Consider the following 61,962-nt stretch of genomic DNA (forward strand, 5'->3'; position numbering starts at 1 on the left):
AAAAGAGCCCATATAGTATATCAATAATGAATGCTTCCCTCTCTTTGAATCAAATACTATTATAACCATTGGTTAATCAATAAACTTGATGAAGTGTGTATCAAAGTGTTCATGAAAAAATACATTTCTATTTTTTATCATTTATTACCTTGTAGATATTTTCTAAATGTGGATATTTTAAATGCACAGTAATAAAAGCTATCTACATGCAATTCTGGAAGAGATTCAAAATCACATTCATTTTTTTTCAACAAATGTTTACTAAGGGGCTAATGTGCCAGACACTTGTCTAGGTATTGGTGTAAACGAAAGTAGTACAGCTCCTGCTCATGGAGTTTACATTCCAGAGGGTATGGTAGGCAGAATCATGGCTCCCCAAGATTTCCATGTCCTAATCACCAGCGTTTGTGAATATGTTTCTTTACATGGCAAAAGAGATTTTGCTGATGTGACTAAATTAAGGATCTTGAGATTAGGAAATTATTTTGGATTACCCAGGTTCTTAGTCACCAGGGTCATTGTAAGGGGAAAAAGGGAGGCAGCAGAGTCAGGGAGAGAAGAGATGTGACAGCAGAAGCAGAGGTCAGAGTAATGTGATTGTTAGCTTTGAAGATGAGGGAAGAGGATCATGAGCCAACGGATGTGGGTGGTTCTAGAAAGTGGAAAAGGCAAGGAAACTGAATTTCCCATTGAGCCTCCAGTAGGAAGCCAGCCCTGCTATCCCTTTCGTTTTAGCCCAGTGAGATCCATTTTCAGACTCCTGACCTACAAAACTAAGATCACAAGCTGTGTTGTTTTAAACTGTTAAATTCATGGTAATTTGTTACAGCAGCAAAAGGAAATGAGTACAAGAGATGCTGGCAACATATTCTGTGCAGGTATGTGATGGGCCTCCCCAACTAGATCCTAAGAGCTTGAGGGCTCTGCTTTGTGTCTGATTTTCCCCTCCTAGCTCCCAGCAGGAAGCTGGGCCTATGTAGTGGGAGCTCAATATACTCCTGCTATAGATTCCAGTCTCTCTAGACTTGTCTTATTCTGAGGGTGGAGGAGACGTTTGGTAGGGATCTGGGGTGGGGGGATGAGGCTTGTGGAAATGAAAGGAAAAGGGAGCCATCAATGAGGGTCAGGTATTTGAGGTTAGAAGGTGCTGATGGCAGGGATTCTCAAACTTCAGTGTGAAGCATCTTCTGAGATGTGTATAAAGAAAGTCTGGGAAAGGAACCTGGCTGATAGGGCACAAGGTGGAAGGAATCATATTCACTGTGTACTTTCCTATTCCTTCATTTTTATATTTTTAACGAGAAATTTCAATCTAAAATTTTAAACGAGAATGTGCTTCCTATTCAGAGATTAAATTGTAAAAGCAGTCACCACAGATGGCTTGTATCAACATGTATTGTCGGCCCCGCCAACGCCCAAATATCCTGATATAGTAGGTCTGAGGATGAGCCTGGGACTTGCGTTTTAACAGGTATCCCCCTGACGATCAGAGGGCCCAAGGACCTCACGGTGCCAAACTGCAGACGCGCGGTCTGCGGCACTGGGAGCCAGCGGCCTCCGGCCGGGGAGGGCGCTGTGCCGGCGGCGCGGGGGGCGGGCCGGGGCGGAGCGCCGCGCGGCCAGCAGCTCCCGGCTTCGGCGCCAGCTCCCGCTTCGGACCCTGCACCTGTGACTCTCGGCGGCGCTCCTCCGGCCCGGCGTTCGCAGCCCATGGCTCCGTCTCGCATGCAGCTCGGCGTCCGCGCCGCCTACTCCGGCCTCAGCTCTGTGGCCGGCTTCTCCATCTTCCTCGTCTGGACAGTGGTCTACAGCCAGCCGGGAACTGCGGCTATGGGGGGGCTCGCAGGTACCCTGAGGCTCCCGGGGCGCTGGGGCGCGGCTGCGGACATGCGGGCGTGGGGAGGCGCTGTCAGCTGCTCGGGAGGCTCCTCGAGGGCGGCGCTTCCCCGGGGAGCGGGTGGGGTGTTTACCCAAAAACATCCATTGGCAGCGCAGGCCCCGCGCGGCCTGGGCATTCCTCGGGTGCCGCCGGGACCTGATGCCAGCCGAGCCCTGGCGCGATCCCGGGTGCCGACGTCCGGCTGGGGCTGTTTGCTCAAGTCGGCTGCGCAGCCGCCGCTGCCCGGGTTAGCTCGAGGCCCCTCTGCCCTCCTGCCAATAACAGCGTCCTCCCTGTGCGCCCGCTTCGCTTGCCACCTTCACACGCTATTACACATCTAGGTGTGAAGACCCCCAAACACACACACCTGTTCTGGGGGATGGGTGAGGGCAGAGAAGGCGTAAGTGGAAAGGTTGGCTGGGGATTCCTGGGGAAGCCCACCTGCCTCCTTCCAGTGTGGACTCCACCACATCAGAGTCCTTCGTGGAGACCTGGAGGGCCGCCTAGGGATCTGATGGAAACTGGACATTTTCTCTCCGCTATGTTGGTGTCTCTTTGCCACCTGGAGGGCCGCCTAGGGATCTGATGGAAACTGGACATTTTCTCTCTGCTATGTTGGTGTCTCTTTGCCACCACTGTGCTGTGGCTCCTCCACCAAGGTCTGCTAAATCCCACTGGCCGCCTTTTCTGTGCCTCAAGGAGGGAAGGGGAGGCGAGTACTAGAGTGAGAACGTGAGTGCCCTGGTGGAGGCCCTGTACTCACCAGCGCTCTGTACTAGCTGTGCACCCTTTGGGCATGCCATTAACCTCTCTGTGTTGTAGAATTGATGTGAAGATGGAACAATTATTTTTACTTGCTAACTTTTTTTTTAATGCTTTGTATGTGCCAGGCACTCACTGTGTTAAGCAATCTGCTTCCATCATCTCGTTTAATCTTTACATTACTTCTATGAAATAGGCATTATTATTGGGCCCATGTTACAGATAAGCCTTAAACTGAGGCTTAGAGTAAATAGTTTGCCCGGGGTTACACAGCTACATGAAATAATGTGCGTGGGAAAAGAATTTTGGGGAAAAAAATACATCTAAGAATAATGATTTTACATATGATGATCTTATTCTATTTCTAAAATCCTCTGCCCAAAGAATCCTAAATGGACTAATGAAAAATAACTAGAGTTACTCATTGCTCCCAAGCTTACTGAGTACCATTCCTGGATAGAGAAGGAATGAGAGGTCGGGGTACTGCCTTATAACAGGGGCATACATAGCCACAGCCTAAGCAATGCCAAGCAGAGCACAGGGGGTCACCAAGGAAGGGCAGTGGGCACCCTAGCGGGGCTGCTCTCATGTATGTCTCCCTGGATGCCCCACCACCTGTGGGTTCCTGTCCTTCCTGAGGGCAGCCAGGCCACCTTTGCTCAGTTATCTACAGACCCTTGACTCCTTCCCCAGCAATCTACCATTTCTCCTGGTCTCTTCTCCTTGCAGTTTTTTCCTGTTTCTTGTCAGCCCTGCTGCTTTCCCCTCAGGAAGGTGGTATCTTCAGGCCATGCCCTCTGGTTGTACTGATAAGACCTGAGATGAAGGGCTGGTAGGGCGTGAGGAGGGAGGGCCAGCCCTGGGATCAGAGCTGGGTGTATTAGAGTCTGGCCTGGTGGAGTGAGCCCTAGTTAGCTGTATGTGACCTTGGGCCCATCAGTGTCTCCTGGGCCTCAGCTCCCTCATCTGTAAGGAGTGGGAAGAAAGGCCACTGAGGGATATGATCTCTGAGACCCCCTCTTCAGGTCTGAAATATTGTAGTTTTGTGTCCTCTCTCGTTCATCTCACAGCTGCCTGTTGGAGAGACGTGGAATAGGCCCTCTGGCTTATACTCCAGGGAGTCCTGGGGTTTCCCTCTGACCCAACTCTGCCCTCTCCCTCCCTGCAAGCTTCCCTCTGAGGCAGGCCAGCTGTGGAGTTGCCTGCAGGGAGAGGCACTAGGACAGTCTGGCCTTTGACAACCAGGAGGTGGCCATGGACAAGCCAAAGCTGCCTGGTGGTGGTGGTGGTGGTGGTGGTGGTGGTGGTGGTGGTGGTGGTAGTGGTAGGCAGGGGAGGGCTTGTCAGGCCATGGCTGCACACGGGCCCTCTCCACCCTCAGTGGGTTCTGGGAGAGTCCATAGCCAGTCAGCCTTCTTCCTCTTTTGGGGGTGAAGCATCAGCGAATTTACTGACTCGTGAGCACCCCACTTCTGACTTGGCATTTTTCAGCCTAAAAACTGCCAAGTCACCCAAGGGTAGCCCCAGCGTGCTTCTTCTGCCTGTGTACCAAGCAAGGGCCAGTGGGGGTGCTGGTTTCTGGGACAGGGTCAGCTTGGAGCCCCTGGGTCCAGCGGGAAAAGCATTCATGGGTGGAGACCCACTCTCTCCCCTCCTGGTGTTATCTGGGAAGAAGAGGCTTGGAGGAAAGGCAATTGCAGAAGAAATAGTGCTGCCGTGGGACCCCTGGGGAAACACAGACTGCTGCTCTACGTCCAACAGACAAGGAAAGAGAAAAATAGGAAAGTTGCCCCAGGAATCTAAACAGCTGTGTTCTTCCCATGGGAGCTGTGAGCCAGAGGAGCCCTGGGACCCGGGCCCTGCTTTCCCCCAGGACAGGGGTACAAGAACATAGCAGGGCCCAGGCCCGTGTTCCACTTGTCTTCACTCCCCTTTGCGCTCCGCTGGGTTCCTCTTGTCTCCTCACCTTCAACCCAGACACTTGGGGATACCTTCATGACTAGCCGTGTGCCTTCCTTGCCCTTGGCCTGTCACCTGTGAGCCCCCAGTGGAGCAGGGGCCCTGCTCCTTGAGGGTGAGGTGAGGAGTGGTGTCTGCCATGGACATGCAGCCTGGTGGGCCTGGAGACCTGTCCATTCTGTCCTCAATTCTGCAGATCAGGCTTCTTGGAGCCCAGTGTCCTAAGGAAGGGGACATGGCTGAGGGATAATTGCCTCCTGCCTGAGGTGTGGAATGGGGATGAGTGGGGGCTCCTGCTCCTTCACTGACCACCTTGAGTGGAGTTGGTGGGGTAGATCCTTCTTCCATGGAAAGTGGTAGGAACCAGGGTGGGTGAGAATGGGCCTGTTTCCAGACTTGGCTTGTGTTTATCTAGAGGTGAGGTCTGTGTGCAAGGGGCAGTGAGAGGTGGGGATGGTTGTGCCTGCTTGTTAACAAAGAACTGGGACCTAGAACACCCAAGATGGCCATCTTCCTTTTCCTCCTGCTCGGGTCCTTTTGGTACATGGGGATATCTGGAGGTCGGTGTTTTGGGGGCACTGCTGGAGCATGGCCAATGGACTAAGAGATGGTATTTCCACAGGCCCCTATTTCACCATTTCCTAACCCAGAAACTGCTGAGTCACAGAGGAATTGCTTGACCTCCTTATTTTTCTCCTGAGCTGGCTTCCAGAATCTTTGAGTGGTAAAGGATCTAGAACTCATCTACTCCAGCCCCTTCGTGGCATATTGAGGAGACAGAGGGCAAGTCGGGCTATCCCAGAAGGTGCCCATCTGACTGTTTCTCAAATGTGTTCAGAGACAATTAGACCCCTTCCTAGGGCCTTTTAAGAAATCAAACAGCTCCCCAAATGAACACTTAGGATGCACATGAGAAGATTGGAAAGAACTCTGGGAAGGGCGCTGGCACACAATCCAAAACATGTACAATGTAAGTTGAAGCTGTGGGATTGCTATTTGGTCCACCTCTGGCCTCCTCCCATTTCCTGCCGAGGCCGGGATGGAGAAGTGCTTGTACTGGCTCACCCTGATCTCAGGGGTGGAGGGACCTTTCCCGGTCTCCGACCCCTGAGGAAGATTGGGGGTGGACAGGGGCAGAGCAGGGAGAGTGTGGGTGAACTGGGGGCAGGGGAAGCTGCGGGGGTAGGTGGGGCTGTGCCCTCACTAGGGTAGAACCCTGAAGTTGCCAAGTTCCTAGGATGGCGGGATGTTGGGGCTCACCCATTTTTAGATGTAAAACAACCAAGGCTCTGAGAGGTCACGAGTGGCACAGCAGTGCCAGGCCTGAGGCTTCCTGGCTTGCAGTCTCATGGTTTCTGTCCCTTGTCAGGCCGCCTGAATTGTGACAGCTTCTGAGCTGGTAACCGGAGCATAGCTCTGTGATGTTGCTCCCCTCTGCCTTTTGTTTTCCCTAACTTTAAAAAAAAAAAAATGATGAAACATTTTGGGCATGTGAAAAATGATAGATGATTTAACAAACTCCCTTACACTTACCATACTAAGAAATGAAATATCATAGATTCAGTCAAAGCACTCTGCCACCCCCACCTCCCTATCAACTTTCCTTTCTGCACTTTCTTGCCACAGATAACCACTTTCCCCAGCCACGTGTCCCACACGTGCACAGGTCTCCTGGGTCCCCAGCCTGTGTAGCCCACACGGCCAAGCCTGCAGCTGGCTCTGCCTCTTTCCTCAATCCTCCCTTGCAGGAACCCTGTGGCCCTGCTCCAGACCCTTGCCAATGGAATTGATATTTGTTCTACTCTTTGGGCTGCAAGGCAGGCACAGCCTGGCACAGAGGGTACTTATTGTATTTGCTGAATGGCAGCTGGCATTGTAGGGCAAGTGCCCAGCCAGGCCCAGAAGGCGGGCTCAGGAAAGGTTGCAAATTGGAGGGAGTGACATGGAATCTGACCATGGGTAAGAAGAAAGTCTAGAAACTTTGACGCGGTGGCCCTTGCAGGCCAGGTGGAGGAGCGTCAGGGTGGGAGGCCTGTTTCCCACGTGGGTGGCCCTCAGAGGAGGTAGTGGGAAGTCCCTGGAAAGCAGGCTGGACTGCAGCAGTCCTCAAACTTTTGTTTCAGGATCCTTTACACTCTCGAAAAGTCATGAAACCCCAAGGAAATTTTGTGGGTTATATCTGTCAATATGTACCATATTAGAAGTTAAAACTGAGCGTATTTTAAAATAATATTAAAAATAAGATTACATTAACATAAGTAACAATTTTTGTGTGTGTGAGAAAGAGTCATGTTTTTCAAAACAAAAAAATTAGGGAGAAGAATGACGGGGCTTTATATTTTTGCCAATCTCTTTTATGAAGGTGTTGCTAATAGAAGGCAGCGAGATTCTCTTACCTGCTTTTGCATTCAGGTCCTGGTGATATCAGGCCCTGCAGCCTCCGGAAAACTCCACTCATGAGGGAATGAGAATAAACAGGCCAACATTATCTTAATATTATTATGCAAGTAGGTCTGGCCAATCGGACCTCAAAGGCCCTGGGGATCCCTGGGTTCAGTGGCTGGAGGCTGGGTGAGGAGGAGAGGGGAACTGCAGCGTCAGTCCGGCTGACCCGTCTGTCCCGCAGGTGTGCTGGCTCTGTGGGTCCTGGTGACACACGTGATGTATATGCAAGATTACTGGAGGACCTGGCTCAAGGGGCTGCGTGGCTTCTTCTTCGTGGGCGTTCTCTTCTCAGCTGTCTCCATCGCCACCTTCTGCACCTTCCTCGTGCTAGCCATCACCAGACACCAGAGTGAGGGCCGGTGTGGGAGGGGAGAGAGGGTGCTGGGAGGGGAGGGCCGGTGTGGGAGGGGTGGATCGGGTTCAGGAGTAGACCTGGTATCCTGGACCTGGTTCCAGTTTACATCCAAGGGACTGGGCAGTTTACTTCCCATGCTTGGGTTTTCTCACTGTTAAAGGTGGGAGAATGAGTACCCACCCGTGGGGTTGGAAGGTTCAATGAAATGCAAGGGAGGTGTGGAGCACAGTGCACACTGCAAGTCCGCACCCAGTGTGGTTAATTGCCATACCATGTAGTGGGATCGGAGCGCCCCCTGGTGGCTGCAACCAGCAAGGAGCCAAAGGCCTTTGTCCCTGCCCCTAGGGAGTCTGATGCTAAAGTCCCTTGCAAGAGGTGTAGGGTAAAAGTCACAAGAGCGGAGTAGATAATACAAACCCGTGATTGGCCAGCTCTGACCTTCCCTCATCCCCACTGCCTCCTACCTGCAAACGCTGAAGTATCACACTCAATCTCTGTAGGATTGGCTCAGCCTCTGTCGGAGGTTGTGGGGAAGGGTGGCCCCAGGCTTGTGGCATATGGGCTGGGGAGGAGGGCAAAGCCTTCTAGAGTCACAATCGGGCTCCTCTCCCCTGCAGGCCTCACAGACCCCAACAGCTACTACCTGTCCTGCGTCTGGAGCTTCATTGCCTTCAAATGGGCCTTCCTGCTCAGCCTCTATGCCCACCGCTACCGGGCTGATTTTGCTGACATCAGCATCCTCAGCGACTTCTGACCCAGGGAGTGAGGTCTCTGCGCCTGGGGTCCTCAGGGCCTGGACTCAGCTTCTGAGACATCAGGTGGGCCTGCCCCACCCCCAGGGACCCCAGAACTGTGGCAGAAAATACACAGCAGGAGGACCTTGTCTCCTGGGAAGCTGTCCCCTCCCCTTTGGGGAGACCTAGGTGCTGTGGAAAGGGGTCCTGCCGTGTTGCTCCTCATTGGTCTGGCCGGAGAGCAGCTTTTTTAATGGATCTATTTTCTTAGCACTCAGTGAGGAATCTTTGTAAGCAGGGCCAGGGTAACAGTGAAGGGGCAGTGAGGTCTTGACCTGTGCCTGGGGCAGGGGGCAGGTGGTTTGGTACCTACCACCCCAGCAACGCTCCCTCAGGCCCAGGTGGGAACCTAGCGAGGTCAGGTCAAGTAAGGGGTCTCTAGTCGAGACCTCTCAACCCCAACCCCAGCACCCCATCCTCTTGTTCCTCCAAAGGGACTGGGGACTTGAGCAGAGTTCGGTGTCCCTTTTCCACCCACAGCTGGTCTCCCATGACTGTACAAGAGCCCGTTATCTTCTTCACCATTTGAAATCCTCCCTCTTACTTGTACCACACACCCCAGAGTAGGACTCAACAAATGAGGCCAGACTAAGGGTCTTGCGGGAAGGTACTCCTGGCCCCAGAAGGGCCTTTGGGTGGGGGCGGCATGGTGTAGGCTGGAAGGACCCCTCAGACCTTGCCCACACACCTCCAGCCCTGCATTTCCACTCCACCTCCTCACTCCTGCCCGTCACAGCCAGATCACCCAGAACAACCCCGGGCCATGAGATGCCCCACCCCCACCTCTCCTGCCCCTTCTCACTGCCCTTCACCTAAAGCTCGTCTTTTTTAATCTCCCTTCTGAAAGACAAGATCTGCTCTCCACACACACACTGGCCCAAGGGCTCACCTGACTCGGGAGGGAAGGGGCTACTGGTACAAGTATCTTTTTGTTAGGTTGCCATTTTGCACAGTCTACCCTTTGCCCACCTGTGTCCAGCCCCTCAGCTCTTCGCCTTATCTGTGTCACTGTCACTTTAGCAGAAATACAGCGGCCATTTGTATCAGAAAGCCTCTGGTTGTTTCTTGGGGAGTGACGGTGGGAGCAGTGGGTGAGAAGGCGGGTGGTGCTGGGTCTCCAGTTGTCTCATTAAGCCATTTCTTTAGCTCACACTGTGCCCTGGCGGGCAGGGGAGGGGGTTGGAATCTCAGGGGCTGAAGAACTTCTCCCTCCCGTCCCCTTGGCATGGGGGAACCCACTAGCTTGGCTCTCCTCCTCCGGCTTTCAGCACACCTGTGGCCAGGGCAAGGGTGCCCATGGACACAGCCTCAGCCACCCCAATGGCATTTAGTATCTGTCGCCCAAAAGGCCAGGACAAATGGGAAGGGGACAGACCCGCTTCCCTTCATTCGCTCAGGCTGTGAAGGCTTGGGCCAGGTCTGAGTTAACGAGCCTGTTACTCCTGCTGGCTGGAGAAGCCTGGCCCACTCAGAACCATAAAGACAGGCGTTGGCAGCCCTGGCACTGTCCTCCTGCTTGTACTGGGTGAGCTTGTCTGGGCCTGTTACCTCACCCATTCTGTTCTCTCTCCTACGCTCAGTATATGCTTAAGAAGTCATGGTGCATTAGAGCAGGAACCATAAATAGTGTCTATTTCTGGAGCCTTTCACTGATAAACAGAGGCTCCGGGAGGCGATCTGACTTACCTGAGCTCCCAGCTAGGACTGAAACTCAGGTAGGTCTTTACGACCCTTTGGGGATGCCTTAGTGAGCCAGGTCTGAGTGTCTATATATCCCTCCCCCCTCCCGCCTGCCACAATGGGCCCTCTGTCTATGGACTAAGCCCAAAGCTGCCGCCTCTTTATTACCCGAGGTGGAGCAGGTGGGGGTAGCTAGGGTGTGTTCAGAATGGATTCTTCCTACAGAGCAGCTGCCCAAGAAGGGCAAGGAGCTGAGGGGGACTGCCCCTTAGCCCTGCCCAGTCCCTTCTCCATATCTAACCAGACGCATATGCATACTGTGCTGTGCAGCCGTGTGTCCGCAGCACACCCCTCAGCCCCAGGCCCTTTCACAGGTACCTTTTAAAGCAAATAAAACATTTATTGTTCGGATTTTTTTCCATTTTTTTTCTTTTTTACAAAAACATGCATACATACACAGGGTATGGTGGTTTTAGGGAAGACACACATGCATGCACGTGTGTATGCACGTGCTTTCTCTCTCTCCCTCTCTCTCCCTCTGCCTCTCTCTCTCTTTCTCTTTCTCTCTCTCGCTCTCTCTCTCTCTTTCTCACACACACACACACACACACACTCAAATATTTTCCTTCTTGACCCCAGGCCTGGACCCCAGAAATCTTGACTTAGCCAGCAGCCCCCTTTCCCCCATGTCTTGCACCCACACTCCCACCCCCTTTCCCGTCAGTCAAGCTAGTCCTATGTGGGGCAGGAGTCAGAGCTGGGGTGGGAAAGGTCCCAGAAAGAGAAGGCTCCTGGAGGGGGGCAGTGACTGAGGGATCCCTGGGGGTCACCCTGTGCTTCTGAGGGGAGAGGATGGTTTGGCACCATGGGATCAGGAAGCACAGAACTCCGAGAGCACCTGTCTGCTCCTCCAGGGCACTGAGATGGGCAACGGAGGGTGGCCTCTGGCAGGAGCAGGGACCAGACGGGAGGCCTGCTGATGACTGCTCTTGAGAAAGCTGTGTTTCACTGCCCAGTGGGGGGAGGGGGTAGCTTCCAGAGTCATCTGAGGAAGCAGGCAAGAGGAGGGACTCCCTGCACTCAGGGTTATAGGACGCCTTGGCTCCTCTTACCCATCCCCGTTACCCCCACTCCAGCCCTCAGAGCATAGGAAGGGCCACCCTGGCTAAAGCCAAGTTCACATTTCTGTGTGGAGCCTGGGGCTGAGTGCAAAGTCCAGGGTCTACAGAGCCAAGAATAGTGGTTATGGGTGGGCCCAACCGGCCAGTACTCCTCCGTGCAGTCCTGAGGAATGGGGGCCCCGCAGGGGCCTGGACCCCACAGGGGCAGACTAAGGAGAGCCCTACTGGGGTCTGGCCGGCTACCCAGCCGGTCCCCTTAGGGTTCTCTTTGGTCCCTAGCCTCGACCCAGGGGCCTTCTCAGGCTCCTTGGGTTGACTGTCAAGGGGCTGTTCTCTGGCCCCAAGTACCTGCCCAGAGGATTTCTGAAGACCCTGGGAACAGGTACTGTTGCCAGAGGTGTGAAGAGAACCAGGTCCAAAGGGCAGCGTGGGCAGGCAGACCCCTTCCAGAGCCTTAGAGATTCATAGGTTCTTCCTCTTCCACCAGCTTCTCAGAGGGCCTGGGGGAGGACAAGCATGGGGTTTCTTGTGGGGCCAGGGGCTGCATGAAGGGCCTCAGCCCAGCTTCCCTGGCACAGCTGGGATAGCTGTGCCAGGATCTGGGATCCTCAAGTTGGGAGGGCCCGAGGGGTGAACAGGCTGCTAGTCAGGGGTCTGGCATTACCTCTCCTCAGCCAGGATGCCCACGGAGAGGGATGCCAGTGCAGTCACTGCCTCCACTTCTTCTGTGTCAGCCCCTGGCATCCTGGGTACCCAGGACTCTGGAGAGGAGGCCAGGCGCTGCATGCAGCCCCAGTATTTACCTGAGACAAGAAGCCGAGTCAGAAAGCATTGAGGAAAACAAGCCCCTCCCCTGCCATGCCACACATCCTAGACTGATATTGAGATGGCACATCTTAGACCAAGGGTCCCAGAGTATCAGGTGTGTCCTTGCCTGTGTGGGGTCGGTTCTCTCACCTGCTTCTACCTTCAACACAATGCCTTCCCCTTCTTGGCCCCCGCAACCATGACAGAGTTTGCAGAGCAGATTCAGCATAGCTATGAGGTGGCCTAGTAGATGCCCAAGCCATTCCTCCCACCCCTTCAGCTGAAAGGCCACCTCTGACCCATTTTTCCACAGACGGGGTGTGCATCAGAGTGACCGCACAGATCCCAAGCCCTGGCCGCCTGGAGCACAGGTTGCCACTCACATCAGCCCCCAGCAATGCTCAGCCCAGCACACAGGACAGAAGCAGGTGGGAGGCGGAAGGACACAGCACCAGGAGAGCCGACCATCACCATGGCCGCTCTGTATGGCTATCGGCAAGCCAGTCACCTGCCCTGGGCGCCCGCTGCCCCCCACCCCCAGACCATGGACACGACCCCCGTGTACTGCTGTGAGAAGTCCAAGGAACACACCCGGCGTGCAGGCTCCGTACAAAGTACCAGCAGCGTCTTCACATTACATATGCTTCCTCACTGAGCCCCAGATGTGAGGAAATCTCTCTTATTCATTTCTGTATCCCTAGCATAGATCATGGGTCTTTACGTAAAATGCTCCATAGGTGCTGAGTTGATGTTGAACACTTTAAGTGCTTTCCAAATGTGGGATTATTCTAAGACACAGCCCCCAAAGCAAGCGGAGCTCGAGACCCCCTGCAGCCAGGACTGAGGGTCTATGTTGGAAGCAGCACTTTTGGCAAACGTGGCCTAAGTCTTGTTGGCCTGGCCTGGCCTAGGGCTGTTGCTGGAGATGGGAGGCCCATCCTGCCTTGAGGAGGCCACTGTCTGGTAGTCCCTGCTGGGTCCATTTGGAGGGCTCCAAGGGTATCCACCCTGGGAGGGCTATGCCAGCATTCTGGCTAGGGTACCTTATAGGAAGCCTAGTCCTGCCCGGCCTGAGGGTCCCTGGCCTGGCTGGTGGCAGAAGCCCTGGGGACCTGGTCACTGGGAACAGAGACCCCTCAGGTTCTCCCACGTCTGGGGTCAGCGGGTGTCCTCTCTCCACACTCACTGTGCACCCGGATCACTGCTTCCAGAGAGCGGACGGCGTTGACGTTGGGTTTCTGCTTCCAGCCTTCTTCTGAAAGGGGGTCGACCTACAGACGAAAAGAGTACATCACCCGCCAGTCTCTGATACCCCCAGCCCAGCTCTCTCCCACCCCAAGGACCCCGCTTTCTGGGCACAAACAGGCATGTGCTCCTGGCTCTGCCTAGGGCAGGAGGTGCTGGCTCTAGACCTGACCCGGGGAAGAGGCATCCACTCCATCCTCCTCATGCCAGGCCTGGCCACCCCCCCCCCCCATCTGTGAGGCGCCCCATCTGCCTGCTGTTCGGGGCAGTCCTGGGAGAGCTGGGCTCCTTGCCCCAGAGAGGCACAGATGGGAGGCGGGCAGCTTACCTTGTTGCCCAGAAGAGCAGCCACACAGGCCTCAGAGGCGTCACAGATGGCTGTGAGGTCATGGCCACCCTCCAAGGCCAGCACCACTGCACCTCCCGCCAAACTCATCAGCTGCTGCGTCATGTACCCAAAACCTAGATGGTTGGGAGGGGAAGAATGGGTGGGGGTGGGGGTGGAGCAGTGGATCCTCTCTACCTATTATTTCCCTGCTTGCTTCTCCCCTTATATATAATGACGCAGATGCATAACTCTACTTTCCCAAGTGCCTTCATATGGAGTCCCATGTAAAACCTATTATTATGCCTCCCCCAAGGCTCAGAGAGGTTAAGGGACTTTCACAAGGGCCCACAGCTAGTAAGTGGCAAGGCTAGGACTTGAACCAGCAGCACCGACTCCAGCCAGTCTTTGTCCCTGTGCCACACCGTCTTCTTTGTGTCCTCCAGGCCTCGTGGCCCTCTGTTCTGAGAACACTATTCCTCCCCATCTTCCCTCAGGAGAAGCTGCCAGCGCAGCCTGGGAATGACACAACTGGGGTGAGGGCAGTCCTGTGGCTGAGCTTCCTGTCTATCGGACATAAGTCCCCAGGGTGTGACTTAGTGAATGGACTTGGTCATGGGACCGGGTCCTGGGCTGTGCCAGGCTGGGAAAGCCCAGGGAATTCTGAGGCCAGCTGCCATCTCCCAGTCCTCACACTCATGGTCCTGGGCTGGCCATTGCCACCTTGCCCTTGACCTGGGCAGTCGTCCCCTCCCAGCCTCTTCCTCATTCTCTGTGCCCCTCGCCCCCGGCGCTGGGCCCTCCTTACATCTGGCAGAAACATGGTAGCCACCCAGTGGGGCTGGGTGACCTTCGGCAGCATCAAACCCAGCTGACACCAGGACCAGGTCCGGAGAGAACTCTCGGGCGATGGGCATCACGACTATCCTGTGAGGGGGTGAGGAGAAGAGGGGCTCACCGTGCTGTGCAGTGCTGTGGGCACAGAGACCGAGGGCCTCTGCCTGGTGCCAGCCCTCTCCCACCAACTTTACTGTGGGGCCCCCTGCTCTTAGGACTCTGAAACACCCACTCTCCCAGCGGGATTAGCAAATCCCTCTGACTTCTGTGACCTTGGCTGGCCACCCATGTCCCTGGCACAGCCTGAGGACTCAGCCACCCAGTGCTCTTAACTGGTATAAGGCAGGAAGGAGCCAAGGATGGTCACCAGCGGGAATGAAAGAAGGATGAGTGTGTGTATGTGTCTGTAGAGTACAGTGGACAGGGCCACAGGGAAGGGGCAGATCGCTGAGCCTCAAGGACTGGAAATACCCTGTAGTTAGTTGCTACCCTCTTTAGACTGAGTTGACACACCTTGCCACTCGCCACCTAAGAGTTGACCAGGATGACTAGACTCTGAAGTCCTGGACCACCCAGATCCATTCTCCTCTTCGGCGCCTACCGCCCCTACGGCTGCCTCCCTCCATCCCTGACCCACCTCTGGGGTCCATTTTGGTGTCTTTCCAGGCCCCAGGCTCTGGGCACAGATACCAGGAACGCCAGTCCAGGGCTCCTACAGGTAGCTCTCATGGAGAATATCTCCAGAAACGTATTTGGAGACCTACTTCCAGGGTTCCTTTTCTCAAATGGAGTACAGGGACCACAGAGTAAAATATGTACGGGCTCCTGAATGGAGCCTAAAGCTGCTATTCTAGAGTGGCTTTTCTTAAGCACCTCCCCCAATATGGACACCATCTGCTTTCCTTCTTCCTCCACAACTTAAGTTTCTCATCTGCAAAAAGCCCACCTCCTCCAGGCAGGTTTCTTTGACTGAAGGTGGCAACTCTGCTCACTCTACCCTGTCCGTCTCTCAACATTCATTTCAACATTGGCTCATGATAATGTGTGACTTTATAAAGCATTCTTTGACTTTTTCATTCTGTTTCCTGTCTTCCTATCGGGAGTGGAGGCTACTAGAGGCCAGTGTAACAGTGCCTTTCCTTTTGTTTGTCTTGGTGTCGGGGCTGGTATATAATGTCTAGTAATTGGATGAGGACAGACTGACAAGTCAACTGATCACCTCCAACCTGGTGCTGTTGGAGAGGGTGGGCTGCCGGGCACCTAGAGCTCTCACCTGAAGGCAGCCAGGTACTCAGGATCCCCCATTGGGGGATCTAGACCTCCGGCCCAGGCCACGTTGACATTGAAGCCCTCACCACTGCCAGCTCCCACCTGGAAAACAGGACGCAAAAGAGACATGAGGAGAGCAGAGTCCCAGGAGGGGAATCCCAGGATATTCGTGTTGCAAGATCAGCTTGTCCACCTTCTTCACTTCCAGATGGAGAAACAGGACCAGGGAGGCTAAACAATCTGCCCAGGATCACACAGCTAGTTGTGACAGAGGCAGAGCCCTGAGGGAGAGTCAATGGGGCTGGAAGGGGTAGACCCGACATGCGGTTACCTCATCCACAGCTCCACTGCCTGGGAAGAAGTTGCCGTCGTCATGGCGATGCAGGGAGATGTAGAGCACACTAGGGTCCTGGTAGAAGGTTTGCTGGGTGCCGTTGCCATGGTGAACATCCTGTGCGGGGAGATGGGCAGTGGATTAGGGAAAGTCTGAAAGCAGGGAGATGGGAACTGGAACAGGTTAGGAGGGTTTTGAGGAACAAAACCCTAGCCTGGGGGTGAGGAAACCGGGGTTCCTAGAGCTAAACTGTTGAGTGGCTCCCAGTATCCACGGGCCCCCGAGGAACCTCAGTCTCTCCATGTATGCTACATGGGGGTGGCTATGAGACCGACGGGAGGAGGCATGCCACGGGCATACCCTAGTGAGAGTGTGTGCGGGTGGATCAGTGGCAGGAGAAGGAAGAGTCCAGGATGGCACGTCAGGAACCCTCGCTACTGTGTCTTGCCCAAGGTCATGGACTGATGCAGGTGACAGAGACCAAGCTCAGTTACAGGAAGCCCAGCACCGTCCATCCCAGGAAGAGCTATGGCCCTGCACTTGGTAACTCACAGGACTATGCATGGGTGCAGGGGTGGAAAGCTCCTCCCCTGTCCACAGCTTCTGCATCGGAATGTCTCATTCACAGATGTCAGTGCAGAGTGGGCTAGCTTAGCAGTTAAGATGTGTGTACGCTACAGCTAACCACCTGGCTTCAAATCCCAGTCTCAGGATGTACTAGGTGAGTGGCTGTGTGCAAGTTACTTAACCTCTCTGTGCTCACTTTCCTCAACTGTAAACCAGGGTATAGTCAAGATTAAATACATCATATGCAATTAGTGGTATGTTGATGTTTTCTGCTATTATTGTCACTACCTGTAGGGGAAATGCGGACATGAGATCTGCAGAAAGAAGCCAATAGAGGCCAAAGGCAGCCCTCAGATGGCTCCTCCTCTTGTGGGAGTTGGTTATGGCTGAAGGCCTTCCCATACACCATGTCTTCTGGGCCTCCCAAAAGCTCCTGTGATGTGGGGGTTACCTTCACCCGCATTTTACACAGAGGGAAACTGAGGCCCAGGAGGCCAATGCAGAACTAGAACATGACGCCACATCTTCTGACAACAGGCTCAGGGCTCTTTCCACAAGCCTCTCGGGTCTGAAGGGTCCAGGCACCGGGACCTACCCAGTCCACAATGAGGATCCTGCTGGCCTTGCCCTGTTGTTGCAGCTGCCGGCAGGCGATGGCCACTGAGTTGAAGAAGCAGAAGCCCCTGGGACGAGGAGAGAGAGGTCCTGCCAGCCCATTCCCTTCTGTGTCTCCACCTCTCCAGCCTCCTGTCCCCCCAGATCCGGGCCCGGCCTCGCTGCAAACGGCTCAGGGAAGAAGGGAATGTCTCCCATCTCACCCTCCCCAGGCCTCCCCCAGGCCTTACATGGCTGTGGAATGGTCCGCATGGTGTCCTGGGGGCCGAACCACAGCAAAACCATTCTGGAAACAGAAAGAATGCTTATCAACCAAACAGTCAGCCCTCTGACCCACATCTCCAAGAACCTGCCCGCAGCCCCAGGCTCCTACCCAGAGAAGGAGCCATGGGGCAACAGCTGACTGCGGCCAGGATGCGTCTGAAGTGCCCCAGGACTCAGGCCCCAGGCAGCATCCGCTGCTTTGAGGCTGGACGTGAACACAGAACCCCCACCCTGGTGTGTCCCGGCTGTGAGCACTTTGTAGTAACAACAGCTACTGTTTCTTGGGCCAAAAATAGGTGCCTGGCCCTGTGTAAGCCCTTTATAAACACTGGATTTCATCCTCACAACATCTCTCTGAGGCAAATGTTAACTAATCCTCAAAATAACTCCATAAGATAAACATTATTATTATCTCTAGTTTACAGATGAGGAGAAATCTGAAGCTTAGGCAGGTTAAGCAACTGGTGCAAAGCTGCCCGGCTGTAAATAGTGGAGCCAGGATTTTAAACCCAGGGCTGTGCCCTTACCTGCAAAACCCCACTAAGGGGCTATGACACTGAGGACACTGTGACAGTCTTGAGCTGAGCTCCTAAACCTCAGGACAAGCCCCTGAGGTGCCCAGCCCAGAGCACCAACCCGGACTATTAAACTGCAGAGAACCAATCTGCCAGGGCTCGGATGTCCAGAGACATGGCAACTTGCCTACAGCACACAGCGGGTCTGTGTGAAGTCACCTGGATGATCAGGACCCTGCGTCTCTCAGAGGTCCAAGAGACCAGAGGTCCAAGGTCACAGTGGCTTGCCTCCCCACCAAGTAACATGAGCCTAGGGTTCAAATGTCAGTTGGTCCCCAGAGCTCTCGATTTCCCTTCCAAAACCCTGTGGTGCTACCCTAGAGGAATGAGATGTCTGGGGTTCTGGATCTGGCCTTCCCTGCTGTCCCATCCTGCTGCCTCCTTCGTGGCTTACCCGCCTTCAACCCATGATCTCCTACCTTGAGCTCACGGGAAGCCACTTTGAAGGCCAGGTCGGTGACACTGCCGGCGGCCCAGCGGGCTGCATTGGAGGAGTGCAGCTCATTCCAGATGGTGTCAGTATCCACCTGTGGGGGCCAGAGTCAGGGCCCGCATCGTCCAAGGCTTCCCACAGGAGCCAGGGCCCGTGGGTGGTGCCCACCCCATGGCCAGAACCCCAGGGGCAGGGAGCTGGGCAGACAGTGCTGCCTCCCCAGTGCCCCACCGCCCAAAGGCAAGGCCTCCTGTATCCCCCAGTCCCAGCATGATGTCTCCTTCCCAGCTTCAGTCCATATCACCAGCCCATATCTGCCAGCACTCTGCCAGCAGCATCGCGCCTGCCTCCCCGGTCAGAGTAGGGGGCATGGCGTTACCTGGGCGGGACTTGGGGTTTGGGCCGGGCGGGGTTTTAAGCCCCAGCTGGCTCTGCTCAGGCCCTGCGGGATGGTCGGAGCTCGAGGGGCCGTCTGCACCACTGTCTTCCACTCAGGGCCCCTAGCCCAGGCTGGGAGGCCCCCCAAACCCAGTCCCTGGGCCTCAAGGCTAGGGAGGGGCCGGGGGGCATGATGGGGAGATGGGAAGGGCGAGGCGGACCAAGAGAGGCGAGGAAGGCAGAGAGAGTCTCAAGAGGCTGGAGAAAGAAAGAGAGAGAGACAGACAAAGAGGGAGAGGAGGGAGGAGAAAACAGAAGCAACAACAGTTGGAAAAATCAGAAAGTGGCAAGAAATGGGAAGTTGTGAATAGGGCGCTGACTGGCTCCCAAACAGCCCCCCCCAGCTACCGTTCCCATTTCCCTCCAGAACTAGGCCTCCATCCTAGTTGCCTCCACACACCTGGCTGGGAAACCACTGTAGGGACCTTTTAAGGTAAGGAGAGCACTTATCGCCATAAGGTAGGAAGCCCCCCAAGCAGGGTGAGGAGGGAGGGAGGAAAGCTGGAGAGTGGGTGGGAGGTGCCTGGGTCACCAACGACACTGGAGGCACCCCCACAGCCCCAGGCCAGGCAGCCCCGACTCTGCCTGGAAGCCCTCTCCAGGGAGGCCAAGCAGCCTGGAGGATGGCATGGAATGGCCAGTCCCAACCGCTGGGGTCTTATGCAGGGACACGACCTTGGCCCTGCTCTTTGAGCCTCACTCAACATTTACCAAACACCTTCTAAGTGCAAGGCACAGGACTCCACACTCAGCAGACATTGGTGGGCCAAGGACACACCTGTCCACAAGGAGCTTCTAGCCGGCAGAGGGGCATTATGGGAAAGCCCCTGGCCACTTACCCCAACCCCACCACAGGACAGCATCACAAACATCCGCTGTGCCAGGAGCCCTGTGGAGAGAGGCCCAGTGTGTGAGCTGAATCCTCTCAGCCTCTGGCCTGGCCAGGGGCAGGGAGGCCCTGAAAAGAAGGCCAGGTGGGTGCCCAAGGCAAGGTGGGGGTAGGCAACAAAGGGACTAGGGGAGGCGTGGGGAGTCCAGGATGCTAGAGGGACAGGCTAGGCAGAGCTGGGATGAGAGAGATGGGCTGGGTGGGCTGGGTGAGCCAGGAGACGTACGGGGGCCCCAGACGCCACTGGGCCCCTACCTGCCAGCTTCCCATTGTCCAGTTTGAGGCGGCTGAGTGGGTTGGTGCCGTAGAGGAGCACATGCCGCTCAGAGTGCACTGACTGCAGCTCCTCCAGGGAGGCCTTCCGGCCCCGGAGACACTGAGGAAGGGCCCACAGAGCTCCTGAGACCCTGCTCCCCCGCGTCCCTGCCATTGCCCCTCGTCTCACGCTGCCCCCTTCTCGCCAGGGCATCGACCCTCTTCCCTTCCATCACTCTTTCCTCCTCAGAGCTGCAGCCCCCGCCCCACCTGCTCACCTCACACTGGCTCCGGAGGCCCCGCTCCTGCAGCCGGGACCAGATGCTCTGGATACGGCCCGCGTGCTCGGGGTGCCTGCTGTTGTCTCCGCAGGAGCACTGGTGCTTCAGCATGACCGAGTCATAGACCAGCCCTGCCGGGAGCAGGGTCAGGGCCACGGCCCCAGGAAGTTCCCAAGGCCTGCCACCCCCGCCTCCCATCCACATAGAGCCAGGCTTGGCACACACCCCCATCCTGAACGTTGGCCCTTCACACACAGACTCACACCCCCAGCCACGGACCCAGGGATCCTCACTACCTCACATACACACCCACACAGCCCAGCCCACACGACTGCCATGCAGCCACTGCCCTCCCAACACACTGACCCTCACGTGGCCCAATCCATCCACCATGGACTCAGAGCCTAACACAGGGAGGCCTAATGTCAGGATCCTACACTGAATGTCATGACCCAAATAGCCGACTAAGGGTGAGCGAGAGGAGAAAGAATTCCTCAGAAACCCCAAACCGGGAGCTGGGAGCCCCCAGTGGCACTGGGTCATGTGACAGGATAGACGCAGTTTGAGAAAGTGACTGTCTCAGCCTGACCAGCAGGCTGCCTAGAGGAAGGCCCTGTATGCTGCCGGTGAGAGGGTCACTTTCAGCAAGTCTCAGGACATCGGGGAGCTTCAAAATGCTCACACCATTTGATCTAGGGACGCCACTCCTCAAGAGTGACCCTGGGGAGACAAGTCTAGGGATGAGAGAAGATTTATGTACAAGGAAATTCACATGAGGAAAAATGAGTAACCATCTAACTGCCCAACCAGTAACAAACCTCTAAATAAAAATGAAATACTGTGATGAAATACTATAAAAATTTCATTCCTAAAGGTTAATTATATTACAAAGTATTCATATGGTAACTGAATAAAGCAGGGTACAATGTATATATGGTACTCGTCTTGGTACTTACATATGGTACACAGGGTGTTTGTATGTGTATATATGGCTGAAACAAAGATGGACAGACTAGAGCTGCATTGAAGAGCGGTTGCCTCTGGGTAGTAGGATACTGACTGGTGATTTTTGTTCTATTTTTATGCTTTTCTGCAGTTTCCAAAATTTCTAAAATGCTTTTTGAGCTCTTTTTACAAGCAGAGCAACAACAATGAATATCATTTTTTGAAAGGCCGGAACTCATTGTCAGGAGATCCTGACGATTCTCAGCCCGGCCTGACTGCCAGCTTGCTATTTGACCACAAGCTTATCACCTTAGATTTCCTGAGCCTGAGTCTCCTCGTGTATAAAATGAGGACCTCCACCTATCCCCTTGCTCCATGGACGCTGTGTGGATCTAACAAGGCCAAGAAAGTGGTCTCAGAAAATGGTCTCTATGGCCTCAATGAATGTCCAGAGCAACTCCATGACGTGGGCATGGACTCGTGCCCAAGCCTCTGTGTGCCCCATCCCTTCCTCCCATTCTAATCCAAGTCTTACCTGTGGTGAAGGGCAGGGTCCTGGCGGGGCTCTCTGAGCTGGGCAGGACACGGGCCTGGCTGGCAGGCTCCGGGGTTGGCAGTGAGGCAGGTGCAGCTGGGGATGATTGAGTCCTGGACAGCGGTCGGTGACCACCTTGGGCCAGGGGAAGCAGCATAGAGTCCCCAGTGCCTACCCGGGGGAGCCGTCCGGTCAGTCGCTGCTGCTCCCAAAGGAACACCTGAGGGACACAGGGGGCCTCAGGCTCCAGGTTCTCAGGCTCCTGCTTCATGTGCTTCTGCCCAAGGTCTTGGAAACCTCCCTACAGGCCCCCTTTCTGGAGAGATTCCAGGACGCCTCCAGTACTGCCTCCCAGCCAGGCTCTGGCCTTTGACTCTGAGCTCCTTACCCCCACCTGCTCCCCAAAAGTCTGCACCCACCCCAGACTGACCACCCCTTTCCCCTGGAGCTCCCTGGGGTCTCGGGACTCCAAAGCCAGAATCCAGGTGAGGGGCCTCAGGCCCAGCTCTGACCAGGACCTTGTCTCCCAGGACTGTGCAATTGCCCAAGGACATGGGGACATGCAGGAGTCACTGCGCGTGTGTGGACTGTTACCACGTGTTACGGGCTGAATTGTGTCCCCCTCCCACTTCATATTTATGAAGGAAAGCCTAACCCCTCGTACCTCGGAATGTGACCCCGGAATGTGGTCTTTACAGAGGTAATCAAGTTAACATAAGGTTATTAGCGTGAGCCTTAATCCAATATGACTCTTGTCTTTATAAAGAGGGGAAATTTGGACACAGACATGGACAGAAGGAAGACAATGTGAAGACACATGGAGAAGACAGCCATCTACAAGCCGACGAGAAAGACGTGGAACAGTTCCTTCCCGCACAGCCGTCAGAAGGAATCAACCCTGACAACACCTTGATTTCGCTTCTAGCCTCCAGAACTGCGAGGCAATACATTTCTGTTGTTTAAGCCACCCAGTATATAGTGCTCGTTACAGCAGTCCTAGCAAACTAACACTCCATGGAGTGACTCACACGGTGAGAGCGCTCTGGTTGAAGTGTTTGAGGCTGGCTCCATCCCACTTCCTGCCCTCGCCACCTTCCTGGAAACAGGACCACTGGTCACAGGGAGAAGTACCAGGGTAGGCGTGTATAAGGCTCCGTGAAAGGCCAGCCCCACTGCGGGACAAGGGACATGGCTTCCTTGAGCCAGGCAGGCTGCTGGAGTGCGCGTGTAAGTGTGCCCGCATGAATGTACGCACACAAGTGTGCGTGTGTGTGTTTCTGTCTTTCTGTCTGCACCCCAGTGTGGATCTGGCAGGGCAACCATAGGTCCCACAGCCATTGCCCTGGACTAATATCCTATCGTGTTTCCTCCAAAATAAGACCTACCCCGGAAATAAGCCCCAGTTAAGATCATCAGCCAGACGGACGCATTCAGTACATCATGACAATGACATGACTGTATTTGAATAAATGTAGATTGTTGTACATGAAAAAATAAGACATCCCCTGAAAATACGCCTTAATGCATCTTTCGGAGCAAAAATTAACCTAAGACCCAGTCTTATTTTCAGGGAAACACGGTGTCTCCCTCCCTTCCATCGATGCCAGGCGCCAGCATCTCCTAACTACACCTTCTGAGGGGCTCTTACTTGGGCACTGCCTTACCTGCTGGTGCTGCTGGAGAGGAATAGGGCCTCTGGTCTCATGCTGCCCGTGGCTCGACTCCCTGTGTTCCAGGCTGTCATCCCTCAGTGGCCCCACTCCCCCACCATCTGTTTCCAGGTCCTCAGCTGAGGGTATCTGCCGCAGTCGGGGCTTCTCACTTGGCTTGGCTGGCCTCTGGGGAGAGGAGATGCCCACTGAGAAGCCATGTTGGAGTACAGGGTGTGGGATGGATGCAGTGGGCTAGGTGCCAATCATCTGGCTAGGATTCCAGGGGCCATGTACCTCGTGGCCCCCAAGAGCCACATCCTCTCTGGCCCTCCAGGTCCCTGCCCTTCCAAAGCCTCCCTTCTTTTTTCAGCCCCCAGAGGCCCAGTTACACAACCCCTTACCACCTCCCCTACCCAGTTCCCCTCACCTTGATCAGCTGGACGTGAGGTTTGAGCCGTTCCAAGCGGGGCTGCAGGGGGCCCAGCGGTGGCGGGGCGGTGGCGCTTGGGGGTAGGGGTTCTGAGCGGGTCCGGCTCAGCGGCCGGTGGAGGCCTGACCCGGAGAACCGCTCGGTGGTCAGTAAGGATTGGGCAAAGTGGAAGGGCAGGGGCCCAAACCCGGGCACTGGAAAGAATGGGGTTGGGGGGGCGTAAGGAGGGAGCCATGGGGAGGAATGGAAGGAAGCAAGGACATGGGGTGGCGGGCAGGGACTCAGCAGGGAGACGCATAGGAGGATGGCGGGCAGCAGAGGGCGCAGGAAGGATGGGACTCGTCCCAAGCTTGGCCCTTGTCCCAAGCTTGGCCCTCCGCAGGTTGCATGGATCCAGCCCCTCCCCCAGAAAAGCAGCAGGACTCACCAGTCAGCAGGGGGGCATGAGAGACTGAGGGATCCAGGAGGAGAATGGGCTGCAGGCGAGAGGGCAAGGGGCTCCCAGTTTCTGGCTCCAGGCCATGGGGCAGGAAGAGGGGAGCATGGGAGCTCCCCAGGACTGGCCCCCGAGGGCCCATTGTCGAATGGGTCCTACGGTCACCATCAGCCTGGGGGAGAGGTGGGGAGGAGTCACAGGGGGGCAGGTTCTGGCAGAAAGAACAGTGAAGGCGGTGGGGCGAGGCAGTAGGAGAAGGGAGTGAAAGAAGCTGGGGAGCTTGGTGTGGGGGAGGGCGCCTCAGCCACTCACCCTGGCAGGGGCGGGCAGCCCCAGTGTGATTGCCGGCAGCAAGGACACTGTCGGCAAGGCGAACGGGGCCAGAGAGGCTTCCTGCCGCCGCAGCCGCTGGCCCAAGAGCGCCTGCCATGGGGAGCAGGGCAGGGGTCACTGGTCCCAGACCTCCACCCCCACGCCCCAGGCATGCCTTCCCCAGAACACCCAGGAGCCTTGGGCGGGGCTGCCCAGACCCTGCGGCCCCAGCCTGGTCAGGACCACTTGCTGAGAGGAGGGCTGAGCCTCATAACTGCCCCCCAGAGAGTCCAGCCAGCAAGGCCTTACCTCCGAGCCCAGGACGGGGTTGGGGCCCTGCTCACTGTCGTTGGGGGAGCTGCACCCTGAGGCAGGTGTGCTGCTACTACTGGGGGAGGAGTCTGAGGGTTGGGGAGAGAGAGAGGGAGGCATAGTCAGAGACCAGGAGGTAGCCAGGAGGGAGGCCTCTGCTTCCCACTTTCCTCCCAGATAGCTAGGAAGAAGGCAGGCCACCACTAGTCTCCAGGACCTTTAGATTCTTTCTTTTTAAGGCAGCCCTTCTTCTGGGCAGACGTCAGCTTAGCCAACAGAGCAGGGGCTGGCTTTCAGCCCCAACTCGCCCCCCTGGCGAGTGTGTAGAACACACCCAGTACAACCACCCGCGTAGACCTGAGGAGGGGACCCCTGTCTTGGCGGGACCTGACTCAAAGGGACAAGATCAGCCCCCCACACATGCTGCCAGTGCTCACCTCCGAGGGTGTCTGCCGCCCGCCGCCGGAGACTGGGTGGGGCGCTCTCCTTTCTGAGCAGTGGATTTTTCCTCCGCTCCAGAGACTTCTTGGGCTTGTAGCGCAGCTTCAGGTTGGGCTCGGAGACTGCAGGAGCAGCAGTGATACTCAGCCCCACACCCACTGCCCGGGAGCCCTCCCCCCAGCCATCCCACGCCCCAGGTCCTCCCCACTAATTCCCATTGGGTCCCCACCTGCCTGTCCCTCTCACCTGTCTTACGCAGAGGGAAGTGTTCTGGGGGGTCACTGGGCAGACTGGGAACGGGAGGCAGAAAGCTGCTGAGCATAGAGCGGGCAGCTCCTTCCGTCTCCAAGGGCTCAAGAGTTCTGTGGAGTGAGTGCCAAGGCTGCTTCAGAGGGTCAGGGATGCCCAGAGGCCTGGCAGCCACCTCATTGCACAGGCGGCTCCTTCCTGAGCACCGGCATGGGACCTGCCAGGGGAGGTGGCAGCCAGCAGGGTGGGCAGTGTGCGGCTGGCAGGAACAGGGGCCATCTCCAGGTGGCAGCATCGGGCCACCCAGTCTACTAGCAGCCCACATGCAGACCTCTGATGGAGGCAGAGGAACCAGGTCCCAGGCACATTAAGGACGCTGTCTCAAGTGGGAGGAACCTGCTCTAGGAATCAGGGCATTTTTGTGCTTAGGGAGACATAAAAAGAGAAGGGACTTTTGTGGATGAAGAATGCCAGTGGGAAGAGAGAGAGAGAGAGAGAGAGAGAGAGAGAGAGAGAGAGAGAGAGAGAGAACATGCAGAGAGGTAGGGCCTCAGGTGGAGGGTGCGGAGAGATCATTAAAGGAGAGAAGAGGGCAGGTATCAATTGGGAGAGGGGACTGGGGGAGGAATTACTCCCCCAGGGAGGGGTAAGTATCAAGTGACGGGTGGCTGGGAGGAAGAGCAGGGTTGTAAGTGCTCACAGGTGGACATAGAGGGCGGAGGGCAGTGGCAGGGACGGGGGGAGCACATAGGAGGAGTTACCTGTAGGGGATGCTGGGGCTGCTGGGATGGACCGTTCTCTCTAAGGCTGCCTGCTGTTTCTTCAGAATCACTTCCGCCAGCTTCTGTTTGACCACACTGCTGGCCACAGCACCTGCAGAGGCAGAGAACGATGAGTGGGGCTGGCTGGGTGGACAGGTGGCCTCTCTGGCATAGTCTCTGCCTGTTGCACTGTCCGTGCCCCCCGTACGAGGCATCCCAGGGACTCCTCGGACAAGAGGCAAGCCCGAGGCCCCATCTCAACACCCCCCATGTCCACTCCCACCTGCATTCACAGGCAGAGCCCAGCAAGCAGAGGGATAGCGGGCTGGCGTCACTCCCACCCCGACCCTCACAGGCCCATGCAGGCGGGCCATGTCCACCAGCCGGAAAGGCCTCCATTCTTACTTCGCTTGCTCTTGTCCTTATTGAGAAGCTGCCGCAGCTCTTGCTCCTGCTGCCCCACCGGCAACTCGGGCATCGGCGTATCCATTGAGAGCTGTGGGCAGGGCCGGCCGCCCAGGAAGGGGCAAGGAGTTGAGGACTGGGACATGGGTCTAGGAGGGGCTGTGGGGAGGGAGAGGGCCTGGGGGCTGAGCTCAAGGCTGCCACATGTGCAGGGAGCTCTGTCTTTACCCTCATGGGCTCCACTGAGCGCGGCTGCTGCAGGCCTGCCAGGAAGAGGTGGTGGTGCAGGTGCTGGGGGGGCTGCAGGGCCAGCAGCGCAGGCTCCGGTGGGGGCTCCACCGGGGGCCGCTGGCCCACCCGCAGGTCCATGGGCTGGGGCTGAGGGTCTGGCGTGTCTGCACGGGGCCTGGGGCAGCCTGAGGACACAGAAAGAGGGCAGGGTCCCCTGGAAAGTTTGCCTGCAGCTGCACGGTTACAGCCTCATCAACCTCCTTCAGGCTCATTTAAGTCAAAATGACAAAACATGTTCGAGGGGCCCTTTCCTCACTTCATCTCCATCATGGTCCTACAAGGTAGGTACTTTCAATTTCATTTTGCCCGTGAGAAAGGAGGCGATATACACTGGGCAGTCTGTCACTGGTGGGGTTCAAAATGAACCTTCTGAGTATGAGCTTACTGCTATTCCACTAAATATGTTGTCTCTCCAGGCCAGAGGCTGGGACTGTGGGCCTTTAGAGACGTACATTCTGGGCTTTCTTCCTTCTTCCTCTCTGGAATGAGGACGTGGCCCAGCTGCCCCCAATGACCCGAGCTCAAGGGCAATGATCACACAGGCAAACCATTCCCTTTATTCAGCCTCCAGCCCTCAGGCCCTCTCAGTTCCCACCCTCCCTACTCTATCTCAGGCCATAGGATAAAGGAGTGGTGCTTCAAACCTACAGCCAAGTCCTGGCCGCCACCCCAGGCCTGTACAGCCCACGTGCCCGTGGAACCTGCTCTTGGGCACCCACATGCCAGCTCTGGGCCTATAATGGTGAGGACAGCGGCTCAGCTGCCTCTTCTCGAGTGTCCTCTGCATCTGCGCCAGGAGCACCCTGCCAAGGCTGTGGGTACAGGGGCTATTTATAACTAGCTGCCAGACCAGGTTCTCCGCCAGCACAGCCAGCACAGGCAGGCTGGGCTGAGCAGCTGGAGACGCTCAGAGGTGGCGCCCCTGCCCGGAGACTATCACAGCAAAGGGAAAGCAAGTGGAGCTGGGAGCAGGTGCCCTCGGACAGAGCACACAAGGAGCCTTCCTGGAGAGTCCTTCTTCGGCTCATTCGACACTGAGCAATCCCCACTGGGGCAGCCACAGGCTGTCCTTGGGACCTGAGGCTGAGGGAAACTGGAAGGCAAAGCCCCAGCCGGGGAGTCAGGAAACTCAGCCTCCAGGCCCAACTCAACCATCACTACGCGTTGTCATTGTTTTAAACCTCTGGAGCACACCTGCGGCTGCATCACCTCACACCCCCCCACGCCCTGGGAGGTAGTTGTTACTATGCTGTTATCCCAAATGAGGAAACTGAGGCTCATATGAAAGCCGGCTCAGTGCAGGGTGAGCACGGGGTCCGGTCCTGCTGAGGCCAGGCTCTGGCTCCATTTTCCCAACGACTCCCAAGAAGTCGCCTCTCCCTTGCGGCTCAAAAGCAGAAAATCCAGGGGCCCCAAACTATTGGCCACCTTGAGAGGGTCAAACAGGCAAAAAAGAAAAAAGAGGAAGAACGAAGAACTCCCCTCTCCTCATGGGAGTTCATCGTTGGCCAAAGAAGAGGGGCCTATGGCAGATTGTCGATAAGGGGCATCGCTCTAACATTCTCTGACCGTGAGATGGAAACGAGAGAGAAGCAAAGCAGGGAGGTGCCGGCACATCTCCCCCGATGTCAGGAGACCGGAGCGGATGGCTGTGTGCCCAGGTGCAGCCCACAACAGCCAATGCACGGCGTTAGTGCCCTCACCCCTTGTTCATGCATCCACCCAGAGAACCCAGTCTCATTCTGGTTGTGTCTGGGTTTCCGATGCCAGCACACTCCTGCCCCAGGAAAGGTCTCACCATGTCTGGTGCCGTGGCTTCCTGGGGTGACTCCCCGGATGATGGGAGAAGGACCGCAGGGAACCCGAGGCAGGCCACAGGACTTTGGGCTAGTGGCTTCAGCCACACACAAACCATGAGCCGCCCCTCCCTTGCTCCCAGCACCGCCACAGCCTCCAGAGCAGAAGGCTTCTGGGAACATGGGAGGGGCTCTGCCTACAACCCTGGGAACGCCGTTTGGGGTGATTTAGCATTTGGGGGTCTGAGCAATCTGGTGCTAACCTGGCTTTTCTCAGCTTGGTCTCCTGCATCTGAACACAAACCCTCCATTTCAGCCATCGGCTCCCATCCTGTCCCAAGGCCATGTGCCTCTGTCCTCTGAGCTTTTGCTCACAGTGTCCCCCGGCTGGTGCTGTCCTCACCTCTCCATTCGACCCTTCCAACCCAGCTGGAGTCTGCTCTTCCCTGGACCCCGCCCAGTCCCCTCCTCTGGATGTCAAGCCTGTTGGAGGTTCTGTGCCCTATAAGCACCTTACGGGCAGGGACCACGTCTGAGTTAAGCTCCAAGGGCAGGGACTTGGTCTGGCTTATTGCTCCATACCCCAGCACCTAGAACAGTACCTAGCACCCAAGATAGGCACCCAACAAATACTAGTTTAATCAACGAATAAATCTCTGTACCACCCCCAAAAATTCCTATGAAGGTGCACTGGCACGGAGACATGGTTCATTAATGTTTCTTTTTCTAATTTCTGTATGTAATTTTTAGAAAATTACACATCTAGGAGACTAAATAATAATAGGTGGTGACTTTAATGTTTCCTGAACGGGTGGATGAACACATTAATCAGTTGTCTCCTGATTTGGCACTGGTCACATGTTGCAGTCTACTATTATTTCTCTTTTTATTTATGTGTCTTACCTCCCCAACCTGCCTGTAAGCTTTTGGACAGCCAGGACGGAAGCAAAGAGGACAGCTGGCCTCCATTTCTCCCTGCCATATGTAACTATTAGGCATGAGGTAGGTACCCTGCCCCCAATAGGCCCTCAGAGGATACAGGCTGAAGTTAAGGAAGGGGCAGCCCTCATCCAGCCCCAGCCCTGCAGGCAGGTCCTAAACCAGAGCAGCAGCAGGAACTCCGCTCCCCTCCTTATCCAGTGCAGCCTAACAGCTGGCAAGGAAGGTGAGGTAATAGTAAGAGGGGTCCTTCCCCTCGCACCCGAGCAGCATGAGGTATCGTCCCATTCTGCAAGGGCCGCCATGCCCACCTTGCAGGGCTGGCGTGAGGACGGGAAGAGCCAACTATTGAGAACACGCTGCCCCGCCCAGAGCCTGATGTGAGGCAGGGGAATAAGTATAAATGTTCGCTTCCTACTTGCCTTCCTGTTTCCCCGCACCCAGCAAGGACAAGAAAAGCATCCTGCCTGTCCTCTTCCTGCCGTGCTTCCCAGCACTGGGGCCAGCCTGGCTCCAGAATCGCCTCCTTATCCCCACTCCTTACCCCCTTCCCATGAAACCCCAAATTCACCTTCTCCCCCGGACCCCCCACCTCCTCAACTCTCTGGCTGGTCAGCCAGCTGCCCTGCTGACCCACTGCTCAGCTCCTCGCCCTTCTCATGTCCTTTCCATCCTCAGCTTCCACTCCCCATCACAGTCTCCCTCAGGACCCATGCTTACCTGTGCCAGGGGGACTGGGGCAGTGGGCACCTGGGCTCACCTGGGTCCCATCTGTAGAGAGAGGAGAGAGCGAGTAAAGGGGCTGCAGGGAGGAGGCAGGGAAGAGGAAGGGAACAGGGCCAAGCCAGGCAGGCCCCCGCCACTCCAAGGGGCCCCCACCAGCTTGAACCCTGGCACCTCTACTAGAAGCTAACCAGAAAGAGAAGGCTCCACCCCCTTCCTTTCCTCAGATTCCCATGCTGGATGAGAGCAATCCTCAGCTCCCTTCTCATCATCCAATCTACTGAGCAACTCAGATATCGTGCCCTGTTGGAGCTCCGTCCACAGCAGGAGCCCAAGAAGGCCCCATTTCCCCCAGAAGTGCCCCTAGCCCTCCGGATGTGCCCAGATACAATCTTCCCTGGGCTCAGGCTCCCACAGCCAGGAGGGAAAGAAGAGGGCTGGGAGGTGAGGTGGGGCCGGAGGTGAGACAGCACGGCTGGTGAGACCCAGCGAAAGGTGCCAGGAGGGAGATGGCGACAGTGGGGGAGCAGGCCTGGAGGAAGGGAATGGGGGGCCCACTCAGAAGCTTCCACAGCGGGAGGGGGACTCGCTCATGGCCTGGTGGGAGCTGTAACGTGAAGGGGCTGGAATGCACAGCCTGAGGACCCCGTGGTAGGAAACTTTCTTCCTACTACTCCATCCTGTGTCCTGCAGCCTGTCCCCCCAAAGAGGAAAACCATTCAGCCTTTTTCTAGGATAATCTGAAATAGAAGTCTTTCCTTCTGGAAATGGCCACCTCTCCAAGGCTCCTAAGCCCAGCCCAGAAACTTTATCCCATTCAGAAGCCATGAAACCCTACAGCAGGGCAAGAGTTGGTCAGCAGCAGAGGCTTGGTGGGGGGGGACAACACAGAGGTAAGTCCTGAGGCCACCTATCCAAGATGGACGCTTTTCCCTCCTGCTATCCCAGCTCCGTGCCAAGGGAACAGGAGGCCAGGGGACTGGGAAGCCGCCTGGAGGAGGCACGTGGTGGACACACAGAAGCCCGTCTTAGGCCACAGCTGCGGCAGAAGGAATATTTCCTGGTGGATAACTAACAGGTGCTGCTCTTTTGGGTCTGTGTCTAAGGGGCCGCCACAGGTCCGCTTCCGGAGCTGAAAAAGGGGAACTCCCTGTAGGCAGGAGCCGCTGGGGCAGGGGGCAACTCTAGACACAGAGAGACTCCCACCAACTGCCCTCAAACAAGGGACCCACGCTTCGGATGACAATGTTTGGTAGGGAAATGCCGCTCCACCTATTCAAATTTTGCCCATCCTTTGAGGTCCAGTCCGAGACCATCTCCTCACGAAGCTCCCCTTGACCTCTCCTGTTCTCACTTCCCAGAGCACCCACTCTGTGCCCACCTCCTGCACACTCCATTAACCATGCCTATCTGTACCTAACACCGCTGGGCGCACAGCAGGCTCTGTTAAGAACTGGTGAATCGAAAACAATGACTCTCCTGGCACCCTGCCTAGGAGATGGCACGAATATTTCTCAAGGTTTGAGAGCCCCAGGGAACATTGGTGCGGGATGCAGCCTCCACCCCAGGACATGGTAACCCCCACCCCGAGCTCTCTTTGGACCTCCTCTTTCTTCTGCAGGACCAGGTCCCCCAAGAGAGGTTTCTGAACCAGGCTCCCAGGTGCACTCCCGGAGGCCCCGTCAGGCCTAGAGTCCCTGCCTCCAGGGAGCTGTCTCCTACCTCCCTGGTCCCTGCCTGAGGGCTGGTCAGCAGCATTCTCATGTGGGAACACAGCCAGGTTCTCTGCGCCTCACTCCCTTGGGAACCACAGATTCGAACACTGTGGTCTGTCTGGATGGGAGAAACACTAATGGCCCTGAACTCTGTAGTGTTTATTACTAGGCCCAAAAGGGATGTTTCGTGACGCTGATCAATGATATCAACTGTTCAGAAAAGCTGCGTGTGTGCATGTGGGCTGCCAACAGGGGCTGTTTCCAAAAGCAATTCCTGGGAAAAGTTCTGCTTCTCCCCTAATTTCCTGGCTCCTTGCTGACAGCCTTTGATTTCAGAGGAGCCCAGAGCAACAGAGATAAGACCTGAGGAACAGCTCTCCTGTGTCCCAGACGGAGGAAAGGTACCAGAAGGCACCTAGTCAGCGGCTGACCTGAAACCAGAAAGTGAACCTCTTGCATCCCAGGCTTGGGGATACACCTGGAAACCACTCTTGTCACTGGCCCCTCTCAGAGCACTGTTACCACTATGTTGGGATCAAACTGAAATAAGATCAGGAGTGAATGGACCTGAGGGACCGAGAACGCTGAGTAGTGCTGGACCCTTCACACAGCTTCTGGCCAGGGTGGAGACCTCTCCTTTTTGGAATCCTGGTTAAACACCCCCCCCCCCCCATTTCTACCTTCTTGGGAAGCAACTGCAGTCAGGCTGAAGAAGCGGTTTACTTGGCGCTGAGGCACCTGGCCTACCAAGGCACCGCCCCAAACCAGATCACCTGATCTCACCCAGAACCAAAGAGCCCCAGAAATCCTGCCCGAGTAGGTGCACCCCAGCCCTCAGCAACCTCCAGAGCAGACACAAAGGCCACTCTTCTATCCCCTGAGCACCTTCACGAGCTGGCATCCCCTCCTACCTTGTTGCCCCAGGCCTTACCCGCTCAGAGAAACCTAAGCCCTGCCTGACCACCTGCTCTCCCAGGTGTGGCAGGCCCTTTGCCAGGTAGAAGGCTTCCCTAGGAGCACCGCCTCCCAGAAGCTCCCTCCCAACGCCTCCGACGTCTTTTTTCAGGCTGTTCCACCTGCCTGGTCTGCTGACCAATTAAAAGGAGGAGCAGGAAGACCTAGGCCCCAGCAGCAGAAGGCCAAGGGCTGGGTTCAGGGCTGACCCCTCCACACCCCACATTGCAGTTCTGGCTCTCATTCCCTGACACAGGTGTGACAAAGCTTGAGTCCGCATGGGGCTGGCAGAGAAGAGGAAATCTGGGGCTGAGATGGCTTCAGGAAGATCCAAGAATAAATAAACACACGAAAGAACATCATGATTGCCAGACCTCTCTGACACAGAGTGAGGGAAAGAAGACTTCTTGAAGGCACTTGGGTTATAGAATCTGAGAATGTTAGGAACTGATGGGGCTTTAGAGAATGTTCAGGAACATAGAGGAAAAGGGGTAGGTCACGGTCACCTGGCAGGTCAGTGGTACAGCCAGGCCAGGCCAGACCAAATGCTGGTACTAAGTACCTCCATGTGCGGTCACTCATCCAGGGACTGAACGCATGGCAATAGGAATGAAACCTGGTTCTCACTTTCAACGAGTTTAAAATAAAGCTCATTAGTTTTTAAAAAGTGTACTACTTTCAGCTACTAAAAAATTCAAAGAGCCCCAGAAAGTATAAAACAAAGTTTCTTACTCATCCAACTCCCTAGAACTTCCTCAGAATCAACCCTTTTTAACAGTTTTTTTGTGTCCCCCTTCCAGAAATTCTCTTACTCACTTTCTCAGCACTAAGCTGCATATTGCTCAATGTGCCCAGAATCCAGGGGGCTGCAAGCTGGCCGGGAGCTCCTGCCACATGAAGTGATGGCAGTGAGAGTCCATAGCATAGAGGACATTGGCTCTGAGGTCAGATGGACCTGGGTTCAAACTCGGACTCCCTCCGTGACCGGCAGAGCAAACCAGGGTCACGGTATAACCTGGCCAAGCCTTGGCTGCCCCGTCTATAATGAGATGATCTGCTTGGAAGCATATGATCATATGAGATTAGCAGCGTTGTGTGCGAAGCACCCAGCACGGGGTAGGTACAGAAACAATGGACGCGATTAATACTGCTTGTTCCTGACCTTGTCTGTAACCTCCCTCTGGCATAAGCATTTCAGTGTCTCGTCCCAACTGCATCCTGCCTCTACCACAGCCCATTTGCTCCCAGATGCATTCCCCCAGCCCCATCTCTTATGCCCCGCCTCTCTTAACTACAGTGTCTTCACTTTCTCTTCCATCTGAATGCTTGTAAACTAATACTTGACTATGTGCCAGGAGTTGTTCTAAGTTCCTTACATGTGCTACTCCATCTAACCTCCACGTCAAACCAATGAGGTGGTTACTGTTTTAATCCCCATTATATAGATCTGTAGACTAAGGCCCAGCTGTGTTATATAACTTGTCTGAAGTCACATAACTTGGAAATGGCTGAGCTGGGACTTGAGCCAGGCAACTGGGCTCCCGAATCCATGTTCTCAACTGTCCATTCCCAGTACTTCCACTGCCCACGGGCCAGCGCGGAGAGAGCACATGCAGGACCCAGCTGGGCACAGGGAAAGATCAAAAAATCACATCGCCCCACAGAGACTCGTATGAGCAGCAAACCCCAGCTCTGCTGCAGGTTGGAGGGTAGAAGCTGCCTATTTCATCTTTGGGCCTCCATGAGGACAATCCTGAAGAATCACTTCTACATAGCAACCATTAGCAATAATGTCAGACTACATGTGGGAACAAGGGGCTGGCAACAGGTTAGGGTCTTGTAGAAGCATTGGCTTCATGTTCCTTCCACTTGGAACATGTGGCCCTGCCACATCCTTTCTCTAGAAGCTCTCAAGTCCCTCTGAGTCTCTCTCATTAGCATCCCAAAGCAAGCTCCACAGTACAGGCTGAGGGGCCAGCTGCCCAGGGGCAGAGGCTGGGCTCCCAGGTGACGGCCTGGGACATGGGCCTGCCCCAACAAAGGCCTCCTGTCAGTCCAAGGCGAGGGGACTGAACCTCTGCAGGATCCGCAGATGTGCACTGAACAGGAGGCTGGATGTGAGGGCTGCAAAGCTGGCCCTCCCACCTCCCTTCCCTTACCCGCCCCCGCGCCCCCCCCCCAGCATTGGGGCCCGATGGCAGCTATTTTTAGCTCTTGACACCTGGGTATTTTGCAGCCGCAGGATGTCCGGTTTGGAGTCTCTTTCTGGGAATCCCACACGCGGCTGTTGTAAACAGCCCCACGCAGCGGTGGCCAAGCTGGGAGCCTCGTGTCCCCCCTCCCTTCTGCTGTTTGAGATGAATCAAACAGGAAGCAGACGTAACCATAGCAGCAGCAGCTTGAACTCCTGGGGGTGGGAAAAGCGTCCTCCCTGGCTCCTTGCTCCCATCCCAGGTCCTCTATTCCACTCTGTGCCTCTCCTTTTGCACGGAGAACCCTGGACCCTGAGGCAGAGGGAACGGGTCCGTTCGGGTGTGCGACTGTCAGTTCCTGGGACTGGCCCTCTCTGGAGAGCCTCACTGTCCCCCGGCAAAGAAAAACGGGTTTCCTCCCAAGCCCTGTCGGCCTCCGGGGCCTCTCAGACCCACCACTCAGTCTTCCCTGCCTGCCCTTTGTGACGGTGTGAAGGGAAAAGCAAAGCTACTTGCCCAAGGTGGCCAGATCCACATCCTGTCACCCACAGTCTTCTTGTTAGAGAGGGGAGGCCTGCCCTACCCACCTGCGGAATTTCTGAGCAGGCAGGCTCCCCCAGTCCCAGCCCCCTGGGCCAGAAAGCCCTAGAGTTTCTCAGGTCCTGAAACTCAAAAACAACAGTTCCCACTTACTCTCCCTCCCCTGCTCCCATCCCTGAGATAAAAAGTTCACCATGATGCCTAACCACCATCTTTCCTATCATACGCAAAACATCCGGAGCAGTCAAGACGGAGCCCCCTCTGTAATATGGGGAGAAGAGTTGAGGTTCTGTCAGCTTTTGCCTTTGTCTCTCCCCCTCCCCAACCCCCGGGTGCCCCATTTAAACCAGCTGCTCCTTCTTAGCAGCCAGCCCTGCCAGTCTTTCTCAAGGGCCAGTGCTTGCCCCAACAGGAAGCACGGGCACCACCCCCCGCTGCCTCTCAGAGTCTCTCCTCGCCTCGGAGGTCTCATAGCCATTCCCCTGCCCTCCTTGTTCCCTCAGCTTCTGGGCCCTCCTCGGCCCGACCCTGACTCCCTGGGTACCTCACCCCTGCTTGCTGTCCCGTCCGCCTCTCCCTGCTGCATGGGAGCCAGGAGATGGGCCTTCCTCGACTCCTCTCACCTGTGCCACCCATGAGGCCACTCAGCCACTCCAGAGACTGCCAGGGAATCGTTTACATTATAGTATTAATATTAATAATTCAAATTATTAATAATATTAGTATTGATCAATAAGCACGTATTGAATGCTTCCTGTGGGCTGGTGACGGTACTAAGCATTTCACTTGTACTATTTCATTTGGTCCTCACAACAGCCCTGTAACAGAGATGCTGTTAGTATCATCATTTTACAAAGGAAACTGAGGTCCAGAGAGGTTAAGAAACATGCCACGGTCACACAGGTGGCAAGTGGGGCTTCTGGGACCCCAGAACCTAAGCTCCTAATCACTACCCCGGCGCGTACAGCTAGTTCCACCCACCTCCACTGAGGGGCCACAGGACACAGCGTGGGCCCAGCATCTGAAGGCCTGGGGGTAATTCCCAGCGCCGGCAAGTCCTCAGTGCTGGTCCTCCATGCAGAAAACACCCACAACAACAAAAATAAAGCAAAGAGAAGAAGCTCTGCCTGTGTCCCTCACACGATTTTCGTCTCCAGGAGGCACTCCCCAACCCCATCTTCACTTCCTTTTTCATCTTATATTTCCCTGCTTTTTTCGATGTACATGTTACTATTTTATTGTTTCCTGTAAGCAAGGTATAACTAACCAAGCAAAGCCCCCAGGGCTGTAGGGCAGCACACACTATGAGAAAGCACTCTGGAAACTGTCAGCCCTGTATAAATGTAGGTTGCATAACCGGAGCAAGTCACCTGTCACAGTGAGCAAATTCCCTTGGGAGGAGACGCTCTCCTGCGCGCACGCTCACACGCTCACACACACTCACACACACAGGTAGACCATCCCTGTGGGCAGACGGAAGGGATGGAGCACCCAGTACTGCAGAGGATCACACAACTTTGGAGCAGGCTCCTAGGGACTAAGAACACAGCCAAAGGGCCATCGGCACACTTAGACTTGGGGCAGGGGAGGGCAGAGGCCACTGCAGGGACCCTGGCTTGCTCCGTGGCCTGGGGGCATCATGGATCTGAGTCTGTGAATAGCAACAAGCTATGAATGCTGGCACTCGCTGGGATGCCACATCAATTTTAATGACAGTAAATACCCCCAAGATCACCATCCCACTTATGCCCGGATATCCCCTTCATTTTGACTGTTATTTCTAGGAGATGGCAGACCGAGGTCTGTCAGACAGATTCGCTAGGTGACATGATTCCCTTTAGGGCCAGGGCTGCCCTAAGGCTCAGTGGGCCAGGTTTTTCCAGACCGCAGATCCAGCCAGGGTGCTTCCACAGTCGTCAGGGGCCTCAATAGCCGGGTGAATGGTCCTGGATACTGATTTAAACAAACCAGCTGCGAAGGACAATTTCTAGACAACTGGGAATTCGATGAGATGAAAGTCTACCTTAGTGGAAGGTAGAGAACACTGAAGGAACAGCACACACAGTGTGATTTCATTTTGGGAAAAAGCACAATGTATAAAGGCAAGTCAGGAAATGGGACGGTGTGCACTCAGTTATCACGGCAGTGATTTCTGACTGCTGGGATTGTGGTATTTGAGTTTTGCTTGTCTGTTGTCTGATGATCTACAATGCACACAAACTTCCTCTGTAATAATAAAACAGAATATATATACGTATGTCACACACACACACACACACACACACACACACACGTATAAAGATGGCACAGCCAATTGGTAGCAAAGTCAAGATATGACCTCTGGTTCCCAGAGACCTAAGCCACGGGGCTGGCATTAACTCCACATATTGAACTCTTGGACCCCATAGCTGCTGGATTTCTGCGTGATCCACAACCCATCGTCCTCTGCCTCTCATGAATCATGCAAAGGGCCTAGCACAGGGCTGGGCACAAAGTCAGGACTTACTCAATGAATGCCTGTAGGCTGAATAATGATGATTTCCTGAGAGCAATGCCTCCTGCCTTTTCCAGGGCCGCTGTGCTGGGAATACTCACTGCTGACATCACTGCCCTTCCCATCCCTCCTCTGCCTCATGTTCCTCTTAAGAGCTGCCAGGGAGGGGCTAAAATAAAGGTCACCCCAGCAGATGCTGGCAAGGTACTCCATATCAGGGGCCATCGGGGGTGGTCCAGTCCCAGACCCTCCCCAGTGCCAGCTGGCTTCGAGTCCCTTGGGTTCCCCAGCGTCCTGCCTCACTGAGGGAGGCTGAGGGCAGTGGAGTGAAAGAGAGAAGGGGTCCACCCTGCGACTTCTGGCTCCGGACGCCTTGCTGCTCCAGGCCCTGATGGGTGGAGGAATCTGGAAAAGTGAATTTGGCCTGGTTTTTCCTGTGAACTGGGGCTGGGCCCAGTTTCTGTTCTTCATGTCCTTAGCATTCCCTACCCCTGACCTTCAAAAATATGAACAATAACATTAATAATAATGATGAGTATTCTGTGTGCACTGACTTCATACCAGGCATGGTGCTGATGTTACTTACTTTAATCTTTACAGCAACTCCATGAGGCTGAAACTATTATGTATTTTCATAATACAGATGGAGAAACTGAGGCACAGAGAGTCACGTGCCCAAGGTTACACTCAGTTATTTGCAGGAGAAATGAAGACTCTGCAGAGGTCATCCATGCCTTCCTCTCTGTGTCCTTATAGGAAGAACCCCCTGCCAAGCTTTGCAATGGGCACAGCAGATCTAAGAGGATAGGTAACATCGGTAGGGTACTTTAGAATCCACCACCTCACACACACATGTGAGAAAATCCCCACTTGAAAGACTAGAAAATCAAGACTTAGGGCCCTTTGCAACCTTGAACCTGCAGCCATTCGGCTAAGATTCAAACCCAGATCTTTGGCTTCAGAATGGCACATTTCTGCCCCTCTATCACATGGTCCCCACCCCCCGGCCCAATTCTTAAGACAGCCTTGAAGGCCTGGAAGGGGGATACACATCCTGCAGAACCCCGAGATGAAGCCTGCACTCCACCCCTTGTGTGAGGCAGGGTTGGGGGTTGAGATGCCAGCACCTCCTCAGATGCTCCAGGGTGACTCACTCCTGGGACCCAGGGGAAACACAGCCCTGTGCTGTGGGCAAACACTGCCTGCCACCCGCCCCGCCTCCAGCTCCCCGCCTCCACATTTGCTAACTGAAACCCGGCTGTAGCTATTTTTAACCCTCCAGCTCCCCCTTGCCTGGGGCTCCCCGCCTTCACCCCACCCCCACCCCCTGCCCCAACTGGGTGCCACCAGCCTGTCATTCTGAGAGCAGTTCTACAACCCGAACGCCCCAGAGGGCGCAGCAGATGCCCATACAGGTTTGTAGGGCAAGCAAAACAAGCCAGTTTCAGCCTAGTCGCCGAATTCCCCCACCCCGGGCTCTTTCCGACCCTGTGGCTCCCAGCCTGCCCCGCTTCTCCCTGCCATCCTGGGAGCCGGGGGAGGGAGGAATGGGGCTTTCAGGGCTGGGGGTAACTGAAGGAATCAGACATGGGCTCCTTGGAATGGGCTCTGCAGGGAGCTAAGCTGGACTCCTGAAGAGGAATTGGATAGGCCTTGCTGTTTCCAGGGCACAGGCTGGCCCTGAAGGCCCAAGGTCTCTAACCACCAGGGTTACCAACCCCTGCAGGCAATAGGGGGAAAAGGAAGTGGCTGGAGACAGGGCGGGGATGGTGAGTTTAGCCCAGAGATCTCCTCATTAGGAGAAGTCCCCTCCCCACCCTGCTGTGGGGCTTGTGGAGGGGCTAGGGTTGAGCTTGGCACACACGTCCAGGGGCGTTTTTGCACCGAGAAACCTAAAGGAGGCCCAGGGTGGAATGCCAGTCGAGGAAGGGACAGACAGGGGGGCCTCTTCTCTTACATGAAGGTTCCTCTAATTCTCAACTCTGTAAGTCAAGGGCTCCATCTTCCTGCAGCCCACAGCTCTGGGTGCCCCAAGGAAAACCTACCAGAAGACATTAGAGGTGAGAGAGTCTGAAGGCCGCTTGCTGATCGAAAGTTAACCTCCTGAGAGGGGAAAGGGGTAGGATGGCAGGGGGACGAGATGGGAGACCTGCCTGCTAGCTGATGTCTCTTCCGCTGGGCTGAGAGTCTCACCCAGTTTGGGGAGCAAATTCCAAGGGCCCAAGAGAGGCTCTGGAGTGCCCTGCCAAAGGTCTCTACACCCTCTCTCCTGCCCTCATCCCCTGTTCGGCCAGCCTCGGTCCTCTCTTTGCCCTGTCCTCTGTGGCTCCTGCCCCAGCGCTTCTCTCTGGTTCTGTCCTCTCTTCTAGAGCCTAGAGCCTCTCTCAGACTTGAGCCCCTCTCCCCTCAGTGATTCCTGAGACAGGTTAAATCCCAGTAGCCACAGAGCTAGCCAGGCTAGACCCAGAGGGGATGGAGTTGGCACAGGAGTGCCCGGGCAGGGAGACGGGCAAGAAGGGAAGGAGGTAGAAGTGAAGCAGGAGGGTCAGGAATGGCGTGATGCTTGAGAACTCCTGGAGAGGCTGCCGTCTTCCCAACATGCAACATGTCCACAGAGCCCTGGACTCGGACCACGAAGGACAGTCTGCTCCTCCAAAATACAGAGCGGCCTGTGTCAGGCCTGCGCACCTTCCCATCTTCCTCTCCCCACTGGCCAACCCCTGGGGGCTGCTTGGGGAGTGGAGAGCCTGCTGTATGCCATACCAGGTGAGAGGCTGGCAATTCAGGTCCCCTACCTGGACTCAGGCAGTTCCCAAGCATGCTCAGAAGGCTCTGAGGGCTCACGTCTAGTCTGGGGAGGTGCGAGAAGGCATCAATGTCACCTTCTCGGGCAGGCCGCCCCTAGCCATCCTCTCTAAGGAAGTCCCACCTTGTTATTCTGTATTGCTGCACCCAGTTCATTTCCTTCGTAGGACTTATAACTATGTGTAACTAGATGTATATATTCATTTCTTTACTTGCTTACTTGTTCTTGTCTGTCTTCTCCACTAGAGTGGAAGTTCCCTGAAGTCAGATGCTCTTCTTCCTATGTATTCACTGCATATCGGTGCCTGGCACACGGCAAGCCATCAGCATCCAGTAAATGGATGAATGATGATTGACTGGTTCAGTAAATGGGGCCTCCTGCTTGCCAATATCACCTAAATTTAGGGTTGACGCTAAACAGTTCCAGGATTTCCCCAGGGAGTAGGAAGCAGGATGTAACAGGAAGATCAGGGCCAGGAAGCCTGGGACTCCAGAGGAAAGGTCAAGGCCCAGTTAGCATGTGCACCAACCTTATCTGGTCCTCTCCATCACACTGAGTGTGTACATGTGCACACTTGCACACACACAAGATGTATGGCTTGAATTTTCAAAGGCTTGAATTTTCAAAGGCTTGAATTTTGTCCTGGTTCTTCCTTGTAATAGCCCTGTATCCTTTGACAAACCACATACCTTCTAAAAGTCTATTTCCGCAAAAGAGAAAAACGAAGCGGTTGGCCTAGATCAGTGGTCCTCAAACCCGGCTTTGCACCAGAATCGAGTCACCTGAAGCACAGGTTAAAATCCAGGTTCCCAGGCCCCGCCGCTGCAGATTCTGTGTCTGTCAGGATGGGCCCTGAGGCTATTTATTTTTAACACACTCCCCCAGGTGACTTTGAAGCAACTAGTCCAGGAACTGGCATTTGAGGACCATGTATTAGGTGATGCTTTCCAGCCAACATCTGGACTTCTATTAAAAAGCTATTCCTGCACAGGTATACATCCCCCCAAATCATGAACATATACCCCACACAGAGCCACAAACTGCGAAGGTGTACACTATACAGATACAGAGGACACACATCTGTACTACACGTTTGTGTACGCCCAAAACACCTAACACAAAGCTACCTCATGGATCACAAATTGCCATGGAACCACAATATCCATATACACAGCCCGGGGCACACACACAGGCCCCCACCACACACCCAGTGTGCACACACACCCATCACATGTTGACCCACACTAAACAGATGCTATTCTGAACTTATTTTGCCTCCGGGAACTGGTCCAGGACCAAAGGAGCTACGCTCTGCTGATGAAAACATCCCTCCCGCCTTTGCCACCCCCACCCCTATCCCTTGCCCCAGGCAGCACGCTGTCTACCTCCCCCTTGTTGAGGGGGGGTGCTGCTGGAGAAGGGCAGTGAAGAGATGGGATGAGGGGAGGCACAGAGCCTTCCCCAAAGTCCAGCAGACCCTGTCATTCCCTTCCCCCCACCCCAAGGAGATGCAAAAGGGCCCCTATCCAGCCACCCCTCAGTGCTAGATTCCCAGGCCCTGGTCCTAGCAGCCAAAAGGGTTAGGGAGGTGGCCAGACCTAGGGACTCCTCCTAATACCCAGGCCTCTAAGGAAAGAGCTGTCTGGGGGCACCTTCCTGTAGCCAGAAGGCCTGGGTCCCTCAGGGAAGGTTACCACAGAAACGGGGGGTAAATATCACAGGGAAACACAATACCCGGCAGGGTCACCTGCTGACCAGGCTTCCTGCTGTGTTGCCCTCAGCCCCCCTCATCTCAGTGGCCTCATGGCCACCTCCTTTAGCCTCAGCCTGGGCCTCCTCACCAATGATCTTCCTCCAGCTTCCTCTGGGTTGGGGGACGCAGGATTATCCAGAAACTCGGCCCCTCTGTGGTTCCAAACAACAGCAGGGATGGCCCACAGCTGAGACCCCAGCCTGATCCTACCAACGCCCCCACCACAGGAAATCAAAGTTTCCTGCCCCAGAGGAAGTGCCCCATCTAGTGAACAAATCCAACACATACAAACACATAGTCCCAGAGCCTCAGGGAGGACAGATGCCCACCCCCCCAGCTCCCAGGCCTCACTCTAGTCCTGCTTCCAGCAATACAGGCTCACTACGGGCCGTCTCAAGTCTGGCTGAGACGGGCCAGGGCTGAGGTGTGAGGGGAGGGCATGGGCAGCACCTGAGCCAGGCCAGGGAAAGGGAAGGCCAAGAGAATGGACACTGGCAGAGTTAGGTCTGATTCCAGCCCTACTCGGCCTGCCATTCCCTACTGTGTGACCCTGGGACTTGTATTATTAGCTCACCTTTTCTCGGGCCCTTGCCAACTTCTGAATTACCAGTTCTTAATGAAAGGGCAAGAGAAAGAAGCCAAAGAGGAGGTGGGAGTTACCCAGGCTTCGGCCTTTGGGGTCCTTGGGCAAGCATGCCTACAGCCAGGAGAGGGTCCCTACTCCCCACCCCCACCACATGAGTTTCTCAGTCCCATTATCAGGATTGAGGAGAGGATGGAGAAAGGGAAAGTACCAACTCTCATTCCCAGAAACCACCAAGGATGAAAGCTGGTGTCCATTATCCCTGTGGGAAGTAGTGCATAACAGTCCCAACAGTGGACACGGATCTCCCCTTTATAGTCAACCTCTTCTCTTCTGTGCTCTGGGAAGTGCACCTGAAATTTTCTCCCCATTTTATTGATGAGGAAACTGAACTTCAGTGTCAAAGCAGAGTGACCAGTGTAGATTCTTGGGAGAGTCAGTACAAGACCTGAATGCAACTTTCCAGCCTCAGGAGCTCCGCTTAAGACCTGAGCGACACCCCCAAATGGGCTCAAGCTAAGAAACGGAGGCCTCAGGAGAACACTGCCCCGGGTTATTCCAGATGTAACACTGAGAAGCAGCTCTGACCCTACCTCTGAGTTGGCCCTGCCAGGTGAGAGGAACATCAGGGGACTAAAGGCAGGGGAGGAGTGCCAGCAGGTCCAGAACCTAGTCTTGGTTCAATACAGCATGCCTGCTTTTTGCCTCAGTTTCCCTCAGAAGTGACTGCAGAAAAGAGGACAAGTACTTATTAATTGAAGTGGATAGAGGGAAAAGAGAGCCGAGAAGGAAAATGGGATGCTAAGCAATGAGGGGCCAAGAGATGCTTGCAGAAGCCAGAAAAGGAGACTGGGAAGTCTAAAAGGGTTGGCGTGAGGACAGAAGTGTGGGCCTACGGGGTCCTGTTGGGGCGAAATGGGCTGTCAAGATGCCCCATTGAAGGGTAGGAAACTGAGTCCAATGTCCCTTCTTTCAGCCCAGGGACTGGGCAGGGTCTTGAGGAAGGTCCCCATGGGTCCAGGTGCAAGTCCCAGGAACAGGCTAAAAAGTCCAGATGTTGAGTCCCCTGCAGGGCCACGAAGGTCCAATGCCCCATTCTCACCCTAGAAACCGTCAGGCAGAGCTGGGCCTCAAGCAGATGTTGAATTGGTGTGTGGAGAGGGATGGGCAGCAACAACACCAGTGTCCAGATGCAGGGGGAGGCCTCTGGGTATGCAGGGACCAGGGAATGGCCTGGGCTTGCTGGGAGGAGCAGCAGTGGCAGGGGAGGTCAGATATGAATGGGCAGCCAGAGGGAAGGAAATGGGGGTGGAGGTGGGGGGAGCTAGGTGGCCTGTAGGCCCCAGAGGGCTTTCTCCCAGCCCACAGGCCTAAAAACTCCAGCTCAGCTGCCAGATTTACCGCCTGCTCTCACACTCCCCAGCACCAACAGACCCCGGGCCTGGGGGCCTCACATCCTGTCCCCCACCACTCAGTACACAGCCTGCCTTGCCTACCCCTGCCGGCCCCTCTGCAGCTCACTTCGGTACAGGTGTCTCTTCACCCTGATGGGAGCAAGGGTGGGGGGCGGTGCTCAGAGAAACCTCCCAGTCAGGGACCCTCCCTCCAGGGAATCACTTTCCCCTAGCTGAGGGGTCGGGGTGCAGCCCTGCCAGGATCCGCGAGATGGGGGCGCAGATGTCCAGCACTGCGAGCCCGGGCCCCAACTAAGTGGGTCCTGCCCTTTGCCCTCGCACTTCCAAACCTTCCGCCCCGGAGCACCGCCCCTTCCCCGGCCCGCCGCGGCCGTCCCTCCCCTCCCGGGTGCCAGGGTCAGTCCTCCCCAGGAATGGGGGTGATGGGACCCCGAGCCCGTGCAACGACGACCCGGGGCCTCCAACTCTCTCCCTCGGGCCTGTCGCTACCCCGGGGCGGGCGGATGTGGGCGCCCCGCGGGAGGCCCGAGCCCTCCGGCCCCGGAACCAGCCCCGGCTAGGAGCCTGACAGAGCCCCACGGAGCCGGGCTGGGAGGGCTCGGTCGGGGGGCGCACGTCGGGCCAGGATGCGGGGGTACCCGGAGCCGGAGCCCGAGCCGGGGCGGGCGGCGCTGGGGGCCGCGCAGGGCGGGGCGGGCGGGGCGGGGGGCGGCAGCCCGGTACTCACCAGCGCCGGGGCTGTGCATCCAGGGGCCGGGGCCCTCAGAGCGGGGGGCTCATGGCGGGGCGGGGGGCTGGGGCGCCGGCCTCACATCCCCCCAGTCGCCGGAGGCTGCAGAGCGACTGTGAGACGGCGAGAGGAAGGGAGGGGGCCGGGAGGGGGAGGGCCCTGGCAGCCCGGCCGGCCGGGTAGGATGACAATGGAAGGAAATGCTTTATCTGAGGCTGAGAGCGGGCCAAGGGGGAGGGGAGGGAGGGGGCCGGCGCTCGCGGCCCTGGGACACACCACCTCGGCAGACGCTGCACCGCGCGGCGGCGGACACACCGCGCGGCCCGGGAGGCAGCGCCGGCCCCGGAACGCGGGACACGGCTCCGACCCGCGCGCGGCCGCCGCCCGAGCCGCGGCACACGGACCCGAGCACAATTCCCGGAAACCCGGCTACCTGCGCGCCCGCAGCCTCGCATACACAACACAGAGCGTACATCCATGTTTACACAAGGCCAGAATCATTTACGCAGACACTTCAGGGACGGACTCCTGCGCGCACAAGTACGGACACGTACAGCCCACGAGCAAACAGCCACACATAGAGAGACTGGGACACGCGTGGAGTCCCACGTCCCGTGCAAGGAATCCCAGACGGACACCCCCTCCACCCCCCGCACGACTTGCCTGAGGAAAGTTCCAGGATCTGATTTGAATCACTGCCCAGCCCTCCCCCTCTGCCCCCCCCCCCCCACAACGCCTGCTGAGGGGAACAGAAGGGTCCAGCCTGTTCCTATTAAAAGAAAAAGGGGGTGGGGGTGGTGCGGATTTTGAAAGTTTTCTTTTTTTAAAGAAATTTCTCAAGGGATTTCCTTCCCTCCTCTCCTCTTCCTCTCTTCCTCCCATTCCTCTCCCCCCACAACTCTCCCCCCTTCTTTCCCCCTCCCGGTCCCTATGAGTCAAACTTCAGCAATGTGCCCAGTGTCTCCCAGTGCATTACAGCGGATCACAGAAATGTTCCAGTCTGTGAGTCGGAATGCAGCCGCCTCCAGCCCTCCCTCAGCTAATAAGCTCAGCTCAGGGCCGGTTTTGCGCAGCAGCTCTTTCTGCCCCCACCCCCACCCCCTGGCCCGCCCCCCAGCCCTTTTAGCAGGAGGAGGTCAGATTCAGGGGTCAAGGGCTGAGGACCTCACCATTCTGCTTCCTGGCCTAGCCTATCAGCCCTGTCGCCTCCAGCAATCTGCTGGGTCAGAGACACAGAGGCCCCCGGAAAGGGGAGAGGTCCACGACCTAAAACACAGCTCTCCTGTGGTGTGAGGTATCACCCCTGGAAGGCAGGGCTCAGCTGCCGTCTGACCCCATCCTCCCTCAGTCCTAGGAACCCTAAGAGTCTCAGGATTCTACAGAAGGAGAAACTGAGGCTGACCCAGAGGCAGAGCCATATCAGATGGGAAACGAGTCCACAGTGGCCTAGGAGGGCTTGGCCACACCACGGGCCAACTTCTGACCATAGGCTCCTGGTTCCCACAAGCACAGCTCCACCTCATCACTTGTTGCTACCTGCGATTTTTAGCAGCTGACTTCCTACTTCAGTCCCTTTGCTTGTCCCAGAGCTCACTCCGCAGACAGTGAGTGCAGTGGTTAACTTATCCTCACAAAGTTCTTTCCTGGCATCCAAGCCCTCCTGCAACATGGCACCACACCACACACACCTCTCTCTTTTTCCACTGTTCTGCCCAGTGCCTCCTGGTACTTAGTGCTCAATCATGTTAGTTGCTATTATTACTATTATCATTTCAGCCGAAGTGGGCTGCTGACTGCTCCCCATCTTGTCCTCATTCTTTCCCACTGCCTTATCTTGGCTCGTTGTGTTCCCTCCAAAAATGAATGTCGTTGCAGTCCCTTTCTCCTCCTGGTGAAATCTTTCCAATCCTCAAATCTATACCGCCTTCTCCAGGAGCCTTTCCCTGATTCCCATAGCCAGAGGGATTCTTTCCTTCCATTAAATCCCACCCTGTGTTGTCAGTCTTTCTCTCTACATTGACCTTCATCCACCTATTCTATTTGTCTCAACTGTCCTCTTTCTTCCCAAGAATGTTCAAGAGTGGACATCCCTGAGCCCAGCGACTGCCTTAGTCATGGCTGTATTTCTTACAGTGTCTTGCTGAGTGCCTTGCATAGAATTCAAGCTCCCTCTGGGTTATTTGCTAGACACCCCCAATACACCTTTTTTCACATGACCCCCCCCATGCTGACTTTGCAAGACACATGTTCTTCTGCCTCAGGTGTGTTCTTCCCAGCCTTCACTTCCAAACCAGATCACCCACCTTCCAAATCCCTCCTCCATGCCACAGCATCCAGAAACATTGTTTGGTTACTTCAGACCCCAGCTTCTCACCTGCTGTCTCTCTCCTTTAGCCCCCCCACTCCCACCCACTCACACACACCCCTGGCAATGCCCATTCCTAATCCCCCCAGGACTCCTGGAGTTATTTTTGGACTGAAATCAGGCCCTTGTTTGCTCATTTCTACCATGTGCATCATTCATGTATTTGTGAGCTTTCTTTTTCTTTTTGACCTAATCTCTGAGTTCTGAGAGATTTGAGCAAAAAGGGTATCTCCCCCTGCCTTTCCCCACAGTATCCAGCACATGGCTGTGTCCACACACCAGGACTCACTGTTCCCAAAGTATAGACAGAGAGAAAGATAGCCTGGGAGACCTACATCTGGGAAGCAGTACTGTGCCCCTCCCTCCCTTGCCAGCTTTTCTTACCACTCCTTCACCACCCCCACCCCCATGGCAGAGTCTCAAGATAGTTTCTAAGTCACCTGTCCCTTGCTGTGATGTGTTAGAGAGCCTTCAGGAGCCCTAAGAGACATGAGACAGAAAAGTGCAGGTTACCTCCCTCTCCTCTATCCTGGTTACCATGGGAAGGATTTTTTTTTTTAAGACTCTCCGAGTCCAAGCCTCTCACAGACGCCTCAGCTAAGCACCTAGCAGAGAAGATTAGCTCCACAGGACTTACCTGTCTCCCCAGAGTCTCCCCAGAGTTTCTGGCCAGCACAAAGCCTGAAGGCACTCTCTTCTGCTTCTCTTTAGGGTTCTGGGCCTACCTGAGCTTCTCTTTTTCTTTCTCCTTTCCTTCCCTTACTTAGCTATTTTTTGTTCAATATTTACCACGTAGCAGCCCTATACTATCCCCTTGGCAAACTTGAGATCATTTATTCTTAACAATGATCCTTGTTCTGCTCACGATTAAAGTATGGCCCATAAAGGTTAAGAAACCTGACCAAAGTTACACAACTAGAAAGTAATGGGGCCATTCATTCATTCAACAAATATTATTGGGTGCCCATCTTGTGCCAGGATTCAAAGCTCCGGAAAGTGATCTGGTCTAAACCTCAGGGCTCTGAGATCACTCCTGTTCCAGCCTTCTGGATGTGGTAGCTGAAGCCACAATTCCTCCCTTAGCCTACGCTTTCCACACACTCACCACAAAGCCAATCAGAAAGCATGCAGTCCTCAAGGCCCAGTGAGATATCGGAGGACAGCCATCTCGTTGGGTGGGATTGGGCCTTGCATTCCAGTTTCTGAACCTGGGATCAAGTGCCAATTCACAGGATTTGGGATTTGCAAATTAAGAGGGGAGGTAGGTCCCCAACTCCAAATAAAGGGTTCCACGGGAACAGATATAACAAGTGCAAGAAAGGAAGGAAGGATTGGAGGAAAGGAAGGGAGGGAGAAAGGGAGAGAGGGAGGGAAAAAAGGAAGGAAGGAAGGAAGGAAGGAAGGAAGGAAGGAAGGAAGGAAGGAAGGAAAGAAGGAAGAAGGGCGGAAGAGAAGAAGGAAAGGACGGAGGGAGGGAAGATAATTAGGATGTATTGAGTATCCCCTTTGTATCATGTGCTGTTCAAGGCCCTTCCACTTGTATCTCATTATTATCCCCATTGTTTTAGTGAGCAAACTGAAGCTCAGAAAGACAAAATGATTTGCTCAAAGCCACAGAGCCAGTGAGTGACTTAATCGGGAGTGTGTCTGATTCAGAGCCTGTGTAATTTCTTCTAGCAGATCAAACAATGGAGAAGCTGCTGCCAGGTCTCCTGCAAAAGCGTAAACCTGGTTATTTGAGGTCCCGGCTGACCTATGTGTGATATTCTAGATGCCAAGTGTTCTCCCTTACTGACCCCAACCCTGTGGTCTCATCTCTGGTTTCCACCTTTCTCTGTTGTTCTGCACAGGCAGGATTAGGGGAGCTGCATAAGTGTTCTGGCGAGGATTGGGGGGAGTGTGTGGCTTTGGGGTGCAGCCAAGCAGACCTCCATCCAGGATTTCAGGATCTGAGAGAAGTGATACATCCTCCTGGGCCAGAATTGGATGGATAAATCAAGAAGAGGTGGGGTATGGCTACAAGTCCACGTGGCTCTGGTTGGGAAGTGAGATGACCGTGGGGCCTGGGGCAGGTGGGAAGAACTAAGTAAGTCCCTTCCCCCGTACCCCTACCTCCCACCATTGTCAACAAAGGTGATGTGGTTTCCCTTGTGGTCTGTTGCCCTAGACACCTGCAGTTCTGAGTCTATGTGTATGTGTCTATATGCCAACAATGCCTTGGGGTGGGGGGGGACACAAGGAGAAAGCAGTGGGACAGGATGGGGAGGGGCAGGAAGCCAAAGACAGGGTCTCGTCAATCCCAGGACGAAGAAGGCACAACGAATGCACAAGATAGCGGGTCGAGGTCGAGGTCACCCCCTTGATGTCTCCAGGTGCCCAGCCAGGAACATCAGGAGAGAGCTCAAAGGCATTGTGGGTATCAGGGCCCTGGGCTGGGGCTGGGAGTCAGGGCACTTGAGTTCTAGGCTGGTTCTGCCATTAACTTCCTGGGTCACACCTTTCTAAGTCTCAGTTTCCTGCTCTGTAAAATAGCAATAACTTGGCTACCTACCACAAGCAGATGTTGAATTGGTGTGTGGAGAGGGTTGGGCAGCAGCAACACAGCCAGTGTCCAGATGCAGGGGGAGGCCTCTGGGTATGCAGCACAGCCAGGAGACCAGGGCTGGTCTGAGATCATATGAATAATATATGCAAAAGTTTGGAGCACAGTGAGCTTTGGAATTATTGTCCTGCTAGCATAAGAAATATTACAGTTGCTTACTCTAGCCCTGGACACAACACACACACACACACACACACATGCACACACACACGCACACACACCCCACAGTGTAGATAAAGAACATTAAAGGCAAAAACAAAAACACAGCCTCTGCCCTCATATAGATCACAGTGTATTGAAGAAACAAAATAAACACATGAAATACTTGAAAACCTCTTGGGAAGCCAACTATTTTAAAAATCTCACTATTTGTGTGATCTTGGCCGAGTGAAAACCTCTCTGGGCCTCAGTTTTCTCATCTGTCAAATGAGGGAGCTGGTTTAGACCATCTCTACTTCTTTTTCTGAGTCTAAAGCAGTTTTCAGATTCTGTGGCTCCAGGTATAAGTGGGTACTCAGCAGAGAGGAAAGACCTGAGCAGACGCTCGCCAGAATGAAGCAGGCGAGTGTTCAGAGGAGTTTTGCAGGAGCCCAGCAATGTGAAACAGTGTGGGGGGAGGGGGTCACATTCCAGGTAGGGAGAAAGGCACTTGCAAGGGTGAGGCAAGGAAGCAGAAAGGTGGCAAACAGATTAGCAGACTCAGGAATGAGGTTAGTGAGGACTGAGGGAGCCTAGGGAGGAAGTTGGACGGGAGGAGAAGAATGGGGGCAGTCCCTAGAGCTGAGGGAGCAGAGACACGAAAGTGGGGGAGGAACATGGGTGGGAAGACACTCTCTCAGCCCCAGAGGCTGGTGCCAAAGCCCATCCAGCCAAACTCCACCCAGGAGAGAGGGGAAGAAGGGTTCCCTTGCCAAGAGGTCCCACCCGCCAGGCAAGGCCCATTCCTCCCTTTGCTTCTCTCCCAGTCGACCCCCAATCTGGAGGTAAGCAAGGGCCCCCTGAAGCCAGAGCCTCATTAGTGATAGAAACAAACAGATGGGACACTGCAATCTCCCTTCATAACAATAATGCCAGCAGAAAACTAATAATAATAATAATGAGGAGGAGGAGGAGGAGGAGGAGGAAATAAACTACCCCTCACTTGCCCTCTGATAAAACTTCCCAGCACCAAAACATCTTGATATGGCCATTCCATGTACTAGAATCTTTGCTCCTAAGAGCTGCAAGTGGTTTATAAGATTACCTAGTCTATAGGATTCCCCACACCTGACATTATATCAAAATCACTTGGAAGAACCTGAGAAAACAGATTCCTGGGCCCCCTCAAAGACCCGATCAGATTCTTTCGGGTTGGGGGTACCCAGTAATCTGCAGCTCCCACAGTTCTAAAGTGTGGTTAGGTTTGGGACACCCTGACCTAATCCAAACCCTCGGTTTACAGATGAGGAAACTGAGGACCCAAGGGGGAAATAACTTGCCAGAGACGAGACAGTTAATGAGTCATGGGGAGCAGGCCAAGAATCCAGGCGTCCCAGCTTCTAGTTAGTGTTCCTTCTGCAGCTCTCATTGCCCAGCCCGGGAGATGCCTGTGCCTGCAGAGATTATGGTCAAGGAGGTAGCCACTGGGCCATACTCTAATCGTGAGTGAGAAGACATTCATCCAAACTGCAAAATGTGTTTCTGCAGCCAGCTCTAATGGACGCCTGCAGGGAAACTGTGGTCCATCCACTGGTGGGCCTGGGGCTTTGGCCTTGCTACGTGCTCCCAGCAGGACCCTCCGTGACTGGATTGGCTGGAGGGCAAGATTCCACCTTGTTACAAATCTTAATGGTTTCTCTTTGGAGACACTTACCTCCAGCCTGGAATCTCCAGGGAAAACATGGAGGAGGTGCTGGCCTAACGACACTCACCTCTCTTCCCCAGGAGTGTCTTTTAGGGTGGGTTGGACTATGCCCCTGCATGTCAGGGGAGTGGAGGCAAGAAAGCAGAGATGAGAGGGGGTGCAATGGGGTGAGTGGTAGTGACCTTACTAAGACCTTGAAGTTCCACACCCACATATGACCACCACGGCACTCTTTTCAATGGAGTATAATTTCTTATGTATTGAGTATCTACTCTGTGCCAGGTTCTTGGGCACAGAGGCAAAAGAAGCCACAGTTCCTATCACGGAGGATTTCATCTCCTGGAGAGCAGGATACAGTTGGGGCAGTGGTTCTGCTCTGACCTGCCCCCTCTGTGCCTGGAACAGTGATTCTAGATCACTCCAGTTTGGCCTGAGTGGCTAGGGCTAGGAGGGCATAGGAGGGCTAGGAGGGCATAGGAGGGCATAGGAGGGCATAGGAGGCAGAGAGACAACACCACTCTTCCCTTGGGCACACCCTGAGGATGAGCTCCACACTTCCCTACCCTGAGCTTTTGAGGAACCATTTAAAAACCTGTAAAGGAACGGGGGCTAACGGGAGGGGCATTGTATTGTGGTTAAAAGAGAGAATTTGGAGTCAGGGCTGCCTGGTTTGTCACTTAACTGCCACGTGATCTTCAGCATGTTATTTGACCTCTCGGGAGGCTCGGTTCCCTCATCTGCAAACGGGTATGGAGTGCCTGCCATATTAGGGTTGTTGTGAGAACTCCTGAGATCAGGACATGGAGTGCTCAGCACAGAGCCTGACGCACGTTGGGCTCTCTCAGGGGTAGAGCTCGACGCTGACATTAGTAATAGAAGACAGTGTCCTGTCTCTTCTGTCGCTCTAAGCCACAGTCGTCCCCTCCAAATTCAGTCTCAGTGATACTGACTTAATTTATGCAAAGAAATCCAAATGGGTCTCTAGCCCAAGCTGACTCCTCTGGGAGGTGCAGGGTGGTTTGGCTGGACAACGGGGATGGGATACTACCGGGAACCTTCCCCACCTCCTGAGGTGCTCTGGGGTAGTCTGAGCTGCGTCAGAGTTGAGAAGAGCCTGGATGGATGCGGGGAATGCCCAAACCAACTGCAGAAAGGGCTGCGCCTCCTCTCCCCAATCTTGGCAACGCACATCTGGAGTGATCTGCACATCTGGCTGCATCCCTGGGGCAATGGCCACAGCTGCTGACATTTGAGGGAGGAGAGATCTAGCTCCTCAGCCAGAGCCTGGGGGGCTATAAATAACTAGCTAAGAGGACCAAGAGGAGGAGGTTGACCTTTGGGGGTGGGGGGACAGGAGCGGCTGGCGACTTCCCCCACCCCCTTGGGTCCAGAGCCAAGGTTTTAGCAAAACAGGAAGAGGCAGCAGCAGCTGCTGGGAAAGTAGGAGTGGCTCCCCTTCCCCCACTTGCCTGGGGCCTTCGGCTCCCAGCCAGGACCTGGGAGAGGTGGAGTCATCTAGGCAGGAGAAGGAGGGGCAGACCCAGGCAGGCTGTGGTCCCAGCTCCCAGTGCCCTCCTATGGCTCCCCTGGGGCACAGGCAAGGGAGACGGAGGTAGAGAAGGGCAGCCCTGCGGTCTGTGCTCGCCCTCCTGGCTCCCTCCTGTTCCCTTTCTGTTCCCCTATCAGTGGTACAACAGGAAGGACAGGCATTAGAAATGGAGCATAAAATACATCTGTTGACCCAGCCAATGTACCTAGAGGCCCAGAATGGCCATCAAGCCTGCCTTCCTCTCTCATACTCTCCAGCCCACAGGTGGGCTGGGCCTAGACCCATGTGGGTGGGAAAGGTGGTGCTAGACAGGAGGAAGGATGCCTCTGGGCTTCTGGAGAGGGACCCGGGGCCTGGTCCCAATGAAGGATGGAGAACTTGTCCATGAACTATGGAGGTGAGGAGATCCAAAGCTCTGGGGTGGCTCTGGGTGACTGTTTTTCTGGAGTAACAGGGAGGACATCCACAGGGTCAAACTCTGGAGAGCCCAGCCCCAGCTCAACAGGCCTGGTAAAGTCCAGGGTTACAGGAGTTCCCAGGAAGTGTCGCCTTGCCTGGGCCACTGGGCCACGGAGAGTCTGTCTTGCAGTGTCTGACTGGTTGGTGACATCTCCAGAGGGGTCTGTATCTGTATCTGTCGTAACCTATTATTTGCCTCTCAGTCTGGAGCCCTGTGTTTTGCCTGCAGGGATGGTGTAGACCAGCCCCGTTCATTAGAAACAGAATATGAGCCACATATGGAACTAAATTTTCTTTTTTAAAAAAGTAAAAATAAATAGCGAAGTTCATTTGAATAGCATATTTATTTAACCTAATAGATGCAAAATGTTGTCATTTCATCATACAATCAAAACAAACAAATAAAAAAGGTCAACATTTTGCCTCCTTTTTTTCATCCTTGGTCTTTGGAATCCAGTTTGGATTTTACACTTGCAGCACATTTCAGTTCTGACGAGCCGTGTTTCTAGTGATTGGCAGCAATGTGGCCGGCGGAGTGAACAGCATGGGCTTAGGCGACTTGAAACTTAACTTCTCCAGCCTGTCCAGTCCCTCGCTGGGGAAGCGGCTCAGGACGCGCAGGTTAATGTGCTCTAGGAGGATGGCCACCTGCTCTAGCTTTCAAGTATCTCTCTCTAGACCTGGAACCAGTCCTAGTATATAGGCAAGCAGGGAAACTGAGTCACAGAGCATCATCTCAGACAACTGGTCTCCTCCTCCCCTTCCCAGCCCTCTTCCTCTAAGTTGAAGGTTGGTAGAACCTCATTTCCTCTTCAGGAGTGCTATTCTGTACCCTCTGCTTTCCCCTTCCAAACACAACCCCACACCATTGGGGCAGCAGAGCTAGGGAAGATGGGTGAAGTAAAGTTGGAGGGAAATACAGAGTCCAGTTGTGGACATGTGGAGTAGAGGTGCCAGTGGGACAATTTGGGGGGAGGGGTTGCATGGACAGTTGCTCTCTGGAGCTCTGAATAGGGGGATGGACCAATATAGCTCTGGGATCACCAGTGAGAGCTGAAGTGGTAGGTATGAGTGGATGAGACCACCAGAGCAGGGAAGAAGAGAGAAGAGACCCTGGAAGCAGGCTAAATGCAGACACTTGAGAGAAGAAAGATTTGGGTGGGCAGAGGGCTGGCAGCCGGTGAAGGAGGCTGAGAGGGAGCAGTCAGAAATTTAAACGAAGCAAGAGGAAGTGCTGGATCTGAAACCAAAGTGGGGGAGAGTGTCAAGAAGGAAAGATTTGCGCTCAATTGCAGTCGAGAATGCTTTAAAATCATTCTTATAGAGAGAGCTCACACACACGGATAAGAAACACTAAAACAGTGGCAGACTAAAATTCAAAGCACAGATATGACTCTTCAGGGAAAGCTAGCAAGCAAAGGTAGGGAAATGTTCACAGTAGTGCCAATTAAAACAAGATAAAGGCAGACGCCACTTTCAAACATTAGTGAGAGTGTAGTGAAACGTGCATGTTGTTGGTGTAAGCTCTTTTGAAACCGATTTGGCAATATATGGCAAGAGCTATAAAATGTTTTCACCCTTTGGCTCAACAAGCCCACCCCATATACCCTAAACTAGACTTCTACAGCCAAAATCCAGGGAGCGGGGAATGCAATACCACGATGTTCCCCACCACACTATTGGAAAATTGTAAAGTAATTTACTTTACAATTGGAAAATTGTAAAGTAAATTATATTTCCATTTAATAGAAAATTATGAAGCTGTTAAAAAGATGTATGTGAATGCAACATAGCATCACAGAAGAACATAGTTTTGTGCATGCCCTGTGATGGCAACTGTATTTTAAAAAACAACGACATAAGCATAGAGAAAAAGATGCAGAGGAAACTCTTGCAATAGGTAATGATTATGTAAGGTGGCATGAGTACACACATTTTTCTAGTTATTTAATAATTGTCAACATTGTAACGAGCCGTGGAGAGTGGGGATGAGGCCTGGCCAGAAGTCTAGAGTGGGCTACAAGGAGAGCCCTGACAATTCCACAGAGATCATGAATACATTCATGTAGCAGGTATAGGTATGTCCTGGGCTCCATCCAGGTGCCAGGCACTGTTACTGTGGGTGTTAGCTCAGCACTGTCCTGATGGCAAAGATGCGGATTTTCTGCCTGGGTTCCAGGAGGGTCCTGTCCACTGGAAGCTGCTGGAGTCCCACTGGCTCCTGCCACACTGCTGGGGGCAAGACCTTATCTTGGGCCTGAAGGGACAGCCCCCCGTGGACAGGATCCAGGGAAGTCAAGAGCAGGGACTGGGGAAAGTATGTGGGTAGGAGCAGTGGCCCTAGTGAAGTTAGGGGAGGGTTGGGGGCGTCAGCCAGGAGTTTAGGGGATGTGAGGGCTGCTCTGCTCTGCGGGAGGGGTTCACAGGCTGTGGTCAGCTACCTGCCACTTCACATCATCCACAAGGTGACATGAGATGTAAGTGGGCCATCATCTCCACCGCCCCCCACAGGAACTCTACCTGGGCCCCCACCTACAGGCACCATCCGGCCTGGGCAGCCTCCTGCTCCTCCCCCCAAACTCTCTTCCTACAATGACACACTGAGGCCTTGAAATAACACGTCTTTATTTACGCCATCATTTCCACATAATTTGCCTATGATTCATTTGTTATCAAGAGGCATTAAAACCTCCAGCCCCAGCTCCCAGGCACCCACCTGTCCCTGCCCCACTCCCTTCTGTGTCCCACTACACCCTGTCCCACCATCTTGCCCAGCTCTCACCCTCATCCCTGCTTCCTAAACCCAGCATGCCTGCCCCAGTCTCAGCATCTCTTCCTCATTAGCACCCCCACCCCCAGCTCCTCCCTGCTTGGAAGGCAGGCGCTGGGGCTGTGCATGGCCCAGATCACATCTATCCCCACCCAGACCCTGGCCTGAGGAAGGCCTCTGGCCCTAGGACTCAGGATGACCTCCCGTAAGCAGGAAGCCCTGGAAAAGAGAAGAAACTTCTCTTTGCCTAGAAGCAGGAAGCTGTGGAACCTCTAGCCTCAGAGGCAGCCCCTTTCTGTGACCCTCACCCCCCCACCCCCTCACTTCCCCAGGCTGGATTTTCCTTATAGTTCAGGGCTGGTCCTTGGGTCCCTCCCCCTCACTCTGTTTCCTACAGGGCACAGGAGTATAGAGTTTCCACTCTGTGTGAACGTGTGTTTGTTTTCGTGTTGGGGGGTAAGAAGAGTTGTCTTTCACACCCTCATAACCCAGTAAGGCTGTAAGGCTTTGGGGGCCCCCAGCTCTCCCCAGGGGAATCTAGGTGAGCTAGGAGCTGCAAGGTGGGGGAGGCGGGGAGGAAGAGGGCGAGGGGCGAGGAGGGGGCTGCTGGGAGGGGTTGGGTGAGGGGAGCTGCTGTGGTTGGGTTATCTGATGTGAGGAGCCAGGTGTGCTCTGGGGGTGGGGGAAGCGCTGCCTGAGAGAGAGGCAGAAATTGCACAAGCAGTCTGTAGACACAGAGAGGCAGAGACAAGAAAGGCTGAGTGACACAAAATCAAGAGGGAGACCAAGGGAGACTTCGAGATTCCTCTCCAGTTCCATCAGAGACTGGCTTTCCTCCTCGACAAGACGAACTCTGTAGGCCACCCACGGGTTGGGGGCAGTGACTTCCTGCCACCCCATCCTTGGTCCCCCAACTCCTGGGACACCTGCTCTTCTAGCTGTCCAGCTCCCAGAGAAGCAGGCAGGTCCCATTCAACAGCACGTAGCAGAGGTGGGGGTGACCAGGGGCTGTACAGAGTGGGGGTGAACCGTCCAACCTTATCCCTGAATCAGAGCAGTTGGAGACAGTTGAGGGTCTATAATCTCGGTTGGGGGTTGAAGGGTGGAGGAGGCTTTGCAGGAGGAGATAATGGGGTGGAGCAGAGGCCTGGCCTGGAACAGGGGGCCCTAGGCCCAGGCGCTCTTCCGCCAGCTTTCCCCCACCAGCGCCTCCACTCAAGACAGAAGGTGCCCCGTGGAACATGGAGCTGGGGCTGCATCTGTGGAGCTGGGGACTCTGAGCACCACCAGGATGCCCACGTGGTCCTTCACAACAGGGCCCACCTGTGAGTTCGTGCCTCCGCCAGTGGTGACCTGGAGTTCGTGTATGTTGGGGGGAGGCTGCTCCTTATAAGGAAGAGGATATCTCGTTAAAGAAGAGGATCCCCAGATGGTGATGAAAATGATAATTATAAAGGCTAATGGTTATCAAGCACTTACTACTTGCCAGGCACAATTCTAAACGTGTATTAACTCATTTAGTCTTCACAACTCCTAGGAAGTAGGTACAGTTGTTATCTTCGCTTTCTGGAAGAGAGACCGAACAAGTTCATATTGCCAACGGTCAAAAAAGTGAGTCCAGATCTTCCCCTCCGTGCTGTTTCTGCTGTTCTCACCTGCTACCCTAGACGAGGCCCTGCCAGGCACCCTGCTGCAAGCCTTCCTTCTCGGTATCTTCACAAAGACTTCACGTCCGCATTCGTAGAGGAGGAAGCCAAGGCCCAGAAAGCTCCAGTCCTTTCCCCCAAGTTACATAGCTAGTGAGAGACGCCATCCGGATTCAGGACGACCTACTTGTAAAGCCCACGCTCTTCCCCACCCTCTTGGCTGCTTCCCCAAGGCTGGGAGTGGGGGGAGGGGAGGGGGGAGAGCACCTGAGCTCCACCGTTCTTTGTAGCCCTCACCACCGAGCCCTCCACTGGCTTGGAGTAGGAGGAACAATGGGAAGCATTTGCTCAAAGAAGGAACTAACAACCAAGGGAAGCAACAACGAACGGTCATCGTCCCAGCCAGTGATATCCTGCCCACTGGCAGCATTCCCTCCCCTACCACCCACTCCTCGACCACCTCGGGCCTTCCTGTCAAAACAGCAGAAGGCAGGGAGCCCCTTGGGGCGGGGTCCCTATCAGAGAGGAAGTGGAGCTGGCTTCTCTCCCATCCCCTTTATCACTTCTCTGCATCCCCACTTTATCACCCAGAGCTCTGCCACCATCCCCTCCCTGCTGCTCCCTCTGGGGCTCCAGGGTGGGAGAGGGGAAGAAATTTAAATCAGTGGAACTGGGGGTGGTGGAGGAAACAGAGGGGACACCAGGAAGGGATTTCCCTGGCCCTCAACCTGGTGCTCAGTCCTCCACACTCAGGATGGGCTGGTCTTGGTGGCTGAGCCTTTTCTGACGGGCTGTTTGATCTGGTAGGCAAATGGAGAAAAAGGAACCAGGCAAACGCATAGTTGGGGCCTCTGCCCTCTCCTCACCTTAGCCCCATGCCAGCTCTCACATATTCACAGGCATCTACAGGATTTTTAATTAGAGGAGGTTGGGTCAGGGTGGCAGAGGCCTTTCCCTGTAGGATTCTGAGTGTAAGTGAAAAGGGCAGAGTGGGGAGGCCCCATGGAGCTAAATAAGGGCTGCCTGTCTGTGCGACGCATGATTTCTCCATTCCCCACCACGGTGCCTAAGGAGAGTTCTGCAGCTGCCCACTGCCTTTCTCCTCCCAGCAACCAGTGTCTAGGAGACTGGGCCTTCCCTGAGTCCAGCTCAGACAGAATTTGCAAAACAATCCAGCTTGGAATTTGATACTTGATCCACCTCTTCCTGCATCCCTTATATCAGATATCCCTGGATCACCGATCCTTGGCTCAGACCTGGTCTCATTCTACAAGGATCTGTCCAGACTTGGGGTGAGGCTGTTGGGTCTTGAGGAGGGAGGGGTTGTGGAAGCATTGACAAGTTCCCCACATTCCCGTGGATGCCTGCGTCTTTCCAACCACTCCCTAATGAGACTCAGCCTCTCATTACACACCCCCTTCCCTGGTTCCCAGTGAGGTCTTGAGCAACTGAACCAAAATGTGCTGGTGTCAACCTGCAGGAGGGCATAGTCTATGGCTCCGTCCCAGTCCATTCTGTGCATGGTCTACAGACCCAGGTTTTGGAAGCTGCAAGGCTAGGAGAGAGAGTCAGAATATTGGGTGACAAAATGAGGCTTCAAAGATTTAGCAGGCTGAGATCGATCAAATCAGAAAAATATGAATAGGGATAAACGCTAATTCTGTATTTTGGTCCAAAACCCAAACTGTCTACCTACAGAATGAGGGAGACGTAGCAGATGCTTTAGGGAACAGTAGTTAGCATGTGGGTTCTGAAGCAACAGGGACTTAACTTCTCAGTTTCCAAAGTTCAAGGGAAGGTGTTTAAATTTGCATAAGTCTGTTTGCATCTCATTTTCTAGCAGGGACCCAAGCGGAATTTTTTTTTAACTTGACATCTCTTGTGAAGATCAGATCTTTTAGATGATAACAGAAGTGGGTAGCACATGGCCTTGTGTTCATTCATTCATCCATTTATGCAGCTACATTTATGGAATCCCTCCCTCCTTTGTTCCAGTCTGGAAGGGAGCCCCAAAGGCAAAACAGAAATGTAAAACTCACAATATACACTTCGTTCTACAATAGAATGCACAATTCTACCCAAATGGGGCAAGCAGGAGTACGGCCTGAAATTCAGGGAAGAATTTATGAAAGACATGAAGCCTGAGCTGGAAATTGAAAGAGCAGTGGCAGTTTGCACAATTGAGAAAACTGGGGGATAGCCAGCAAGGGGAGGGCATGTCAGGCCATGGCAGTGGCGCGTGTAAAGGTGTACAGTGCGGGTCGCAAAGTGTCGTGTGGGGGCCCCTGTGGGTCCCTGAGACCCACTTAGGGGCTCTGCAAGGTCAAAACTATTTTCACAGTAATACGAAGACATTATTTGCCTTTTTAACTCTCATTCTCTCACTTGTGTACAGAGGGGTTTTCCAGAGGTTCCAAGATGTGTGCTATCCTAACAGATGGAATGCAAAACCAGATATGAGAATCTAGCTGCCTTCCAGTAAACCAGACACTGAAGAGTTTTGCAAGACTATAAAACCCTACCCTCTTCTCACTACATTGGTTCTGCTTTGGGAAAAGTTTGTTTTAATAAAATTTGTTATTTAATGTTAACTTAGATTCATTATTGTTATTTAATATGTATTAAAATTTTTAACACATATTTTTTAAATGTCTCCATTTAAATTTCTAACATGGTAAATATTGATGGATATAACCCATAGAAACAAAAGCTCTTGGGGGTCCTTCTTTTTAATAGTGTAAAAGGGTCCTAAGACCAACATGTTTGAGAACCACCGGAGTGCGGGTGGCCACCAGGGAGCACAGTAGGAGAGCTGCACGTGGTTGGAAGCGGCAGTGGCTTGAGTTTCAATGTCTGGACAGTGATAGGTGACCCTGAGAGGCAGACAGGCCTCATCATAGTGGGCTTTGTACCTTTCCAAAGGAGCAAGGATACAGTAAGGATGGGAGTCAAAAATGAGAAGCAATGACACGACAAATACATGGAGAAAACCTGCTGCTTGCAGCTCTTTTTGATTCCCCTGCTTTGGGCATGAGTCACTTCTACCAGACAATGCTGACATTAACTATGGGTTGATTATGTGTGCAGCGAGGTGGGGTGGTGGTGGTCGTTGGAGATGCGAAGCTACCAAAGAAAGACCATAATTGAAAGAACTTGGGGACAGTATTAACTAGAGTTCCGTGTATTTCCG

At 54.6% G+C, this 61,962-nt stretch overlaps 2 protein-coding genes across 8 annotated transcripts; one reads left to right on the forward strand and one right to left on the reverse strand.

The window, feature by feature from the left end:
* Positions 1-1,539: 1,539 nt before the first annotated feature.
* SLC48A1 (solute carrier family 48 member 1) lies at positions 1,540-12,546 on the forward strand. 2 transcript variants are annotated; one of them, XR_012493999.2, is made up of 4 exons: positions 1,540-1,846; positions 7,227-7,394; positions 8,018-8,218; positions 12,116-12,546. XR_012493999.2 is itself a non-coding variant. In XM_019748372.3 (3 exons), exons 1-3 carry the CDS (start codon positions 1,711-1,713, stop codon positions 8,152-8,154), a joined length of 441 nt encoding a protein of 146 aa, XP_019603931.1. In that variant the 5' UTR covers positions 1,542-1,710; the 3' UTR covers positions 8,155-9,244. The 2 variants fall into 2 exon arrangements, 1 of the variants encoding a protein (XP_019603931.1); XM_019748372.3 differs by lacking the exon at positions 12,116-12,546 and having other exon boundaries at positions 1,542-1,846; positions 8,018-9,244.
* On the reverse strand, positions 10,254-45,685 carry HDAC7 (histone deacetylase 7). Of its 6 annotated transcripts, none has more exons than XM_074325784.2 (27): positions 45,536-45,650; positions 43,987-44,119; positions 30,354-30,404; positions 26,836-27,023; positions 26,608-26,698; positions 26,203-26,314; positions 25,439-25,554; positions 25,189-25,314; positions 24,749-24,840; positions 24,440-24,550; positions 24,119-24,299; positions 23,689-23,885; positions 23,274-23,447; positions 21,610-21,829; positions 20,127-20,260; positions 19,849-19,969; positions 19,544-19,593; positions 18,253-18,360; positions 17,225-17,280; positions 16,975-17,062; positions 15,810-15,929; positions 15,483-15,580; positions 14,181-14,299; positions 13,376-13,509; positions 12,989-13,073; positions 11,660-11,798; positions 10,254-11,495 (listed from the first exon to the last, which is right to left on the reverse strand). In XM_074325784.2, the coding sequence occupies exons 4-27, from the start codon at positions 26,974-26,976 to the stop codon at positions 11,450-11,452; spliced, it is 2,859 nt and encodes a 952-aa protein (XP_074181885.2). In that variant the 5' UTR covers positions 26,977-27,023; positions 30,354-30,404; positions 43,987-44,119; positions 45,536-45,650; the 3' UTR covers positions 10,254-11,449. The 6 variants fall into 6 exon arrangements, with proteins under 6 accessions (XP_074181885.2, XP_074181884.2, XP_074181882.2 ...); XM_074325783.2 differs by lacking the exon at positions 45,536-45,650 and adding an exon at positions 44,496-44,625; XM_074325781.2 differs by lacking the exon at positions 43,987-44,119 and having other exon boundaries at positions 45,536-45,685.
* Positions 45,686-61,962: the final 16,277 nt, after the last annotated feature.

The sequence above is a fragment of the Rhinolophus sinicus genome, chromosome 1, assembly GCF_057876585.1.
Source record: "Rhinolophus sinicus isolate RSI-liver-muscle chromosome 1, RSI-T2T, whole genome shotgun sequence".
NCBI lineage: Eukaryota > Metazoa > Chordata > Mammalia > Chiroptera > Rhinolophidae > Rhinolophus > Rhinolophus sinicus.

Coding starts and splice junctions, on each gene's coding strand:
- SLC48A1 (XM_019748372.3), top strand. CDS start 1,711: ATGGCTCCGTCTCGCATGCAGCTCGGCGTCCGCGCCGCCTACTCCGGC. Junction 1,847..7,226: donor GGCTATGGGGGGGCTCGCAG/GTACCCTGAGGC, acceptor TCTGTCCCGCAG/GTGTGCTGGCTCTGTGGGTC. Junction 7,395..8,017: donor AGCCATCACCAGACACCAGA/GTGAGGGCCGGT, acceptor TCTCCCCTGCAG/GCCTCACAGACCCCAACAGC.
- HDAC7 (XM_074325781.2), bottom strand. Junction 23,886..24,118: donor TCATGCCCCCCTGCTGACTG/GTGAGTCCTGCT, acceptor CATTCTTTCCAG/TGCCCGGGTTTGGGCCCCTG. Junction 19,594..19,848: donor GGACAATGGGAAGCTGGCAG/GTAGGGGCCCAG, acceptor CTCTCTCCACAG/GGCTCCTGGCACAGCGGATG.